The sequence below is a fragment of the Artibeus jamaicensis genome, unplaced genomic scaffold, assembly GCF_021234435.1.
Source record: "Artibeus jamaicensis isolate MK-2021 breed Jamaican fruit bat unplaced genomic scaffold, CSHL_Jam_final contig_65, whole genome shotgun sequence".
NCBI classification, from domain to species: Eukaryota; Metazoa; Chordata; class Mammalia; order Chiroptera; family Phyllostomidae; genus Artibeus; species Artibeus jamaicensis.
Genome location: NW_026521913.1, coordinates 1129419 through 1200560, shown reverse-complemented (window position 1 = coordinate 1200560; position 71142 = coordinate 1129419). Strand labels below are relative to the sequence as shown.

The following is a 71142-nucleotide window of genomic DNA, read 5'->3' as shown; positions in this document are numbered from 1 at the left end:
GGAGAATAAGATTTCCTTCTGATGGGAAGAGTGGTTCTAGAAGAGCTGTGGGAACATGCACATTGCTATGGCCATTTCGTTTTTAAAATATATTTTATTGATTATGCTATTACAATTGTCCCAATTTTCCCCCATTGCCCCCTCCACCTGGTACTCCCATTCTCTTCAGTAATCCCACCATTAGTTCATGTTCATGGGTCATATGTATAAGTTCTCTGGCTTCTCCATTTCCTATACTATTCTTAACATCCCTCTGTCTGTTTTGTACCTACCAATTTTTACTTAATCCCTACACCTTTTCCCCAGTTCTTCCCCTTCTCTCTTCCAGCTGATAACCCTCCAAATGTTCTCCATATTTATTATTCTGCTTCTGTTCTGCTTGTTAGCTTAGTTTGTTATTTGGAGTCAGTTATTGATAGTTGTGAATTTATTGCCATTTTAACATTCACTGATTTGATCTTTTTTCTAGTATAATTCCCTTTAGCATTTCATATAATATTTTTTTACATTCAGCTGTTGATAGTTGTGCATTTGTTGCCATTTTAATGTTCATAATTTTGATCTTCTTTTTATTACATAGTTCCCTTTAACATTTCATATAATGATGGCTTGGTAATGATGAACTCCTTTAGTTTTATTTTGTCTGGAAAGCACTTTATCTGCCCTTCCATTCTAAATGGTAGCTTTGCTGGGTAGAATAATGTAGGTTGTAGGTCCTTGCTTTTCATCCCTTTGAATATTTTTACCAGGTCCTTCTAGCCTGCAAAGTTTCTTTTGAGAAATCAGCTTACAGTCTTATGGGAACTCTGTTGTAGGTAACTCCCTGATTTTTTCTTGCTCCTTTTAAGATTCTTTATCTTTAAACTTTGGTATTTTAATTATGATGTGTCTTGGTAGGGTCTTCTTTGGGTCCAACTTGTTTGGGACTCTCTGTGCTTCCTGGACTTATATGTCTACTTTCTTCACCATAATAGGGAAATTTTCTTTCATTAGTTTTTCAAATAAGTTTTCAATTTCTTTCTCTTTCCCTTCAACTTCTGCTACCCCTAAGATTCAGATGTTGGTATGTTTGGAGATGTCCCAGAGGCTCCATATTCAATTCTTGGTTTTTTTTTTTTTATTCTTTTTTCTTCTTGCTGTTCTGATTGAATACTTTTTTCTTCCTTGTGTTCTAAATGGTTGATTTCATTCTTGGCTTCGTTCCCTCTATTGTTGGTTCTCTGTGGATTCTTCTTTATTTCACTTAATACAGCCTTCATTCCCGTCTGGGTCTTTTTTATGCTGTTGCACTACCCAATGAGTTCCTTGAGCATCCTGATAACCAGTGTTTTGAACTCTGCCTCTGATAGGTTACTTATCTCCATTTTGTTTAGTTCTTTTTCTGGAGATTTGTTCTATTCTTTCATTTGGGCCATATTTCTTTGTCTCCTCAGTTTAGCAGCCTCCCAGTGTTTGTTTCTGTGTATTAGGTAGAGCTGTTTTGACTCCCTGTCTTAGTAGTGTGACCTATTTAGAAAAGGCACTTGTAAACTGTGTGGGGTGGAGCCCTAGGTAATTGTTAGGGTGGGGCAACACATTTCACCACTTTGTGGCTCTGTATAGGGGAGGGTTCAGACAGGGCATAATGCTTCTGCCTGGTCTTTGGAAGTTTGCCCTAGGGGAAGCTGTCTCCTGGTCTCACCCTGTTACAGTAACTTCACTTTCTCCCTGTATGGCATATGTACCCTTCTAGCTATTGCCCTGGTGCTGAATCCCAGAAGGGGTAGGTCTGCCTAAGTCCTGAGACCTTTGTGGGCCCTTTAATAAGAGTCTCCTGAGAATCCTGCAGTTTCTTCCACCACCCCATCCCACACTCATTTTTATAGCTGGAGGTTATGAGGACTTAATCTTCCTGGTGTTGGAACCCTGGGCTTTATGATTTGGTCTGAGGCTGGGATTGCTTGCTCCCAAGGTATCCACCCTCCTGATTTTTATTCACCACATGTGAATGTGGGACTGCCCATTCCACTGCCTCTCCTTGCCTCTCCATGCCTCTTCATGTCTCAGCTCCTCCTACCTGTGTGGACGAAGGCAGCTTTTATAAATCCTTGGTTGTCAGATTTCCATACAGCTAAATTTTCTGATGAATCTGGGTGATATTATTTTGTAGTCTAGTTGTAATTTTTGCTGTAGTTGTGTGAAGATGCAAAGTGTGTTTATATATGCTTCCATCTTGATCCAAGTTCTCAAGGAAGACACTGTGGCCATTCTTAGAAAATAAAATCTTTCATGTAAGGCAGAAAGGGCTGGGATGAAGATGGATATGTGAAGTCATTGGAGATTAGGGGCTCAGGTATGTGCAACCTGAAGGAAGCCAGGGAACAAGCTCTGTGATTATCTGGGGAAGTGTCCCAGACAGAAGGTACAGCAAAGGCAAAGTCCAGGAAGTAGGGGTATATTTAACTTACTTGAAGAGCAGGAAGTCAAGCATAGCTTTATCAAAGTGAGAAGAGAAAGGGAGACAGTGTGGAGACAAGGTAAGAGATTGTAGGGAGCCTGTCACTAGGGCAGGATATTGTAAAGACTTCGGCTTTTCTTCCTAATGAATTGGGAAACCATTGAGAGTTTTGAGCAGAGGAGTAACATGATCTCACTTATGTTTTAATGAACTTGTTGAGGCTGCTGTGAGAATAAATTTAGAGATGAGAGGCATGGGTGGAAGTGGGGAGATCAATTAGGAGGTCATTGCAATAATAAAGGCAGGACACCATGAATGCTTGGGCCAGGGTGATAGTGCAAGAAAAGATGTGAAAAGGACCAGATGTTGGGTATGTTTTTAAAAACATGCTAATTGGGTTTGTTGATGAAGTGGATGTGGACAATGCATCCTTACTTATCTGGGACAGTTCCAGTTTACATAATGAATGACACGGTCACACTGTTTGTAAGAAAAAGAAGGAGTCAAGAATGGCTCCAAAGCCTTTGGCCTGAGCAACTAAATAGAAGAATCGCTGTGCCTGAGGAACTGGGTTGTGGTAGAAGTGGGATCAGGAGGTCTGGTTGGGATCTTTTCAAGTCACTTAAGAGATTTCCAAGTGCCTGGTGAGCACAAGGACAATTGTAGGAGGTGGGAGTTTGAGGACAGGGTATGAGGTAGAAATGGTAAGTGTAGTTGCTGCTGGACCACAGAAAGCATGAAGCCATGAAGCTGGAGGCAATCATTTCAGTGATGTATATTGATGTTACCACTGGGGACCAAAGAGGAATCAACATGAAGAACAAGAAGGAGCTGCCACAGAAAAGAAGGTTGGGGATGAGATGGGGGTTGGAGCCCTTTGAGAGGTGTTTTCTGTAACCACCAGAGTGTCTGTTCTTTACTTTGAATGAAAACCTTTCTTGTATATGTTTACTTCCTCATCTTAAACACAAAACAGTAAACCCCAACTGCTGTTAAAAGTCGCATAGTCATTATTGTAAATATTGCCCATGGTCATAACCTTTTGTAGGCATGGCTTGTCCTTGTGCCCTACAGTCCAGTCTGTTCTGCATCTTCAGTTTGCATTTTGAGTTTTTGGTCGCTTTCTTTCTTATTTTATTGCTGCCACTCCTCCTTTAATCCAGAGCATTCAGGCTACAGTTTTTTGCTAACAGGTTTATCAAGTACACTAGAACTATATGTGAAGTAAGGGACTGTCCTTTGACCATTAGTCACTACTTAGGCTGCTTAAAAGTCTTGTTGTTTCTTTTCTTCTTCACTTTCCTTGGATAATTGCTTACTGGAAAGGTAACTTCTGGATAAGAGGAGTGGAACTATAAAAATTATTTTGTTGCCAAATTAATCAGTCATTTAGTATTTACTATGTACACCCACCCCATGTGTCCCAAGCATTGTTTTATACCGAGTGGGGTCTACAGAGAGTGACTTATTAGTTCATTCATACAAGTATTAATTGTGGGCCTAGAGAAAAAAATCCCTGCCAGTTTTGAGTTTATTTTCTGGAGGCAGAAGGTAGAAAATAGAAAAGACAAATTAGTAAAATATGAGAATGTAGGTGGCACTGTGGGAAGTAAGGCTGTGGGAAATCATCAGACAGAGAAGGTGCAGGGAGAGGAAGCTGCAGTTTAAACAGGGTGATCCTGGGAAACCTCAATGAGAAGCTGAGGGGGAGTATCCACCACAAGCTTAGGATCCAGCAGCATCCAGGTCAGGTGATTATTGAGAATCCCAGCATACCCAGATATTCCTATCACACTAAGAATAACTCCCAAATCCCTTTCCGTGGCCTGCAGCACTGAGGGGCTCTGGCCCCTGGTTGCCTCCTGATTTCATCATTCACCTCTCAGATCCGGCCACCATGGATTCTGCTTTCCCCACACATCCCAAGCACATTTTTATTTCAGAGTCTGCATCGTAAACCCTGCCTCCCAGGGGTTACCTCTTGTGCCGAATCTGTGTTGGTCCTGTGACTCACTTTAACTGACAGAACGTCAGAACTGATGCTGGACCAACTCCAGGCATAAGCCTGGCAGCTTCTGCTTTTGAGTATGGGGAGTGCTGAGCTGCCATGTGAGAGGTCTGACTAGTCTTTTGGAAACCATGTGAGAGGCCACACAGATGGGTCACCTGGAGAAGAAAAGGTTCTGAGACTACATGGACATCCCAGAGAAGCCCAGCCTTCTCACCCTCCCTGCCAAGACACCAATGTGTCAGTGAGTCATCTGGACGTTCCAGCTTAGTAAAGCAGCAGTACCCTGCAGCCCCAGCAAAAATCTGTGAAGAGCAGAACCACCTAGATGAGCCCAGTCAGTACACAGAACTTGAGAGATAATAAAATGATTGTTGTTTTAATCACCTAGTTTGAAGTGTTTTGTTCTGCTGCAATCGGTAATTGGAATACTTTCCCTGACCACCCCAACTCAGATCATAGCCTCTGTCTCTATTTCCTTTCCTTTGTTTTTCTTCACAGCACTGAAACTTTCCTGACATTTAACATGCATTTGTTTATTGTCCATCTATCCCATTGGACAGTAATCTCCATGAAGGTGGAGAATTTTGTTTATTCTGCTCATTGCTTTATTCCTGGACCTCAGGACAGTGCCTGGGTCCTAACAGACACTCAATAAGTATTTGCTCAATGAATGAATATATAAGTATCCACTCTTCTAAGATCGAAATAGCCTTGCTATTAGAATGACCCTTTCCTTCTGAGGAAAAAGAAACATCTAATCCCCAGCTCTTAGGGACACTGTTAGGAACATCCTAAAACTGGCCATAGGCATCAACATCCACACATTTTTTTTTTCAACTCCTGCAACATGGAAAACTGATTGGAGAACTAACAGATAAACATTAAAAAATAACAGCAACTTTAAACAAATCCAATTCTGTGCTTGGAGAATTGCTTGTGTTCCCAAAGAGGGAACAAGAAGTAGCTGATGCAAAGCCAGCTAAAGGAAGGAGTGAAGAGCACCAAATACAGGGGAGGAGATGGGTGAAGGGAACTGACTCAGCTGCTCATGACTCCCAGGGCTTGTCCCACACTCCTGCTACCTAGTAATTTCTTAGAGAGATTTCTGGGCTCCAGGACCTGCTATCTATCTAAAGAGGTATATTTGTGTGGCTACCACCATGGTCCACACAATTGCTCTTTGGGTTCTCTCCTCTTCTATAGACTTCATGTTTTCTCAACCAGTTCCAAGCCCAGTGCACTGTTTTAGCTGATGTGTGTGTGTGTGTGTGGTGGGGGTGTTTCATGGGGGCAGCAGATGGCTGGGATGACAAATAGTAGGATGGTAAGGACAGCTGAGAAGTGCTTTTTTTCTGTGTTGGAACTGTTGGCTATGCACGTGCTCCAAAATAATTTAAAGCAGCAGCATGTACTAGGAAACAGCAGACAAGCTGGCTTCCATTTCTTTTTTTGCCGCTAAGCATCCTCATCCATACATCCAACCATCTCACCAACTGTCCCAGAAATAGACCCTGAGACAGTAGTTTATCACTGATATTGTCAAAGGAAAGTGAAACAGGGAAGAGAAGACAGCCAGTACAGGGTGTGTTGATGAGCAGGTTACCGCTGGGCCTAGTCAGCTGGGGAGCTCAGGGCAGCTGTATAGAACATGCCCCAGAGTTGTCCCACCCAAGGTGTAAGGAAGCTGGGCTATTCAGCCATCAACTCCTGTGTTTCCTTGGCCAACAGAATTAACTCCACGGAACTTTGGCCTGCCCTGTAGCCAGATAAAACCTTCAGGCAGTTCTCAGTTTTTTCTAAGAACCCATCTGTCTTAGTCAGCTTGGGCTGCTGTAACAAAGTACCATCGACTGGGTAGCTTATAACAGTTGAAATGTCTTTCTCACAGGCTTTGAGTCCAAGATCAGAGAGCCAGCATGGTTAGGTCCTAGCGAGGGCCCTCTTCTGGGGTGCCATTGACTCCTTGTTATGTCTTCACATGGTGAAAAGAGAGCAAGGTAGCTCCCTGGCTTCTTATAAGGACATTAACCTCCAACCTCATGACCTAATCAGCCCTAAAGACCCTATCTCCAAATACCATCACATTGGGATCAGGGCTTCAACCAATGAATTTTTGGGGACCCAAACTTCATTGAACCATCATCTGAGAGTACTGAGGGGCAATGGACAGGGCAAGACAGTGTTGCTATATGAACCAGCACAGCTTGTGTGTCTGCCATGAGTCAGGTCCTTTGCAGAGGAAATATGAAACTGGACCATGTTCACTGTCCAGTGGGACAGATGGATGTACAAGTAGATGTGAACACTAACCCAGAAGTTTATGTCAGATGCTGTGGGAGATAGATCACTACTGAAGAGACCAGGGAGCTTACAGAACAGGGAACATGAGCTGAGCCTAGAGAACCAGATACAAGATTTAGCATTTTAGAGCCAGATACATTAGCATTTTAGAGTCTTGCCCTGGTTGAGTGGTTCAGTTCATTAGACCTTTTTCCTGATATACCAAGGTTGTAGCTTCAATCCCCAGTCAGGATACATGCAAAAATCAACAAATTAATGCATAAATAAGTGAAACAACAAAATAATGGTCCTCTCTCTCTCTTCCTTCCTCTCTCTAAGATCAGTAAATTTAAAAAGAAATATATATATTTTAAAAAACAGTTCAGAATCTCTGCACTTATGTGGTAGCTGCCATCTGTGATGTGAGATAGCTAGAATTCCAAACTATGTTAATGATCTCCAGGCATTTGGAAGGAAAGCTACATGAGAAGGGGGCGAGGCCTCTCAGTCAACTCCAGGTGGCATGTGAAAATAATTCTCAGCACACATGATACAAAAACAGCCAGCAGGCCAGACTTGGTCCATGAACCATAGTTCCATGGTCTCTGCCTCAACTCTTGCCCCTGCTTTCTACTCTCCAAGCAAGACTCATCTTGAAATGGGATGAGATCACTTTATTCCACTGCTTACCCCATCTTTCCGCCTTCCTTAAAATAAATCCAATCTCCTTTCACAGCCTATTAAGTTTGGCATCACCTGACTCCCCGTCTGATCCTAGTCTGCAATTCCTTCCTTCTCCTCACTGCTTCCTGACCTACTCTGTCGTCTTACTGATGTCCCTCCTCTAGATTGTAAACTTTCTTCCTTCTAGGCTTTGAGAACACTTTTCCTGTAGCTTTTTACATTGGCCGGTTTTCATCTTTAAGGTTTCATTTTACATGTCACTCTTCGGAAGAATCCTCTCTGACCATTTGATCCAACATTGCAATCCCTTAGCTGGCTCTGTCATTCTGGTTCTTCATGATGCCTCTCAATCTGTAATTTTCCTACTACTTTTTCACCTGTTGATTGCCTTCCCTCCTCTAGATCATAAACTCCATGTCTGTCTAGATCCTCAGTGTCTTTCACAAGCTGGTACAAAATAGGCACTCAATTTGTGGGGTGAAGGGATTAATAACTTCTAACTCACCACCGTGGTGGGTTTTTTTTTTTTTTTTTTTTTTTTTTTACCACCCTGTCCATCTCTGCTGCTGCACAAGTCCCATTTTACAATTCTTGCTTCACTGTCTGGCTCTTCTAGTTCTGCATCTACTTTCAAATCACTCAGTTCATGGAACCCACAGACTCTTAACAAAGGGCTGCCCAGAACTAACCACAATGTCTCTGGTGGGCCAGTCAGAGCCCCAGCTCTTTTTCTATTGTTCTGGGCCAGGGCAGTTCCCCTGTGTTGTTTGTCTCCTCACTTATCTGTCTTGAAACTGTTCTGTGTGTCTTTTGTCTACTTCTTCCATTTGCTTTATTTTATTATTTTTAAGTATTTTTTATTGATTATGCTATTACAGTTTTCTCAATTTTCCTCCCTTTATCTCCGCCCTGCCCTGTCCCCACAACCCTCCAGCATTTCCCCAGCCCCTTAGTTCATGTCCGTGGGTTGTACATGTAAGTTCTTGGAGTCCTCTGTTTCCAATACCATTTTTTATTTCTCCCTGTCTATTTTATGCCTACTAATTATGCTTCTTCTTCCCTGTACCTTTTCTCCCTTATTCCTCCCTTCCCACTCCCCACTGAAATCCTTCTGTGTGATGTCCATTTCTCCGATTCTGACTCCTGTTCTAGTTTTTTGCTTAGTTTTTATGTTTGTTGTTTTTCTTTTCTTTTAGGTTCATTTGTTGATAGTTGTGAGTTTGTTATTATTTTATGTTCATATTTTTTATCTTCTTTTTCTTAGGTAAGTCCCCTCAACATTTCATATAATAATGGCTTGGTGATGATGAACTCCTTTAACTTGACCTTATCTGGGAAACACTTTATCTGCCCTTCCATTCTAAATGATAGCTTTGCTGGATAGAGTAACATTGGACATAAGTCCTTGCCTTTCATGACTTCACTACTTCTTTCCAGCCCCATCTTGCCTGCAAGGTTTCTTTTGAGAAATCATCTGATAGCCTTATGGGAACACCTTTGTAGATAACTGTCTCCTTTTCTCTCACTGCTTTTAAGATTATCTTCTTATCTTTAATTTTGGGTAGCTTAATGGTGATGTGCCTTGGTGTGTTCCTCTTTGGGTCCAATTTCTTTGGGACTCTCTAGGCTTCCTGGAATTCTATTTTCTTCACCAGATTGGGGAAATTTTCCTTCATTATTTGTTCAAATAAGTTTTCAATTTCTTGCTGTTGTTTTTTCTCCTTCTGGCAACCCTATAATTTGGATATCAGGATGTTTCAGGTTGTCCCAGAGGTTTGTAAGTCTTTTTTGAATTCTTGTTTCTTCATTGTGTTCCAGTTAGATGTTTATTTCTTCCTTTTGTTCCAAATCATTATTTTGAGTACTGATTTTCTTCCTGTCACTGTTGGTTCTTTGAATATTTTGCTTTATTTCATTTTGAATATCTTTCATTTCTTTTTTCATTTTTTGACCAAGCTCAATCAGATCTGTGAGCATTTTGATTACCAGGGCTTTAAATTCTCCAGGTAGTTTGGGTATCTCGTCATCACTTAGTTCTCTTTCTGAAGTTTTGCTCTGTTCTTTCACTTGGTCCAATTTTTTTTCTCTTGGAGCACCTAGAGAGTTGTAAGTGGGCGGGGCCTTAGGTATTCAACAGGGAGGGACAATCCTCTTTGCCCAGCTTTGGCAATGCCTGTGGGGGAGGGGCCAGAGAGGGAACAATGCAGCTAGCCTGCTTGTCTCTAGCTCACTTTCTACCGAACTCTCTTGTGTGAGACTGGGAGTTTCTCCCACCTCAGCAACCCCTGCCATAGTCCACACTCAGTTCTGAGTCTCAGTTTCACCTTCATCCAGCCCCACCCACCTAGTCCACCACATTGCCTTGGTTTTTCTGAGTCAGCCTGGCCTGTGCAGTCTTCCACCTTATGGTCTGGTTATTCTGGTTGATTTTTTATTTAAGTACTTGGTTGTCGGAGTTCTATGCAGTTTGATTTTCTGGTGCTTCTGGTTGTTTACTGATTTTATATTGGTTGTTATTCTCCTTTTGGTTGTGCAAGGAAGTGAAGGGTTTCTACTTACGCCTTCATCTTGGCTGGCACTCATTTGCTTTATTTTGAATTCAAGATGCTCCCAGTTGTCTCAATCTATGACCACCTGTGCTGTCTATCCTGTTCTGTAGCTATTACCCAAGTCTTGTTAAAAAAAAAAAACCCTCTCCTTATGTATAACTGCTGATTATGGTAATGGAAAAGGAAACATTGACAGGTAGGACAGTTTCTTTAACAAGCAGTATATATGTAGTGAATGCTTCACATTTGTCTAGTGCTATTGATGTATTCCGATGACTAGGGAGGTAATATACACACCTGAAATAATTAAGTGACAGAGGTACATTACAAACAAGAATCAACAAGATTTGGCTGAACAAAGAGATGAAAGGAATTATTTGAGGCAAAGCACAAACAAGAGTCTGGTGCTGTGGAACTACTGTGATCAGCCTGAATGGATGTTTCTAATTACAACTGAACTTTGCTTGTTGTTTAGACTCTTGTTTCCTTTTCTTAACTTTTAGTAGTCCACTAATTTAGTAATTGTACTTATTTAAAGACATGCTATATAACAGTTCAGCAATATTATTTTTTATACCTTTATTGTTCATGAAACATTTTTGTATATATCTTTTAAAATGTATCTGTGTCTTTGATGATTAATATCTAACATTTTCGTGTACCCTGAAATCTTTTTAGACTATGACTTTAGAAGTCTTTGCAGCAGACAGTCCAAGCCCATGATTTGGAAAGAAGTTAACTGAGATTCTGAGCTCAACCCTCTGTGGTGGTTTGAGGAAGCAGCCCTGATGCATACACTTGACCATCTCTCCACTAGTGAGTTAGGATTGCTCAAGAATAGCCTTCCCTGCTTGGATCCACAGTCTCCTGCCAGTTTGTAAACAGCTTTGCTCCTAATTTATCTCACTTCTCTTTTCTGAGCCAGTGACTCAGCTTCATTTAGTTGTAGGAAGCCTCACAGGGCCATGCAAACAGGTCTCCATGTCACCGTACTAGAAAAAGTGAGAAGAAAGTCATCAAGCTGCCTAAAAACGGGGAGAAGATAATAGAAACACTCTCATCCAGTTACTGTAATTCAAATCGGACCTGTGTTAAAAACTAAATTGCCCCAGTTCCTAGAGATACATGTATATCTACCCATATTTGGCTTTTACCCCATAACTGCAGTCTACTTTGCCCACCACTAGATGGCAATTGTGTTTTCTTTTTTAAAAAAAATTATTTATTTATTTATTTATTTATTTATTTATTTATTTATTTATTTATTTATTTATAAAGTGTAAGGGAGGGTGAGAAGCATCAATGGTCGAGAGAAACATTGATTAGTTGTCTCTCCAATGCCTCTACTTGGAGACCTGACCCACAATCTAGGCATGTGCCCTGACTGGGAATTAAACCAACAACCTTTTAGTTCTTAGGCCCGTGTTCAACCCACTGAGTGAGACACACTAGCCAGGGCCGGGGCAGCAATCCTATTTTCAAGCATATTTCATTTAAGCAATAATGCTGTTCAAACCAAAAAGTGAAAATGAATTGTTCTCACCCCATCATGGGGAAAAAAAAGTCTTCAAATTCTTGTGTTAATGAATTTGTGAGAAAGCAGAAATTTTCAGACATCATTGATCTGGGAGAGGAACTTGCAGTAATGTTAAGCTGTGCACATCCTGGGCCAACAAAGATGCATCCAAGTGTGTTCATTTGATGATGAAAATGGCTAACATTTATTTCATTTTCATGTTGTAGTAGGCACTATACCAAGTGCCTTCATCATTGAACTACTGTACCATAATAGTAGGTACTATTATTTCCCCTCAATTTACAAATAAGGAAATTAGGCACAGAAAGGTCAGGTAACTTGCCATAAGGTCACACAGCTAGTAAGTGGCAGAGCCACAATCCACATCCTGCTTCTACCTCATTGTACCTGCCTCCCAAGTGCCAGGAAACATGGAGACATGAGTGTGTTGTTCACTACAGCATTGTCTATATTTACAAAACATTGTCAGGAAGCTCATCAGCCTAATGGTGACACAACGGAGCATGAGGAAATATAGATCTGGAAGTGCTCACCCAAAGAGATCTCAAAAATAAGCGTTGGGACAAAGCAAGTAAAATCAAAGAAAACACAACTATATATTCATGGTATATTATTGGCATAGGTGGTGAAACTATAAAAGGATACATGGGAAAGATACCCCCCAAATTTATGATGGGATAAGGGAAACAAAGACAGGGACTTTTATCTATGATCTATTAAAAACTCTCCTTGTCCCCTACCCAGATCTTGATAAAAAATAAACCCTAACCCAGAAAATCATTTTATGACCGATTCACACATGCATTACTTAAACCTGAGAACTATTATTGTCACAGCAACATAAAAACCTTTTACTCAGTCAGGGACATCTCTCCAAAGCTCCCTTCTATGGTATAAATAACTTTAAAAGATTCATTGGTTCTGCTTCCAGCAACAGCACATCTCTTTGCTTCACCTGTAGGCCTCAGAGGCTGGAAGGAGAGTGAGTTCTGCCTTTTACTTAGTAATTGATTGTTTTAAGATGGTGTTTGTCTTAAGAGCAACAGCTCCAAACAACTGAAGTATTTATTTAAAAAATAAAATGTCCAACTATTTCCCTGTTTCACTTTGTATATGGGGGTGGGATGGGGAGTGGAGTTGGAGGGTAGGGTAGGTTACAATCAAATGTTTAATTGCTCAGGTGGAAAAATGCAGTGATTAAAACAAATTACCCCTCTCCAACTCCTTTGAAAGCTGGTAGGCAAATTGGTTACCTAGAAACACATTGATTTATGACTAAACCCTTTTCCTGTATTTACCACAATCAACAAATATGAAACCATAGCTCATATGTTCATGTTTTCCTAGAACTATAATGGGTTTATATAGAGAAGTTAATGTTCTCAGATTAGTAGGTGCTAATGGTCTGAGGCAAACAAGAGGCCAGGTCTGAGGGGAAATTTTTTTAAAATTTTTATTTCTTTTTAGGGAGAGAAAAGGAGGGAGAAAGAGGAGAGAAACATCTATCGGTTGCTTCTTATACATGTCCTGACCAGGGACGGAACCTGCAACCCAGGCATCTACCCTGACTGGAAATGAAACCGGTGACCTTTTGCTTTTCTGGATGATGCCCAACCAATTGAGCCACACAGGTCAGGGTGGAAAATTTTTCTTATTGAAAAACTGACTTTCAGTGCCAGCACAGAGTTTTGTCAGCTGCATTAAATGCATTAATGTGTAGAATTGCAGAAAGGAATGCAGTCAGTTTTGAATCTAGTAAATTGTCTCAAAGCATGACTATAAGGCTCTATTTTGGACTTCTGTGAAGGAGCCCCACAGAAAAGCAATTCATACTTCCTTTTAAAGATGTTTTAACTACCTCAATTGGAGAATCTCTCCTTATCACAAATCCTGTTCCTTTTTACAATTTCTTAGGGTAACACGTAGTGTCCAAAAATTAGTAACATGTATGTTAATTCTTAAAAAATTATGACTCTTTTAGAAATTCAGATTTGGCCTTCTCCTCTTATGCCTTAGTAAAAAGAACTTTTTAAAAAGCGATTATTTCCTTCTCAGGTGATTGAGATTTCATTAATCAGCAAGATCTGAAGATTATCAAAATTGTAATTAGAAATTGGGGTGCTCTTGTGTGGTTCGGGAAAACATATCCAGGGAGTACGGAAAATCCCTACCAGCTTCACTCTTCTACCAACCACATTGTCTTGGTCAGACTCTAATGGTCTTCATAGAACTCTTCACACCACAATTAGCTTGGGAGACTCTTGGTTTGAAGTGACAGGTCCAAGGTACATTTATGTTAACTGTATTAAAATGAGTCTTGTTGGGTCTGGTCTCCTAAATTCTAGGATAAGGCTTATTAGAGCAGTGTGGAAAAATCTGGTGGTACAATTCTAATTTTCTCACTTGATTTCTGACTTTGGAAATTACAGGTTACAGAAATATATGCTACTTTAAAAAATGCAGATATGTAGAGATGATAAAAGGTAACTCATAAGCCTCCTCTCTCTGGCCTGAAACTTATGTTCCTTGCCAGGAGACCCTGATTCAGGACATCTGCCTGCATTCATTTACCCAAAACACATACTAAAGCTACTGAGCCAGTGGCATAATTCCGAATTTAAAAACAAAGTCTAAATAATTTCCAGGTTTATGAAATTAATCTATAAACACAGAAATAAAAACAAAACAAAACCAAAAACCTAATTACTTTACTCACATCTTATATATTTTTAATTTTTTTACTTTTTAAAAATATATTTTATTGATTATGCCATTACAGTTGTCCTATTCCGCCCCTTCATTCCCCTCCACCCTGGACACCCCTCCCCCACCATCCTCCCCTTTTATGTCCATGTGTCACAAGTTCTTTAGATTCTATATTTCCCATACTATTCTTGTTCTGCTTCGTCTATTTTCTACCTACCGTCTATGCTTATTCTCTGTACCTTCTCCTCCCTTCTTCTCCTCCCACTCCCCTGTTGCTAACCCTCCATGAGATCTTCATTTCTATGGTTCACTCCTGATCTAGCTGTCCTCTTAGTTTGCTTTTGTTTTAGGTGTGGTTGTTAATAACTGTGAGTTTGCTGTCCTTTCACTGTTCCTATTTTTAATCTTCTTTTTCTTAGGTAAGTCCCTTTAACATTTCATATAATAAGGGCTTGATGATGATGAACTCCTTGAACTTGACCTTATCTGAAAAGCACTTTATCTACCCTTCCATTCTAAATGAAAGCTTTGCTGTATAAAGCAATCTTGGATATAGGTCTTTGGATTTCCTGACTTGGAATACTTCTATACAGCCCCTTCTTGCCTGTAAAATCTCTTTTGAGAAATCAACTGACAGTCTGATGGGAACTCCTTTGTAGGTGACTGTCCCCTTATCTCTTGCTGCTTCTAGGATTTTCTCCTTCATTTTAATCTTGGCTAATGTAATTATGATGTGCCTTGGTGTATTCCTTCTTGGGTCCAACTTCTTTGGGACTCTCTGAGCTTCCTGGATTTCCTGGAATTCTACTTCCTTTGCCAGATTGGGGAAGTTCTTTATTATTTGTTCAAATAATTTTTCCACTTGCTCTTCCTCTTCCCCTTCTGGTACCCCTATAATTCGGATGTTGGGATGTTTAAAGATGTCCTGGAGGTTCCTAAGCCTCTCCTCATTTTTAAAAATTGTTTCTTCATTTTCTGTTTGTTTTTTTCTTCCTTCTGGTTCACTCCCTTGATTTGAGTCCCAGTTTCCTTTCCATTATTGATTTCCTGTCCATTTCCCTTCATTTCATGTAGGTTAGCCTTTGTTCCTCTAATTTGTGACTAAAATCAACCTGTTCTGTGAGCATCCTGATCCCCATTGTTTTGAACTGTGCATCTGATAGGCTGGCTATCTCTTGGTCACTTAGAATTATTGGCTCTGGGGCTTTGAGCTGTTCTTGAGCCATCAAGTTTTGGTCTGTTCGCACCTGTTACATATGAGGGACAGAGCCTTAGGTGTTCACTAGGGTGGGGCGACCCAGTCACTGGGTTGTGATGCTGTATGTGGAGTCAGGGTCAGACAGGGGCAATGGCGTTTGTTCCTCTCTCTCTTGGATTTCAGTCCCCTCTGCTGTTTCCTGCAAGCAAACCTGGCCCCCCTGGTGCTGGCTTCCTGGTGCGTGGGCCTGTGCGTCTCCAACGAACTCTCTGTGAGCCTGGGAGCCTCACCCGGCACCTCAGCCCCGAAAGTCTTTCCAATTGGTGCTTTCAGGCTCTAATTCCCATCACTGGAGCTGTGTCTCACTGCTCGCTTCTTTGCTTGGTTTATCTGCACGTGAATGTGTGACCCCGGTCAGCCTTCTTCCTTGCACATTCACTGGATCCACCCATTGCCACCTCACACCTGGGATCTGCCAACCACTGCCTGTGCTCCTGGGTCAGTCCAGCCAATCTTTCCTGCCTGACCCCTCTCTGCCAGCCACTGGCTCCACCCCTCTTACCGGTCTGGCTGAATTGTTCATTGTTGTTGGACTTCTGTACAGTTCAATTTTCTGTGTTTTAGTTGCATTTTAGTTACTAAAACTTTGTCTTTAAATTTGGTTGTGTGAGGAGGCACAATGTTTCTACCTATGCCTCCATCTTGGCCAGAAGTCCCACATCTTATATTTTATTTCTTATAATTCATGGCTAATGAAAAAACTAAGCAACTGTATATAACACTGTATGATTTTAAGACAGCAACTTTAACTTAAATGTTAATCCATCTCACAAAATAGGGACCCTTCCCCCGGGTTATATAGTTGGGGTTTATTTAAGTTTCCCAAACCCAGTGACAACTAATAATTTTTATTACTTATCGAACACATAAAAATAGATTGCATTATTGATCCCCACAGCTGAAAAATTACACACATGATACATTTTCTCTATGGATAAGATTCATCCACTCAAACCAGAATATAACTATTAAAATTCCTACAATTACTTCAGGGATTATTTGGTGGTATGCCAATGATATAGTGAATGTGCTCCATCTTTCAGGACAGTGATATTTATTCGAGGCTAAGGAATCCCATATTTATTTTTCACAAATGTTAAATGGAAATTTTTTTCCCTAAAGAAATATATAGAGAACCTCAATATATAAAACAAGTTCTAGGAGACTGTGCTGGCAGTAGTAGCTGGCTGATGCTAGTTCTCCCTCCACACACGCCCTTGGGCTGCATGGCCCCTTCCCTCCTGGTGTACCCTGAGGAAATGGTTGGCACACTAAGCCTTACTGCCCCCCAATTTCAGTTCAAAGACTGGGAATCCTGCCCAGGACACAGCGAAGTCCACAGGGATCCATGAGCCATCAACACTGTGTAATTTTGCTAGCCCTTTTTAAAAGTAAATCATAGTCAGAGGTAGAAAGCTGGTCTTTTATGTGCTAAAGTCCAGTTCTTTATATCTAAACTTTCCTGGCTTCTCAGTGTTTTTGGTTGCCAGTAAATGTCAACAAATTATTATTTCTGCTTGTATTAATTCAGCTCTCGGATCCTCCATTTTAGGTCACAGTAAACAGCAATGTATTTTCCCAAAGTATGAGAAAGTGCTGCATGTCCCCAAACAGCATCCTGCCCCTAGTCTGGTTTCTGAATATTCTGGTTCTTTTCCTTCTTTGTATATTCTTCTAGTCGAAGAAGCCACTTCGTCCAGTACTGGGAACACAGCTCAGTGTCCATGAAATGTGGGTGGGCAGGGGATCCATCTTTGTAGGCCACCACAATTAAACCACACTGAACCTAGACAGAAACACAGTAAGACCAGAGTTCAGGTTAATCTCCTTCTTACTCCAGGGAAAACAAAACAATCTACAGCACAGGCACAAACACAAGGCCTGTGGGCTGAATCCCACCCTCCACCTTATTTTATCTGGCCCGGTACCTTGTTTCTACCTGGTGGCAACGCCAAGCTCTTGCTTCACTTTTAAGGAGTAGTTACATTTATACAGTCCCAAATTGCTTTTGGCCCTTTGAAGGCAACCATGAGGCTGATGTGGCCTCTGGTGAAATTGAGTTTGACACCACTGATCTACAGTAATATCTCCTAACTCAGTTTCTAAGATGGTACATGAAAGACTGCACCAGGATACATAAGAACACAAAGATGATGACAGATAAGACACTGAAGAAAGGGCTGTCATCGTTAAAGAACTATTAACAATGACAAAACACTCCCCAAAAGACAGGGGAGTGGGGAAAACGCTTTTTAAAGTAGTAGATAGGAACTTCCAGTTAAGATGGAAATGTGAGTACACATGGCTCACCTCCCTGTACACCCACATCAAAAATACAACTAAACTATAGAACTACTATCACTCAGAACCATTGGAAATCATGTTGAATGAAAGTCTGACAACTATGGAATTAAAGAAACCACATCCATCCAGACTGGTAGGAGGAGTAGAGACATAGAATAGGCTGGTCCCACATCCAAGTGTGGTGCATAAAAATTCGGAAGGGATATCTTGGGAGTGAAGAGTCCCAGCCTCACACCAGGAGCCAAAGCCAAGGGTTCCAATGGAAGGAAGATATGTCCCTGTAACTCCTGGCTGCAAAAACTCTCAGGGCTTGAGTCAGTGGATGAAACTGATGAAGTCCCAGGCAGTTCCTCTTAAAGAACCTACACAAAGACTTACTCAAACTCACTCCTTCTGTGCTCCAGCACCAGGGTAATCTTGAAAGGCATCAGTAGCATACAGGGAGGAAGTGACATGTCTGACATCAAGGTGAGAGCTGGGGACCAGCTTTCTCCCAGACAGAAAGGTAGGCAGAGGCCACTGTACCTCTTCTCCCCCAATAGTGCCACAGAACCAGCAGGCAGGTACCATTTATCTAAGACTCCAACAACCTGGCTAATACTGTTTGTCCCACCCTAGAGATCCCCAGGCTTCACCTGGCAACTTACCGACCCACCCACGCTATAACAATGGCTTTTCCATATGAATGGCTGGTCTTGGCTCCTGCTTCACAACTTCCTAAACCCTATCAAACAAAGCAAGAGCTGGCCAGAGTGAACCCCCAGCCCTGGGTTCACAGCTTGGGTTGGTTGGTAACATGCTAACATGCACTAGCAGCAGCCAGCCTAGGTTCACAGCTTGGCTCCACCTAGGAACCCCCAAGCCCAGCAGTAGCAGCCATGTGCAGATTGCTTTATAGCTCATGCAGCGTGGCTCCCAGCAAAACATAGGTGGGGACTGACCTTGGGCGTACCCACTGGCAAACCCCAGAGCCTGAACACCCAATGGACAGCTACAGACCACCATGGTGCTGTCCCAGCCCAGCTGATCCTCCATGGAGGGCAGAAATTGTGGTCAGTGGTCACAGGCAGTCCTTGCAGTTGACTGGCCTGGGTAAATCCATCCTGTTGACCTGCCAACAGCAATCAAGGTTCAACTACAAGAGGAGGGTGTACGCAACCCACACAAAGGGCTCACCTTGAATGCCCAGCTTGGATGACAGGAGAGGATGTGCCACTGAACTCCACAGGACACCTACTACATTAGGCCACACTACCAAAACATGGAGTCAAAGCAGTTCTACCTAATCTATAGGAACAAACACAGAGAGGCTGATAAAATGAGGAGACAAAGAAACATGGCCCAAATGAAAGTATAGAACAAAACTCTAGAAAATGAAACAAACAAAATGTAGATAAGCAAGCTATCAGATGCAGAGTTCAAAAAACTGATTATAAGGATGTTCAGGGAATGTAGTGATGACTTCTAAAGTGTAAAAAAGACCCAGTCAGAAAGATACACTAATTGAAACAAAGGAAAATGTACATGGAAACAGTGGAATGGAAGAAACTGAGAATAAAATCAATGATTTGGAGCATAAGGAAGCAAAACAACCAACCAGAACAAGAAAAAAGGATCCCCAAAATGAGGAGAGTATAAGCAGCCTGTGGAACAACTTCAAGCATTCCCACATTCACATCACTGGGGTGCCAGAGGAAAAGAGAAAGAAGAAGAAATTGGACATGCATTTAAAAAATAATAAAAGAGAAAAGAAAATTCCCCTAATTTGGTGAAGGAAATAGACATGCAAGTCTAGGAAGCACAGAGAGTCCCAAACAAGACTGATGCAAAGAGACCCGCTCCAAGACACATCATAATTAAAATGCCATTATTATGGCATAATTAAAATGCAAAGATAAAAGATAAAGAAAGAATGTTAAAAGTAGCAAGAGAAAAGCAGTTAGTTACCAACAGGGGACTTCCCATTAAACTGTTAGCTGACTTCTCAAAAGAAACTTTGCAGGCTAGGGGTGGAAAAAAATATTCAAAATCATGGAAAGCAGGGACCTACAGCCAAGATTGCTCTACCCAGCAAAGGTATAATTTAGAATCAAAGGGCAGATAAAGAGCTTCCTAGACAAGAAAGAAACTAAAGGAGTTAATCATCACCAAACCAGTATTACATGAAATGTTTAAGGGGACTTATTTGAAGAAAAAGAAGATACAAACTATGAACAACAAAATGGCAATGAATACATATCTATCGACAATTGAATTTATAAGACAAACTAAGCAAACTAGAAGAACAGAATCATGGATAAGGTGTTTTGATAGTTGTCAGATGGGAATGGGGTGTGGGGGAATAGGTAAAGAGGTGAGGTGATTGAGAAGTATAAATAGGTAGTTACAGAATAGCCATGGGGATATAAAATACAGTATAGGAAATGGAGTAGGCAAAGAACTTACATGCATAACCCATGGACGTGAACAGTGATGTGGGGACTGCCTGAGGGAGTGGAGGGTGCTGGATGGAAGGGGCAAAAGAGGAAAACGCAGGACAACTATAATAGCATAATAAATAAAACATTTTTAAAAAGTGATAGCAAGGAACAGAGTAAGTAGTGGGATACAAATAGAATAAGGACCACAAGGAGTTAAGTAGCTATAAACAGGTGTCAGGCAAAGCTTTAAGGAGAACCTCAGTGTTCTTACCTGAAAGCTATAGTTGGCATCATGGTTTATGGCACCTACATATGCCACAAGCTGCAGCGGGTTGTCAAATGTATTTCGGATAAAAGGTTTTGGTTTCTCCGATGTCTTCCAATCAATCACACACAGCTTGCCTCTAAAGAGAAACCAAAGGGAAGTCTTTGTAGGTAATAGTTCAAACTAAAAAATTAGGTCAACCTTCTTACACAGTTTACTACTTGTTACCAGTGACTGTTGCTTCTATTCTACACTTGCCAAAAAGGCAGATCCTCTGAGCTTTACCTCTTAGAAATAGAAAGGTTTGATGTTCTCTTTCCTTTGAGTCCTTTATTCAGTTAGTATATGAGCCTGTCAGGGTTTTGATGCACGTTTCCTAAATTGCTCCAATGAGACCTACAGGTACAGGCCCATGTGGGAGTGCTGGGAAACAATTTGTCCACAGTTTATACACTCTATTGAAATTCAAGTTTACATACTCTATTGAAATCCCTTGGAACCTCCAAGGCCTTCTTTCCTTTAACACAGGGGAATTGAAACTGCACCTATTATTATTTCGGTTGATTCTGCCTCAAATGCTTATCAGAATAAACCACAACAGAGCAGTAGCAACGTCCTCATTGTAAAAGACTAAACATAATGGTCCCTCAGAAATTCTACTGCTCATAAACCAAGTCTGGTGTTCAAATCCATCAACGCTTTCTTCTTCTTCTTTCTTTTTCCTTCTTTCTTCTTCTTCCATCTTCTTCTTCCACTCCCTCCCTGCTCCTCTTTCTTCCCCTCCTCCTCCTCCTTCAAGTCAAACAACTACTGTATTCCTCCCCAACCCCCGTATTCTGGTGGGATTTCATACTTGCCACCTGCAGTTAAAAGCTTCATAGGGTGGGTGAGTAAAATGATAACTGGCAACTCCCAAAGGGCTCTATCTGTTCAACCTGTCTTTCATGACTTCAATTTCAAAATCAGCACTTTAGAGGGAGATTTTATACAAAATGTGTATGTTACCTACCTGTTACCATAGCTCTAGAGTTACAACTTATACAAGGTACTTATAAAACCAGTCTAGAGTAGCACTGTCTAAAATAACAAAATGTGAGCTATATGTTACTCTAAATTTTGTAGCCATGTCAAAAAAAGACAAAGATAGGTGAAATGCCCATATTTTTTTACTCCAACATATTAACAAACATCATTTCAACATAATATAAAAAGTTATTGTATTCCCAACTTCTGGCCAAGACGGAGGCATAGGTGGAAACACTGTACCTCCTCGCACAACCAAAATTAAGGACAACAAAGATTTAGAAACAAAAACACAACCAGAACAGACAGAAAACTGAACTGTATGGAAGTCTGACAACGATTTAACCAGTCCAGTAAGAAGGGCAGAGTTGGTGGCTGGTGCAGAGGGATTGCGGCAGGAAAAGGCAGTGGCAGCCAGATGGCGGGAGTGCAGGCAGTGCGAGGCTGACTGAGGTTACACATTCGTGTGCAGATAAACTAGGCAAAAATGGGCAGCAAGACAGATCGTGCAACCCAGGGCTCCAGTGACAGGAAAATAAAGCGTAAAAGCACCGTCTGAAAAGGTGCTGGGTTGTGGGAAGTTGCAGAGGGGATTGAAATTGGAGAGAGAGCAGAAAGAAAGGGGCATGCTAGAGGAAATCACATATTAGTGTTTCTCTGCCTTTCTCCCTTCCCTTCTGTCTAAAAATAAATAATTAAAATATTTTTAAAAAGCTTATCATGATTGGTGAATTTTTGTATAGCCATTTTAACATTGAAGATGAAAGAAAATAAGCAAACATTTTTGCCGTATCATGCTTTATTTCAAGGAAGGTAAAAATGCAACTGAAATGCAAAAAATGATGTGTGCAGTGTATGGAGAAGGTGCTGTGACTGATGGAATGTGTCAAAAGCAGTTTGCAAAGCTTTGTGTTGGAGATTTCTCACTAGACAATGCTCCACAGTCAGGAAGACCAGTTGAAGTTGATAGTGATTAAATCAAAACATTGAGAACAATCAACATTAACCCATGGGAGAGAGATGACATATTCAAAATATCCAAATCAATAAAATTATTAGTAAAAATTAAAAAATGTCTTTTACCTGCCTTTTGACCCAGCAATTCCACTGGTAGGATTATATCCTAAGAATCCTAAAACATCAATATCAAAGAACCTATGCACCACAATGTTCATAGCAGCACAATTTACAATAGCCAAGAGTTGGAAGCAACCTAGGTGCCCACCAGTAAATGAATGGATCCAAAAATTGTGGTACATATACACAATGGAATTCTATGCTGCAGAGAGAAAGAAGGAGCTACTACCTTTTGCAACAACATGGATGGAACTGGAAAGCATTATGCTGAGTGAAATAGGCCAGGTGCTAAAAGACAAATACCATATGATCTCACCTTTAACAGGAAGCTAAACAACAAAACAAACAAGCAAGCAGAAAAAAAACAAAGACACTGAAATAGAGAACAAGGGGACAGTGACCAGAGGGGAGAAGGAAGGGACGTTAAGGGGAAAAATGGGGAGGGATCTGGAGGAACAAATAGGAAGGACACAGGGATGAGAACTAAGGGGGGTGGAAATGGGAGGGAGGTGGGGAGCACAGGGTGGGGGGCCGGCTGGGATGGGAAAAATAGACAAAAAACTGTACTTGAAAAATAACTAAATAAAATTAATTTTAAAAAAAAGTACTAAAAGTAAACATGTTACTCTTCATCTAAGAATGAAGAATTATGTATTATATACAATCTATACATAATAATAGTATTGTGTGTATATGATTATGTATTTGTATATATGCACATAGGTAAAGTTTTCTAAAAAAGAAACAGGAAGCATAATTGGTAACCAAAGAATGGTTACTTATGGGATTGATAGAAAATAATAAATATACAAGTATGAGAATGATGTGGAAATGATAAGGAAGTAAGTCCTTCCTGATAATAACCTTTTGCATGGTTTTGATTTTTAGAAAGTTGTCAATGTTTAACATACAAATTAAACAAATAATAAATGGAGGCAAGAAAAAAAAAAGTCTTTTATTTTACAAAAAACAAAACAAAAACCCATACAAACTTTTAAAAATAATATGGTACTGGCCTAAGGATAGACATACAGACAAACAGAATAGAGAACCCCAAAATAAACCCTCAACTATATGGTCATGTGATTTTTGAAAAGGGTGCCAAATCCATTCAACGACAGTCTTTTCAACAAATGGTGTTGGGAAAACTGGATATTTACATGCAAAGAATGACGTTGACCTCCTACCTAACATCATAAGCAGAAATGAACTTAAAATGGTTCCATAACCTAAATATAAGACTTAAACCATAGGACCAAGGTTTAATGACATTGGATTTGGCAATGATTTATTAGATAAGACACCAAAGGCACAGGCAACAAAAGAATAGACACATTGGATTACAGAAAAATTTAAAACATCTGTGTATCAATCCACAGAATGGGAGAAGATAATTCAAATCATATTCTGATAAAGATTAATATCCAAAATACATAGAGAACTCCTAAACCTCAACAACAAAAAATACCAATGAAGTTTAAAAATAGGCAAATAACTCAAACGGACATTTCTCTAAAGAAACAAATGGCCAATCAGCATATAGAATGATGCCCAACATCACTAATCTTTAGGGAAATGCAAATCAAATCACAGTAAGATACCACCTCACACTCATTAGGCTAGCCAGTATCAAAAAATCAGAAATAACAAATGTCAGAGACAATGTGGAAAAATGGGAACTTCTGTGCACTGTTGGGACTATAATATGGCATAACCCCTATAGGACACAGTATGGTGGTTTCCCAAAAAATTAAATAGAATTACTGTATGATACAGCAATTCCACTTTGGGCATAGCTCCAAAAAAATTAAAACCACAGTCCTTTTTTAAAAAAGATTTTACTTATTTATTTTTAGAGAGCAGAAAGGAGGGAGAAAGAGAGGTAGAGAAACATCAATGTATGGCCCCCACCAGGGACCCAGACCACAACCCAGGCATGTATCCTGATTGGGAATCGAACCAGCAACACTTTGGTTCACAGACCAGCACTCAATCCACTGAGCCATACCTGCCAGGGCTAAAAGCATAGTCTTGAAGAGATATTTGTGCACCCATGTTCATAAAAGCATTATTTACAATATCCAAAACCTGAAAGCAAACCAACTGTTCAATGACAGATGAATAGATAACTAAAATGTTGTATATTAACCAGCCTGAAAAAGAAATTTTGATATGCTACAACACAGATGAACCTTGAGGACATTATGCTGAATGAAATAAGCCAGTGAGAAAAAGAAAATTACTATGTTATTCCACATATATGACAGAAAGTAGAATGGTGGTTGATAGTGGCAGGAAGTAGGGAGGAATGGGGAGGCTACTATTTAATGGGCATAGAATTTCAGTTTTAACAGATGAGAGTGTACTACTGGAGATATATGGTGGTGATGATTGCACACCATAAATGTACTTAATACCAGTGACCTATACACTTAAAAATAAGTGGTAAACTTTATGTGTGTTTTACCACATTTCTTCTAAAGAAAGGGGGAGGAGGAGGGAGAGAGGGAGAGATAACGGAAGAAAGAGGAAGGGGGGCAGAGGAAGGGAATGGGCGGGGTGGGGGAGACAGCGAGAGAGTGAGAGAGCGAGAGCGAGAGATTGTTTACTTTCTTATATGCACCCTGAATGGGAATCAAATTAGCAACCTGGGTACCTGCCCTGACCAGGAATGGAACCCGCAACCTTTCAGTCTATAGGACAACCCTCCAACCAACTGAGCCACACCAGCCAGAGCAAAAAGACATAAAAAGAGGAGGGGAGGGACCTTTTTTTTTTTAATTCTTCAATTACAGGTGATAAACCTTAGTTTAGAAAATGTTCAACATTCGGACTTCTGGCCAAGATGGAGGCATCGGTGGAAACACTGTACCTCTTCCCACAAGCAAATTTAAGGACAACAAAGATTTAGAAACAAAAACACAACCAAACAAACAGAAAACTGAACTGTACCAAAGTCTGACAACAATGAACCATTCATCCAGACCAGTAAGAGGGGTGGAGTTGGGGGCCGGCAGAGAGGGGTTGCAGCAGAAAAAGAGAGGGGTTGCAGCAGAAAAAAGCGATGGCTGCTGGACCGTCCCAGGTGCGCAGGCAGCGGCTGGCAGATCCCAGGTGTGAGGTGGCAATGGGGAGACCCAGTGAGGGAGCAAGGTGGCTGGCTGACTGTGGTCACACAATCACACGCAGATCAACCAGGTAGAAAAATGGTCAGGGAGACAGACCACACAACCCAGGGCCCCAGCGATGGGAATTAAAGCCTAAAAGCACCAATCAGAAAAACTTTCGGGGGTTGAGGAGCCAGGAGAGGCTCTCAGCCTCACAGGAGAGTTTGTTGGAGAGACTCACAGGGTCCTAAAACTTAGGCAAGTCCACCCACCCGGGAACCAACACCAGAAGGGCCCAATTTGCTTGTGGGAAGCGGCAGAGGGGACTGAAATCTGAGAGAGAGCAGAACAAATGCCACTGTTCCCTCTGACCTTGCCCCCACATACAGTGTCACAGCCCAGCTACTGGGTTGTCCCGCCCTGGTGAACACCCAAGGCTCCGCCCCTCCTACATAACAGGCGCAAACAGAACAAAACTTTATGGCTCAAAGAGAACAGCTCCAAGGCCTCAGAGACAATACTTCTAAGTGACCAAGAGATAGCCAACCTATCAGATGCACAGTTCAAAACAGTGGTGATCAGGATGCTCACAGAACTGGTTGATTTTGGTTGCAAATTAGATGAGAAAATAAAGGCTACACTAAGTGAAATGAAGCAAAATGCACAAGGAACCAATAGTGATGGAAAGAAAACTGACTCAAATCAATGGAGTGGACCAGAAGGAAGAAAGAAACAACCAAACAGAAAAGAATGAAGAAACAAGAATTCAAAAAAATGAGGAGAGGCTTAGGAAGCTCCAGGACAACTTTAAACATCCCAACATCTGAATTATAGGGGTACAAGAAGGGGAAGAGGAACAGCCACAAGTAGAAGACTTATTTGAACAAATAATAAAGGAGAACTTCCACAATCTGGTGAAGGAAATAGAATTCCAGTCAGTCCAGGAAGCTCAGAGAGTCCCAAAGAAGTTGGACCCAAGAAGGAACACACCAAGGCACATCATCATTACATTAGCCAAGATTAAATGAAGGAGACAATCCTAGAAGCAGCAAGAGATACGGGGACAGTCACCTACAAAGGAGTTCCCATCAGACTGTCAGCAGATTTCTCAAAAGAGATCTCACAGGCAAGAAGAGGCTGGAAAGAGGTATTCCAAGTCATGAAAGGCAAGGACCTACATCCAAGATTGCTCTACCCAGCAAAGCTTTCATTTAGAATGGAAGGGCAGATAAAGTGCTTCTCAGATAAGGTCAAATTCAAGGAGTTCATCATCACCAAGCCCTTATTATATGAAATGTTAAAGGGACTTACCTAAGAAAAAGAAGATAAAAAAGATGAACTGTGAAAGGACAGCAAACTCACAGTTATTAAGAACCACACCTAAAACAAAAGCAAGCTAAGAGGACAGCTAGATCAGGAGCAGAACCATAGAAATGGAGATCACATGGAGGGTTAGCAACAGAGGAATGGGAGGAGAAGCAGGGAGAAGGTACAGAGAATAAGTAGCATAGACAGTGGGGAGAAAATAGATAGGGGGGAGGGCAAGAATAGTGTGGGAAATGTAGGAGCTAAAGAACTTATGATACATGGACATGAACTAAGGTGAGGGAATGTAGAGGGGAAGAGGTGTGCAGGGTAGAGGGGAATAAAGGGGGGAAGTGGGACAACTGTAATGGCATAATCAATAAAATATATTAAAAGTGTTCAACATTCATATTTGCAGTGCTGATGCTCTTCATGTCAAGAGGAAAAAACAAATAGCAATACTTTGGACATAGTTTGTAATCCCTACAAAAAGCATCTGGTGTCAGAAATTTCTTGTAGATGCTGGATGGAATTGATTGTATGGCTACACTGGTTAATCCAAAGGGCAGCCAAAAATAGCCTATTAAATGTCTAGGCACACAAGACTCCTCTCAGGTGTGAAACAGCTAGGGCACAAAACTATGGTGGTGGAAACATAGTTTCCAGAGTAATAAATATTGTAACTTTTAAAATTAAAATTTAACTGGAATTTCAAAGGTTACACTCACAGATTCTTTTCCCTCCCATCCTGTTGTATTGCTCACATATTTTTTTTTGGAATGGGTATGCACAGATTATATCTACCCTTGAAATCTGAAGTGGGAAAAACAGTAAGAGGAACGACATAAAAACCACAGGAAGCTATAGTAAGATGAATCCCTATCTATGTCAAAAACTATTTGTAAGCCATGAAGAGAGTTGATAGGGCTCAAAATGCCATTTTTAGAGGAATAGGAAAGAAAATGCAGAAATCAAATTGGATCTTACGGCAGGTACGTGGCTTGGGGGCAAGGGAGGATGAACATTGTAGAAAACATGCCACCCTAGGGATACTGAAAAGTAATACCTTTTCTCCACCAAACACTTTGATTTTAGAACACAGATTTACAAGGACTATGTGACTCTTCCCCTTGTATCCATCCTAACCCAATTCTTTTACCTGTCACGCAGGTGTTGACTTTCGAGGCTGCCCCTTGAAGCAAGAGTTAAGAGGAAAAAGTTGTGCTTGTCAGGCACCATCTGTCCCACCTTGCATTAATTTGCCTTTACGCTTTGCTAAAAACAATCTAATACTTACTGATACTCAGCCACGCAGTCCAGCAGACCTACATACTTTAAGGTCTCATGTTGAACAGCACTTTCAAGAGCTCGAACTCCACTGACATCTTTCAGAATATGCTGGACGCTTTCAATGTAGCCAGATTCAAGATTTTCATCTCTCTCTAAGTTCCCCTGGGGTGAAAGTATGCTTTCCAAGGCTTCATGGAACCGTTTCCCTTGTAAAAATATGTCTGAAGAGAAAATCAGGGGAAAAGAAATAACAAAACAGAACAAAAAAGACCAAACTAGTACTAAAAAACACTGTGAAAAACTCTTAAATAGAATTAAAAATCACACAAGATTTACCTTTAAGTGACAACCCCGGGACACATTTCAGCCCCTGTGAAACCTAGGGATGCACTTCAAAAATGAAAGGGAATGGAATAGTTTAGCCAGTAAAATGGATTAAAATAAAATATTTCTAATTGAATTAGGCCAAAACTAGAATTAAAGATCTAATAGATGCAGGAGCACACCTAATTTATGGTACTGTGAATTTTTGTTTTTTATGTCCTTGGATAGAGGATGAATCAAATACTAAATTGGTAAGACCAAATACATTTGATCTTAGCCAAAAGGCCGAGAAGCAATGGTACTGTGAATTTAAGTATCCATTTTAGTAAGTTAACTGGCTTGGTAAATACTGGGTTGGCCAAAAAGTCTGTAAGCTTTTTTCCATAAAATAAGACACATTTTTCATTTTCACCAATAACTACTGATTTGGATATTTTGAGTATATCGGGTAGGTATGTACCATGTGGTATAATATTGATTATTCTCAATGTCTTGATTTGATCACTATCAACTTCAACTGGTCTACCCAACTGTAGAGCACTGTCCAGCAAGAAATCTCCAGCACAAAACTTTAAAGCACTTTTGACATGATCTCTCAGTCACAGGACCTTCTCCAACACACTGCAAATCTTTGTTTTGCATTTCAGTTGAGTTTTTACCTTTCTTGGAATAGTAAAACATACTATGCCAAAAGTGCTTATTTTCTTTCATCTTCAATATTAAAATGGCTACGCAAAAATTCACCAATTGTGATGAGCTTTGTTTAAATGCACACTAATGACAGCTGTCAAAATACAATCTAACAAAACTGGTTTGAATGAAGTTAAAAATAACTAAGTGCTACTAACTCCATCTTATGGGAAAAAAAAAAACAACTAAATGAACTTTCTGGCCAACCCAATAATTACTAGAAATTTAGGGAACTGCATTTTGTTTACACTTTTTACAACCATAAATCAATTATGGGCATAAAAATGGTGGGAAAGACTTTCATTAGCAGGCTTAGTGACTGGCAAGAAATGAAAAATCAAGGCTCGTACAAATTAAAAATAAGGAGTTGTTGTGGGGATTTTGTGAGACCTGGAGGAAGGGGAAGAAAATATGTGACATTCTTTTCCTGCATTTTTTTTTTTTTTTTTTAGGGTTAGAACAGTCTAGTACAGTTGCTCTGTCCTGAATTTTTTTATCCTCATATACTTTTAAGAGACTGTACACATATCCAACAAATGAAAAATGGTAGATATTCACTTGATTCTTAGTGAGGGAAAGAAAGGGCGCTGTTGTACTAAGCAGTGGCCTTGATGCTTTCAAAATACAGTATTTATTCTTTTTTTTTTAAACAGGGAAAAGCATGAATGCAGTACCCCATTACCACAAATCATGCAGTTGAATGATTTCTAACATTTGGGGAAATCACAGGGGTCAGTACATCCATAGTACAATGGATAAGCCTCAACCTGGGAAAAACACATTTGTGATCATAGTATCTCCCCGGCCAGGTAAGTATCAAAACAGCGAATTAACCTTTCAAATACAACGACCAGCAAGATAAGGATAATTACTCCCATTTTAATGAATGAGACTTAACAGAGCCACTAATTTGCCCCAAAGCAAAAAGCTAGACCCAGCAACCTGATATCAGTCTATATTCTTTCCAGGTCATCACCATACAGCAAAGCAAGGAAAGTAAATTCAGGGATCATCATTTAGATACACACAGAAAGAGTTGACAATATATGAGGGGGGACCCCAAAACACCCTGGAATTTATTTATAAAATAAATATATATATAAAATTGGAATATATAAAATTATTTATTCTTATGTTTATACGTTAGTCACCTATGCACTATTTGATGCAATACACCTATCACAATGTTTTTTCCACTGCTCAAAATAGTCTGAACTCACTGATTTTTGATGCCTGATAGTGCTCTTACCATTTTTTCCCCACCTCTTCCACATCTGTGAAACATTTCCTTTTGAGGACTTTTTTTTTATCCGGGCAAACAAGAAAGTTGCTCTGGGTGAGATGGGGTGAACAGGGAGGGTGGGGCATGGGTGTCAAGATGTTTTTGGTCAAAAACTGCTGAACACTCAGGGTAGTAGTGCAGGTAGGTGTGCTCATAAATCACCCATTATGAAATGGGCAAATGTGTTGAAAGTCTTCAAAAAAAGTTCACTGAAGCCTAACAGCATCTCTTACAAAGCCAGGTGGTACACTGATACAAATGTATTCCTAGAATCTAGTGGGGGAAGCCTGTACGACAAGGGACCCACCCTCCAGAAGATAATTCAGGGTTTTTTGGGGGTCCCCTTCCCTTGTATATGCTTGGAGACAGATCCATAGAAAATGAGGGTAACAATCTCACTTAATAAGGTAACATCAAAACATATTAGTTTGTCAGGTATGTTTTTACAAAGATTTTGAAAGGTCAGTTCTACCACTTGCAAAAAAGGGAATTATTTCTGGGAAATAACTTGGAGAGGTTAAATGGAATTCAATTGAGCACATCAGTTAATTCTACTCCAATTTTACTTAGCTCAACTGGACTTAATGTCAGTGCATGAAAGGCCTACAAGAAAATTAAGACTAATGAAATTAAAACCTAGATAAAAGAAGCATAGTATTCATCTATAGACTAGCTTAATGAAGCAGACAGAACATAAACATGTTAAAAACAGGAAAAAAAAAGTTGCTTCATCATCAACTGCCAAGCAAACAGACAACTCATTCCCCAGTTGAGTTGCAGACAACCAGTGCAGACAACCTCTGACTAGGTTCTTAACATATAAAAGGCAAACATGGGAAGCTAGATTACAGGGTCCCTTAGCTTGTAAGGCTCAGAAGAGGAAAGAGAGAGAAGCATCAATTTTTATTGTCCCATTTACTTATGCACTCACTGCTTGCTTCTTATATTTACCCTGATGGGATTGAAAGCACAACCTTGGCATATTAGACAATGTTCCAACCAACTGAATTATCTGACCGAGGAAAAAGAAATTTTAAAAGTTTCAAGATTTACTGCAGATAGTATTAAGTCAGAGTATGCACTCAATAAGTTAAAGGAATTAAAGTGAAATGTGTTCAAGTCCTAGTATATAGAGGGCATTAAAAAAATTCATGAGTCTCCAATATTCAGATTAATAGAACTGACAAGATGGATATTTTAGGATTTAAAAAAAATCAGTAGCAAAACCCTGAAAAACAAACAAACAAAAAACCCTTACCTATTTTCACTATGATCAACACATAAAAATCAAAGTCAGACTTTCAATCTTCAATAGGTAAACTGATACTTGGGAAACTCACAAAAACTCAAGATGCCATTAAAAGATGTTTTTATGTTGCTTGTTTAGAAAGCTAAGAATACAAGCACACCTGGGAGATACTTTGGGTTTAGTATCACACCACCGTAATAAAGCAAGTATCTAAGTAAAGTGAGTTGTCATTTCCCCCCTTCAATTTGTAAAAAAAAAACCATTTAAACAACACCTGTGAAGCACAATAAAGTAAATCACAATATGCCCTGGCTGGTCCCTGCAGGCCAGTTCCCAGCAGGGGACGCACTAGAGGCAACCATACATTGATGTTTCTCTCCCCCTCTCCTTCCCCTCTAAAGATAAATAAATAAATATTATAAAGTAAATCACAATAAAAGAAGGTGCCTGTAGCTTGGTGGTTGTTACTAATTAACTTTCTTCAGAAGGCAGTCAGCCCTTATATGGATACCTTGTTCCAAACAGCTGAGGAATGTTATAAGGTGCTACGACTTTGACCATTTTTGCTTTAACCAGGTGACACCTATATACTGAATAATTTTTTTTTAAAACACACGGCCACTTGTTTAACATGCATGCACAGACTTTTTTTCTAAGATACCTCAAAATAAGTGCATTACTCTAAAAAATTAAAAGTGTTGCCCTGGCTGGTGTGGCTCAGTAGATTGAGCACAGGCCTGCAAACCAAAGGGTTGCCAGTTCAATTCCCAGTCAGGGCACATGCATGGGTTGCAGGCCAGGTCCCCAGTAGAGTGTGTGCAAGAGGTAACCACGCACACTGATATTTCTCTCCCTCTCTCCCTTCCTTCCCCTTTGTCTTAAAATAAATAAATAAATTATTCAAACAAACAAACAGTGAGCTTGTATACCACTAGGGGTACACATACTGCTTTCTGGAAAGCACAAAAGACAGTCCTATGAGGATCAGTTACAAGGATTCTCTTGACCTGTCTAATAAGTTAGTAGGTTAGGAGTTAAAGGCTAAAATTTATTCTCAGTTCCTAATCAACAGTAGCTGATTATCTCAACTTGCCAAGATGTAAATATAGATAATCTGTTCTGGTTAACTGTTTTAATTCCATTAGTCTGGCTTGTTAGTCTATGTTGACAAACAGAACAAAGGGGTATTTCCTAGATTCTGAACAAAATGCCTACAAACAACTAGAATTCCATTATCTGATGATCGACTCTTTTCCATAATCGAACAAACAGGCAATTCTAATACTTAAGTTTGTAGCTTATAAAATAACTTGATACATCATTTAGTCAAAATACTTAATCTCTGTGCTTGAGTTTCATTTGTGAAATTGAGGCAGGAGACAGCACAGGAAAAATTCTAAGTCAGTGCTGCTGTTACTGGCCAGTGGCTAGCATCCTGGTTGCCAGGAAATGCCTATTAGCATTTAGGTAGAATTAATAGCCAAGGCAGTGAGGATGAGGAAGGCATGTCTCACCCACTAACTCAGCAGTTCTAAGCCTGGTCTGAAAATATTTCCAGGTGTTCCAACATCACAAGGAACAGTATGTCAGCACAGGAGGAGGGAAGTCCTTGAAATTCTATGTAGCGTTTCTACTATTTGGGAAAAAAAGCCTTGAAACTGTGCTTTCATCCCGAGGCCTGAAAGGCTTGAGGGTCCACAATACCCCAAAGAAGCCCATGAAACAACTTCAGTTAACTGCCTACTTCTAGACTATGTTTTACGAGGGAGTCCCTAATACTTAAAGAGCCCATAAATAACCGGGTAACTATCCCAACATTAATTAACTGCCTCCTGGCATGTATCTGCTGTACAATAAAATGAACAAGTGGAGTTTGGAGCAAGATAAGGATTTGGGCTAACAGACCCCCCACACATACCTAAGTTTGGGTAGTCATACCCCCCCAAGAAAGCTGGCACCACATTTACCCACAAATCAATATGTAAGTTTTTTTATTCCCATCCTGCCAACTATGTAAGTCCTTAGACCAAAGGACCTGGGGACTGGCCACCCTTTACTTTTGCTGCTCTGCTTTGACCTGAACCTATGCCTTTCACCCTCCTCCGTCCACCACCGCCCCCCGCCCTGCATTAGGCCCATTTCCTTCCACAGAAATGGAACGCTAATAAACCCTGATTACATATTAATAGATTTGCTGATCTGTAATTCTTTACATGCATCGGCAAGAAGAACCAGATCTCTCATGTCAACAAAATGAGGATAATAGTATCTATGCTTTATAAGGCTGTCATGAGGATTGAGTTAATATAAAAAGTGCTATTTAAAGCTAATTATTATCATTTGAAAGTAATTCCTCACTAGTTAAGAAAAACCTTTAAAGAATGACACCAGTGTCCTATACTCTAGATAGTAACATACTACACTTGTTACTATACTTCTTGTACTTAAGCAAGGATTAAGAAAATTACTTGAAGTATATTCTGCAAAGCCATTCTCTCCCAGTTCCAGAATCATCCGCTGTTTCCACCTTTCCAAATAGAAAATCTGTTCTGATGTCATGGTCTGCTGAAGGACTCGGGTCACACTTGGCATCTTACTCCTTTGCAAAGGGATTTTCAAAGGAACTGTGGCATCGCTTGTTGCATTTGGTTTTAAGCTTCTTTCTGGACTGAAGAGAGGAAACCAGTTTCCAGGAACTCTTGCTTCCTCCTCTTGCTTTGGAGGTTTACACTTACTCACAGGTCCATAGAGTAAAGTATCTTCCTCAAACAATGATTCTGGAGTCTGAGCATGGCCTCTGAATGACAAGACAGACTGTACTAAATCAGAGTACTTTTCTTGGTTTACCTGTTCATAAGGGTTCTCTTTTTTCTTACGGCCACATGAATATGAGGAAGTGGAGAAAGCCACACATGGGGATGGTTCTATGGAAAACCCCTTTGAACTTCTAAACTGCCTGCACATGGTTTGAAATGCCTTCATTTTTAGACTTCTCACTTCCCTTTAGTCTCCTTGCAATGCGGAAAGCCTTTTTAGTTTTTGCATTCCTGTTAAAGAGAAAAGTGGTATTAGGTAGCAAATGTTAAGTATTTTAACTATCAATGTGAAATCTATATTAGTATGATATTGTACACTAAAAGCTTATTGAATAAGCTTTTAAGACATGCTTGGACAAAGTTATTTTCCAAGAAATCCTCTCATCAATACCAGAAGGCCCAGCAATTATTAAATGAGAAATAGCAGACAGCTTAGGGCAAGACGTCCCCGATATTCCATCTGAAGAATGTGTCACCTGGAAAGGGAATCGTGACACACACACAAAAAAACATCTGTAACGGGGGCCCCAACCGTCGGGCTTAGGACCAGTACGAGCCCGTTGCCTGTTAGGAACAGGGCCGCACAACAGGAGGTGAGCGGCAGAGGAGCAAAGTTTGGACCGCGTTACCGCCTGAGCTCTGCCTCCTGCCCCTCCCCACGCGGAAAAATGATCTCCCACGAAACCGATCGCTAGTGCCAAAAAGGTTGGGGACCACTGCTCTAGAGCCCACCCTATAAAGGCCAGGGGTCACAGCTAGCAATTAACCACGGACCCCTATATTCAGGTTCTTTGCTAGGTAGTCTGTAGGATTTTCTCATTTAACTCTCATCCTCTAAAGTGGGTACTATTGCGACCCGTTTTACAGACATTGAAATCGAGCTTTTGAAGGTCCACTGCTGTCCGAGCAGAAAGCAGCGGTGAACAGGGTGCATCATCGTAATTTCCAGAGGGCAGATTCCTGCTCGAAACTGTGGGTGTCGAACCATGGCGGCGCGAGAAAAGGCCGTGGCCTTTACGGGATCAGGATTAGGAAAACCACGGCTTAAACCGAAGCGCAGCCCAGCCCAGGGCAGGGCTAGGTACCTCGGAGGTCACCACCCTTCGATGAACTCCCAGGGAGCTAACAGCTTCTCCACACGCGTACTTTCCTCGGTCCCTCGGTCCCGCGCTTGGGTCTCAAATTAGGCCTCGCCCAAGGCACGGCTGTCCCAGCAAGCAAAGCGGCGCTCACGCCCCTCCCCTACTTCCAGGTTCACGTCGGTAGACGCCTGTACGAACGTCAGCGTCAGCGCGTCCCTCCTTTTGGGCAGAAGCGCGGGCAACTCCTATCGCGCCCTTTTGCTCTCACGAGATCTTGTTTACGTCACAGCCTGCCGCCATCTTGGGCTCGGGCTGAATAATAAAGTTCCACTCAGGGGGTACTCTCTTTCTTCAGAAGATCCTGGTAGGGAGTGTTTCAGCTTCTGCGTTCCTGTCACGGACTTGTGGTCAGCGGTTTACGCGTGACCCGGAGCGAGGGTAGGACCCGTATAGCTTCTTTGCTCGGCTCCAAGATGGACGGCAGCGGGAACGGGGGAGGCAGCTCTGGGGGAGCACGTGGCGCACCACTAGCCTTTCTTGGGGCTTCTGGGATGGTGGCGGAGTCCCGAGGCCTCCTGCCGCCGTCTGGCTGGGAAGCTAGTTGGAGGCGGGGCTGCGGCCGCCCCTCAAGGCGCCCCGGCGGGGCGGCGGCCCAGCTTTTTCTTTCCTCGCACAGCCAGGCAGTCCGCTCTCGAGGCCCGCGTCGCCATGGCCGCGGTTCCCGAGTTGCTGCAGCAGCAGCAGCAGCAGCAAGAGGAGGACCGCAGCAAGGTGAGGCTTTATGCTCTTACAGGCTTTAGGACGGGAGGCCCCACCGACCTTCCGGAGCCTCTCATTCCTTCATTCGTCCCAAGGGGGTTTTGGGGCTGCTCGTGCAACCGTGTCTCGAAGCGAGGGCCTCTGCCACGCGGGAAACACCTGCGGGATCCCAGGCGTCCTTTGTTCTCCCTGAGGGCTCCCTGCGGACCTCGGGGGGTGGGAAACAGAGACGCGGGACCGGTCCTGGTGGTATGTGGCCGGGTGTCCACTACCGAACGGGCGCTTGGTGAGTTTTTGGAGACCCGAGAATGTGCTCTTAAGTAAAAAGTTTCTAAAGCTTACGTTGGTTTCGTGAAGACTGGACGGGAAACTTGAAATCCACTTAACCTGCGACAAATGACAGTTTGGTTTTGTTGCCTCCAAACGATCTCCCCACCCTTTTAGGAAACTTTTTGGGCCAACTAGGGAAATTTCATCAAGTCAGATACCCTGACGCATGTTTTGTTACAACTTCATAAAAGCTTAATGCATAGTCACTGGGAGTTCTGTGTTACTTAGTGGGTGCTCAAGTACTTGTTGAACTCAGCTTTTACTTTTAAAATTTGAGTGTTTATGTAAATTATTTTTATGCTGTTTAAATCTTTAGGTCTAAAAGATAACTATTGGGTTGGCCAAAAAATCTGTTTTTTCTGTAACATGAAAGACACATTTTTTCATTCTCACCAATACCTTTATTGATTTGGATGTTTTGGCTCTGTCAGCTATCTCCTGGTATTGGCTTCTAGTGGTAGAGACCAGGAATGCTGCTAAACGTGTTCCAACGTGTAAGACAGCCCCACAGCCAAGAATTATTTGGCCGAAATGTCCATAGTACCAAGAAACTTTACAAACCACATTTCATCACAGCATGGTCTCCATACACTACACAAATCTTTTTTGCATTTGTTGCATTTTTATTTTTCTTGAACTAATTAAAGCATAGTATGTTGAAAATGTTGTATACCCTTCATCTTTAATATTAAAATGGCTGCACAAAAATTCACTAATTTTGGTGAGTTCTTTTTATGCATGCTAATATGACAGGTGTCACAGTGCAATCTAACAAAATTGTTTAATGAAGGTAAAAACAACTAAGCGCTACTAGGGCCATCTTGGGGGAGGGCATGACATAGTGAACCTTTTGGCCAACCCAATAATTTAGTAAGAGCAGATTACTGTGGCCAATTAATTAGAGACAAGCCTCCACTTGTTTATTGCCTTTATGTTTGAGTTAGTGTCACAATTAATGGAAGTTGATGTGAACCACAAAAGTTGTGGGCAGAATGGTCAACAAAAGTTTTTCTGACAGAAAGTGGGGGGGTGTCTAGAATACTCAGATTGAACCTGGAAGACATCTTACAATTTTACATCTGTTTTACAACTCTTACTTGGAGAGACTTGTTTTTCACCTAGTAAGAAGGAAGTTGTTCCCAACAAGGTATCATTGCTGTTAGTTATTGAAGTGCTGCTTTGTGATGAGGATAGTAGGGTCTTGGTTGAGCATTGTTATTTTTTGAATGTTGAAGTAACTTGCACTTTTTACTAAAACCAAAAGTGGGAACCTTGAGACTATGACTGTTTCTAGAACATTCTGAAGGTAGTTTTGAATTTAGAAATTTAGGTGGCGAATAGGAATTGTGATGGCATTTTGATTCACACACACACTTTTTCTTGACCCAAAATGTTTTAGCTGTTGAAAAGGACTTGACTGCTTCAACAGGCCTTCCTATATGATAGCTGGTATTTGAAATAACTTGCCCATCATTCTAATCTAGCAAAATGGGAGGATTATGAAGAATATTTCCTGTGTCCTGGTTTTTAGTGGCTACGGGAAAAGTATTATTTTCCTTTAGTGTTTTAAATTAAGGGATAAGGAGATAATAAAACTTTACCCTACTAAAACACTAAAATTTTACCCTAACTCATGGCTTTATTTTGCTTCCAGATCTAGTTCTAGTCCTTTGTTGTGGACCGTCTAGATGGTTTTTACTGTTAACCTGAAGGAAGTTTGGGACAAGTGTGAATTAACAAGAGGCAAAAATCTTAGGCAAAGCTGTGTTACCTAAAACAGCTTTGTTTTAGGTTACAAATGTTTTTGTAGAAAGAAGGTTACACTTTTCTACTGTTGGCTTTGGAATTTCCATGAGAATAGAGGTTTGTGGGGTTTAGACCCACTAGTAAAGAAGGGAACATAATTGACTGGAGGATTTTGAATGCTTGTAAAGTCCTTTTTTTTTTTTTTTTTTGCGCTAGTTCAGCAAAAATTGAAAGGAGTATAGGTCTATATCTGGTAGCCTGACACTTTTCATTTAGCTGAAGGTGCTGGGATTTGTCTCTTATCTCAAAAAGCAGTTTAAGGGAAAAGTGCATGGTTTTTAACTTATTGTCCAGTGAAGAAACCAATTATATTTTAATCTTTAAATTTAGAAAAGTAAGGCTTACCAAGTGTAGCATCTGAAAAAGTTAACTAAAGCATTAATACCATTGGGCTCCATCTTCATAATCTAGTATTTGTGCAACCTTCTGCTGGTCCATGGATGTTCTCAGGTGTCTGAAGTTTTTGGTGGGTAGGGGGAAAATAATTGCAAGTTACCTTTTTATCTTGAGTCATTTTCCTCCTCCTGGGTTCTCTGGGCCTTCTATTTACCAAAAAGGCAGCTAAGTAGTTAGGTATCATGTTTAGGTTCCCCCTCAGATGGTGATGAGTCTCCTCAGTAGTTCAGCAAATCTGTGACAAATTGAGTGTGGTTCCTGATTGCCTCCCACGACTATTTTTGTTTTTTAATTCTTAAATTGGTAATAGACCAAAGTAAGTTGAGCACATAGGAAAGAAAAGCTTCGCAAGGAGTAGGTGGTAGCCCTTCCCAGCCTAGTGCTAATAGCACTAGGTTGGTTCAGTAGTTAATTACATGGACTTTGGGTGGATGGTGTCTCTTCAGAGCCAGGCATTAATGTTCATGCTGCTGTTCTGGTTCGCAGTTTTTTGTTAACTGATGTGGAAGTTGTTCTACGGACACTTTACCAGATTGAGTGGAAGAATATCCTAAAACTTGTTTTACTGTAGGAACAGTCCAGTATTTGACCAATAAATACAGCAGCAATTCCAAGTTGATTAATTTTTGTGGATTGACGTTTTTACATTTAATGGCTTGACATCATTTTTCTTTTCTAAATTCTGGAAGTAGGACTTAATCAAAGCTGCCCAAGCCTCAGTTCTAGATCAGTATCTTGTACAGAGTGTTTTAAGATCCCTGTGATGTGTGTGTGTGTGTGTGTTTTCTGTAGGAAGAAATGGCCAGGGGAGGCTATTAGGGATTTTTCTAGATCCTGAGATCTAAATTCTCATTGGTGTTAAGACCTGGTAACTGACTAAAATCGAATGTAGAGCTTTAGTTTAAACCAGGGTTTTTTCAGCCTTAGCATTGTTGACATTTTGGGCTTGCTGATTTTTTGTTGTGAGGAATTGTCCTGTGCATTAGGAGTATACCTGTCCTGTACTGAGTGACAGGTATAGCTCCCTTCCCTTCAGTAGTGACAGTCAAAAAATATATGCAGACATTGTTAAATGTTCCTTGGTTGGGGATCACTGGTTTAAACTTCCTTTTCTAAAATGGTGTGATACGAGGGAGCCCAGGTTGTGTTACAGAGGATATTCAGATCTATAATTGATAAATTCTAAAAAAAATAATAATAATAACATGCTGTAGGAAACAAGTATTGTTGACTATCTTTAGGGGAATTAGATCCTCCTCCCCCAATATTATCAAAAGGTTGTAAGAGGTGGTTTTCTTCATTGCTTCTGGGCAATTTCTTGTTGCAAAGAGGCCACTGTGCATTTACTGTGTTGGAATTTAGTGCCCACTTTGGATTGTGGAAACCTGAGGCTCTGGTGCTACAGCACTGAGTACACTGTGGGCTAGAATTGAAGCTCACTGACAGATGTGCTGTGGGGTAGAACTTAAAGTTCTGCTTTTTAAAACATTTTCCTTTGTTTAATATCAGGGCCTGGTTTGCTTGCGGAAATTAGGCAAGAATAGTCTGTAGGTTAATACCCTTCCAATAGCCATGCAGTGCATGAAGGTGCATGCAGTGAAAGTAGGTTGTATTTAGGGAAACAGCCTTTTAAGGAACCCAATTATTTTCAGGAAAGTTTCAGAGAATTGTAATTCTGCTTTTTCTTTTTGAAGCGATGAAGGAAGATGGCTACAGGCAGACATCTTGTCTCATGGGAGTGTGGTAAACTTGTTTTTACAAGTATAAATTTAAAGGTCCTCTGCTGATCTGGCTTTCCAGAAAACTTCATCTCCAACACATTTGTTTTCTGATTGGCCATTGAGTTACTCTTAAGAGATAGCCCTTCTAAAAGAGGGACATGACATTTATCAGCTGTTTTCATACCCCAAAGGCAAACCATAAATACCAAGGGAGGAGTGTGCAAAGTTGCAGTTAGAGGCTCAGAGGAGGAACTGAACTTCTTCCGTTTAGATATTCTGTCCTTGGCTAGATTCCCTTCTTCCTTCCCTTTTACAAGTTTGGTGTAACTTTCAGATACTGCGATGTGGTCTGGAGAGAAAAGTGTAATTTTCTCAGAATAGCTGCTTATATTAAGCTGTGGCATGTGTTTTCTGCTTGAAGAATTCATACAAGTTAACTTGTATGAGTTAACAAGTTAACTGCTCCTCAAACAAGTTAACTTGTTTTTGAGGAGCAGGCTCCTAACCTTCATTGTAGTCAATGTTAATGGTGAGTACAAATGCAGAATCTTAACTTCTCAGGCCTTCATTTTGCCTTTCTTGAAGAGTAGTATAAAGCTGGTGGTGAATGATGAAATGAGGTACTGGAATAGGTACAGCTAAATGATTTGGGAAATGTATAGTATCTCCTACTCAAAGTGGAAGAAATGTCACCAGGAAGAGGCAGCCTTCTCCCTATGCTGCCATTTGTGTCACAACTGTTTATGATACAAGCTTAAGCTCAGATAGCTCTCCATGTAGCTGAATAATCTTTGTCGGTGGTGGAGGTAATTTTTTTTATTAAACCTATTTCTGTTCATCATGGTTGGATCCCAAAGGTCAGGTAGCGAATGCTCTTAAATACCCTCATCAGCAAGTAAAGTGTAACATGTCAGGTTTGTATTATAGTAGAGGTCACTGGACTTGATATACCAAGCAACTTTGGGGAGAAAGGCTTAATAGGATTAAGTAGTGGGTTGAAGGGCTTTCACTTCAAATGGAGGAATTAGTGTTCATTTTTCATTTTTTTCAGCTGCTTCCTCTGTGTTCAGCTGTTTTCATTCTCAGTGTTCATTTCTGTGCTAGGAGATCCTTAGAAATCACATAGTTCAGCTTTTTTCATTTTGTGAACTCATTTGAAAATAATCCATGTATCTAGTAATTAGGTGGATTTCTTGAAATGAATGTTCTTTAAGCCAGTAATTCAACTTAATCTTTCTGATTCCTTGTTGGAATTTGACTAGCTCATGGGCTTTGCAGCCTCGTGAAATGATGATTGAGTTTATCCATTCGCTGAGTATGCTGCACTGACCTTCTTCCAAGCCTCAGTTCCTGTTCTAGGAACTGGGTGCTAAGTAGCCTCCAAATGCCCTGCAGTCTGTGGTGTTCTACTATGGACAGCTTGTGTGTTGGTGGACTACGGGTGAGAATGATTGGTGTCAGCAGGGATGGGTCCCTCTGGGTCCCCATCCCACCAAGATGAGTGGTGGAAATCTGATCACTTGCTGTGGCCCTTTATCTATTTTTTTAAAATATTTTATTTATTTACCTTTAGAGGGGAAGGAAAGGAGAGAGGGAGAGAAACATCAATGTATGGTTGCCTTTTGTGCGTCCCCTGCTGGGAACTGGCCTGCAGGGAACTGGTCTGCAACCCAGGCATGTGCCCTGACTGGGAATCGAACCGCGATTGTCTGGTTCGCAGGCTCGTGCTCAATCCACTGAGCTACACACCAGCCAGGTATCTATTTTTTTAAAAATTTTATGACTAACTTCTGTAACTTTGTAGACTGAGATCTTCTAGAAGACTTTGGTTCTGTTTCCTTGGAGACTATTATGATATTGGCAGACTTGAATTACACGGAAGGGAGAACCAATTATGGGTGAAGGGGGAGGAGGGAGATGAGAAACAAATAGTGGTAGAAGCAGAGCTCATTGCTTACAGTCAATTCAATTATTTTCATGCACCACTCCATAAGGAAAAGCTGGGATAGAATAGATAAACAGATTTTGGTTACCTTCAGGGTGGAAGAAACAGTAACAAATAATTTGAGTACTAGTACTTGAATCATACTTTAGGGAAGGATATGGTATTTAAATTTTTTAAAAGAATTTCTCATAGAGTACTTCCTTGTGAGTTAAAACAGTGACAAAGTAATATATTGTTTCATAAGTATGTATCATGTGACTCGTGTGTCTGCAAGCAGAATATTTTTGTATTTTATTTCCTCACTAACGAATATTGGACTAGGCAAGGCATACATACCTTTCTAGATGAAATATGGTGTTTTCTGCTCCTTTGATTAGAGTGAAAATGTGATCCAGGAGTCAGACTTCTTGCCTCTGTTTTGGCTTCATGTTGCCGACAGACCATTCATGGGTGACTGTCCCTGGTAGGGGTCTTCATTTCTTATGCAGTGAGATGAAGGACAACAAAGCAAAATCCTTAGGAGAAACAGTTTGAAGGGAAGACAGTGTTGTAACATGTGCTGGCTATTAAGTGCATTGCTTCTGCTTTGGAAATGGAAACCAGAAAAACACTTAAATACCTACATATATTGGGTTGACCAAAAAGTTTGTTACTTTTTTTCCATACAATGGCTCTAGTAGTGCTTTGTCTTTAACCTCATTTGAAACAATTTTGTTAGATTGTATTGTGACAGTTGTCATATTAGGGTGCATTTTTAAAAAACCTACCAAATTGGTGAATTTTTGTGCAGCCATTTTAATATTGAAGATGGAAGGTAATATGCAACACTTTGACATTCTGTGCTTTATGTACAGCGTGTCAAAAAGTACAAATAAAACCGAATCGCCAAAAAAAAAAAGGTGGTACAGTGTATGGAGACCATGCTGTGACTGAGTGAACGTGTCAAAAGTGGTTTGCGAAGTTTCTTGGTACTATTTACATTTTGGGCAAATAATTCTTTGCTGTGGGACTGTCTTATGCATTGGAAGATGGTTGGTTAGCAGCACCCCTGGTTTGTAGCCACTAGAAGCCAATAGTGGGAAATAGCTGACATATTTAGAATATCCAAATCAATAAAGTTTTTGATGAAAATGAAAAATGTGTCTTGTGTTATGAAAAAAACTAATCTGACTTTTTTGGTCAACCCAATACAAGTAGTTTTAACTATCTGTGTAGTTCTCCTGTAACAATCAAATTAAGATGGAGATATATAGGGGCAGGCATATTCCGTTTGTTACATTGTGTGCATAACTGGATAAATTTTAAATGGCAGCCCTGGTGGGTGTGGCTTGGTTGGAGCATTATCCTATAACCAAAAGGCTAGGGGTTCGATTTCCTGGTCCAGGCACGTGCAAGAGACAGCTAATCTCTTTCACATCAGTGTTTCTCTTTTTTTTAATTAAAATTTTATTTATTTATCTTTAGAAGGGAAGGGAAGGAGAGAAGGAGAGAAATATCAATGTATGGTTGCTTCTGGTGCATCCCCTGCTGGGAACTGGCCCCTGCTGGGAACTGGCCCCTGCTGGAAACTGGCCTGCAACCCAGGCATGTGCCCTGATGGGGAGTTTAACTGCAATCTTTTGGTTCACAGGCCCGTGCTCAATCCACTGAGCTACACCAGCCAGGGCTTGTTTCTCTTTTTCTTACTGTCAATAAAGGCAATGAAAATGTTCTCAGGTGAGGATAAAAAAAAATTTTTAAAGGCTGTTCACCTACCTCACATTCTAGCACATCAGAGTTACTGTGGCAGTGGTTTCTTTTCCATCGTGTCTTGCTATTTTGGCTGTACTGCACTACTGTAAACTGGAGTCTGTAGTTACCATAACAACACTTACCATATCTTCTGCATCTACCTTCTCTGTTCTTGTGGGTTCTGAATTTCAGAATTTAGCCTTCCATGTTGTCTATAGTCACATAGGTGCTCTTTGTCATCTGTGGGCCATTAAACCTTTTTGGAAGAGGGAGCTTTGCAGATAGTGTTAAGTCTTATACCAAAGTGAGTCATAAGTGGGATTTGGACCAAAAGTGGTCCTTAGCTCAGAGCTCTATAGAATTGTCCTTCAGCCAGTGTCGTGTACCCCAGCTTGCAGGCTGGTGAATGAGTGGGTGGAGAAATGCACAGGAATTTTTTTTATGCTTGCCAGACATTTAGGATTCTTAAAACAGTTAAAACTTGCTTTCTAAATGAAGCAGTACTTATTTATCTTTTTCTCCCCCCTTGTCACAAGATTATTATAATCCTTACTGTAAGGATTAATCTGGTAGGGGGAAGTACATTGGGGGCTGAAACTCCATCTAAAACTTTGGGTATGTAATACAATGGTTTCTGTAGAAATCTACAAAATAAAATTTGTTTTAAAATTATATTCCATTGAGAATATATGTTTTGAGTTTGATTCTCACAAGTGACCTAACGGAATTGGGAGGTTGAAAAATTAACCTAACTTGGTTCTGTAGCCTGTCTTTCACTACTGATTTAAATAGCCATTCTTGGCATTTTGATATGTAGCCCAAGTCAGAGATTTGGTGTTGGCCTGCAGTACTCAGCAGTAGTACTCCAGTTGCTGTTTAGGGTAGGGGATAGAAGTAGGTGAATGGGGGAAAGTATATGGAGGTATACAACCCAGTCTTTATACCCTACATTCTGGTGATTTATTTAGCAAGTAGTGTGGCACGGGTGTTGGTTTTGTTGATGAAGCTGAAGAAGAAATGCTGAGCATCACACGATGCTTCCAGAATAAGAATGCTGTGCTGACTTAGAAGTTTTAATTCAACAACTTTTTACTTTGTGGTGATTTATCTGCTTTATTTTCTGGAGGGTTATGTGTTCCACTATTGGGTAATGTACCCTCTATTGCACTCATACCAAAAACCATATTTCTGATGACAAGAAAGGGAGATAGTAATATAGTAAATAGTCTGGGCTATTACCTCCATATGGTTAGGAGTCTGGGAAAAGAGGTGAAATCAGAAGATAATTGTTCAGTGGGACAAAAAAGAGCTGGTAAAGTTTATTGTAGCTCTGACTGTGGTGGTTATAAATAAACCTCATTTACTAGATTACATTCCCCTTAGGTCCTTCAATCCCTAGTTCCAAACCTAGTTCGTCTGGAGCTCACAGGCCCATTAAGATTGTTTGGCTCATAGTGAGCTAAATGGGATTGTCAGCATATTCAGTGAGAGATGACTAGAAACTGGGATTTGTGACTTCTTTAAGAAATGAATTCTCAGGAAACATTTCAGTTGTTGCTGAGCTCAGGGAAATTCATCTAAACCAGCCCCATCTTTCTAACCGAGTTTGTTGCTCCCTTTACACCTGCCCCGACTCTGTTCCTGGTTTGACTTTGACAGATACAAACATAAAGTGGGATGTTCAGTAGACTCTGCAGTCAAATTTTAGCATCATTTTGAGACCTTTTTGAACTTTGTATTTGCCCAGTAGTAAGTTACTGGAAGGAAGGAAGCAAGCTTTTATCAGAAATACATCAGAGCTAGAGTCACAGTTATGACAAAATGAAGTATTGCTGACCTTGAGGCTTATCTTTGTTTGTAGAGAGTTCATAAATGGACATAGGGATATTAAGCCAAATAAGCAAATATTTCATAGGAGTCATTAAGAACTTATTTTGGAGAAGTATTTAGGTTGAGATGTCAGGAACTTAAGTATATTGTGATTTTACTAATATTACCTGACGTTAAAATCAAAGTCTGGTAACATAACCTGATGCTTGTTTCTTAGAGGAAAGCCATTGTTACAGGACTGACTTTGGTTCTTGCTGTTTAAATCTTTTCCTGGTGTTAGGGGGGAAAGGGAGGTACTGACAGTTTCTAAGATACAGAGAGAGGATGCATTTTTAGTGGGTATATTTAATCTTTTTGTACTTGATTGAAACAGTTTTTTCTAAATTCAGAAGTTAAGTTTATTAGTCCTTGGTCTTGAATTTTTTATTTTGAAGAAAAGAATCCAAACTGAAATTTAGGGGGAAACACCACAGTATTCCCTGTTCTCATCCTCTTGACTCCAGTCTTTACTTGGCATTCTCCCTGCAATAATCTAAAGTGTTAGGACAACTCTAACATTAGCTTACAGTTGGGTTGAGGGGATGAGATGCTTATTTCATGCAGTTTCATGCCTCATTGGAGTCAGGCCTCAATATTGACCAACAGCTTGTCTGCTTTAAGAATTAGAGAATTTATCATACTTGAAATTTGGTATGAAAACCATTTTAACCATTTTTTCCTAACAGCCCAATTCTTACAAAAATTCTTTTTAAACTGGCAAACGTGAAGTTGGATGTTATTTTCCTCTAAATTTCTAACTTAAAAAATCTCTTGCTTTTGCTTCCAGCGCAGTGCTCACACTTGTCCCTTATATGTAACCACAGTTGGATTCTTCTAATTACGGCCTTTGTTAGGTTTTTTTACAGTTTATTTTTTCTGTCTAGATTTCTATTCTCAGACAGTCCCAGCATATAAATGGGTCCAGTCTTGAGCCGGAATTTTATCTTTTGACCTAGGATCCCATACCACATGAACTTTCTCTGTTTTCCTAGTCTCTTCTTTCAGATATATGTAGGGTCTGGTTAATGCCTCTTGAATGTTCTTTGTAGTTTGGGCATTTATGTAAGAAATTAAAGACTTCATTCTATCTAGGCAAGCCTTCTTAGTAACAGTTCTTCCAAGTATTTAGTTTAATGTACTAAGGCACATACTAGTAGAATCATAGTTGCTTTCTTGAGATTATAGGAGTACCTTGGGCCCAGCCATGCATTTAAGAGCAGATTTTCCTACTTTTTTTTTTTTTTTAAAGATTTTATTTATTTATTTTAGAGGGGAAGGGAAGGAAAGAGGGAGAGAAACATCAATGTATGGTTGCCTTTCATGCGTCCCCTGCTGGGAACTGGCCTCCAGGGAACCAGCCTGCAACCCAGGCATATGCCCTGACTGGGAATCGAACCGCGATTGTCTGGTTCGCAGGCCCGTGCTCAATCCACTGAGCTACACCAGCCAGGGCAGATTTCCCTACTTTTTAAAATTAACTTTGATTTAGCTCAGCTGACTTTGTTCAAAATGATCTTGTATAGACTGTTTTTTAGCTCCCATTTTTGGAAGGATCTTTTTTAGGACTAAAATGAATTTTAGATTAATAACCAAAAAATTGTATTTCAGCTGAGATCTGTGTCTGTGGACCTGAATGTTGATCCCTCACTTCAGATTGACATACCTGATGCACTCAGTGAGAGAGATAAGGTCAAGTTTACAGTACACACCAAGGTGAGTGTGACAGATTGACTTCCACAATAAAAACAATGCTGGATTGCACTCTTATTATTACAGGAACAGTGAGAAGAGACTTCTGAACTGAATGGGTTGCCATTTGTTCATAGTGTAGCACTACTGCTAAGTGTGTACCTCCCTTATCTTGTAGTGAGCCTCTAAATAAGTGCTCTTGCCTGCGGCATTTGCCACTATGTTAGAACCCTAAGGCATTACCAATGTTAAATGTGGCTTGTACTCTGTTCTATGAGGGAGCAAATCAGGTGAAGTGATGGAGGCAGAGGCATCTACCTACAAGCCTGAAATCTTCCACCTTTGTTTTTAATTTGCATGTGTGGGAAGTGCTTGCTTTTCCCACATTTACTAAGTTCTTGGCCTTTACCTAGCTTATGTCTTGTGATTCAGAAGACTGTCTCTACATTTTTAATTTGACAGAAGCAATGTGCCATTCTGGAAAATGTAGAAAACGTTTGATTTCTCAGATTCAGTCCTTTTAGAAACACATTTAGTCTCCTCCCTCTTTTAAATTAGTTAAAATGTATTGAATGCTTGTCTTATCCCAGGCAAAGTCTTAAGGGGTTTACATGGATTTAATTGTCTTTTTATTACAACCATATGTTTTTATTATTATCATCCCACTTTACAGGTGAAGAAACAGGCACTGATTTAAATAAAGCAAATATCAATAGGTTCTCTCCCAGTGATTTTTTTTCCTCTTAATACCTTAGTGGATTGATTTGCATACATCAGTTACTGAAAAATGCATTGTGAAGATAATTATGTCTACCTTAGTTTGCCTGAAAGTGGAATTTTTGATTATTTTTAGAGAAGGGAAAGGAAGGAGAAAGAGGGAGAGAAACTTCAATGTGTGGGTGCCTCTTGAGCACCCTCTGCTGGGGCCCTGGCCTGCAACCCAGGCACGTGCCCTGACTGGGGATCAAACCATCGACCCTTTGATTCTCTGGCCGGCTGTCAGTCTACTGAACCACACCAGCCAGGGCAGAAAGTGGAATTTTATGGAAAGAATTCCTTAAAGAACGTGTTGAATTTTGGCTATGATTTTTTTATAGCGGTGGGAAATGTTGTGTTGTGTTGCCGCTTTTTGTTCTTTACTAGATCTCATTGTAAAGTTTTATTATGAATTGTCCCATAGTGCAGCCCAGGAAACTCACACCACTTTATCTAAAAGTGGTAGTTACCAGTGAATTTCTCCTTTACAGACCACACTGCCTACATTTCAGAGCCCAGCATTTTCTGTTATAAGACAACATGAAGACTTTGTATGGCTACATGACACTCTTTCTGAAACTGCAGACTATGCTGGGCTTATTGTAAGTATATTTGGGAAATGAAGTAATTATTGATGCCAGTTTCTTCATTGTTGTTCATTTGTAAAAAGAGACTTTTATTTTTCATAATGGATTTTGAAAAGTGATTTCATCTGTCAGCTGCAGTATGTCACTGTTAAAATGAAAAATATATGAGGATAGTGTTATAGCTATAAATGAATCAAAACATAGTCTTACATTTTCAAGTGTTGTAGTCTGCTCAGGGAGTAAAGGAGGCCATTGTCTTTGTGTTCAGCTCTTGAGAGTTAATGCATAGCTGAAAGAAGAGACTTACTGATTTTAAAGGAGAATTAAGTGTGGTTTTTCTTGTGAGGCAAGACAAACCTGGCCAAATAATTAAACAAAATTAGTACTGAAGCTTATGTTTAGGAATATTCTCTTCATTAAGTAATAGAATTTTTTGATTGTCCTTTGGAGTTAAGAAGTCCTTTTGAAGTCTAGAGACTATAATATTGATGATTCTTCATCAGCTTTATTTTAGTACTGATCGTAATAAATAAGTTTTAAACTGACACTGATGCAAGATAAACACTATTGTACCCTACCAATTGTCCAAAATAGATAAACTGAACAAGTGAGTGCCAAACTATCGGGAGAACAGTTTTAAATGGCCAAAAGGAATAAGGTTAAAAGAAACACAGAGGTGACCCACAGGGCTGGCTGCCTCCTGTGTGTAGGCCCCGACTAAGAATATCACTACTGGGACAAATTAGCTCCTGAGTTAGTTACCTGCTTCCGCTGCAGATTCCGCCTGCTCCTACAAAGCCTGACTTTGATGGCCCTCGGGAGAAGATGCAGAAACTGGGGGAGGGTGAAGGGTCTATGACCAAAGAAGAATTTGCCAAGATGAAGCAAGAGCTGGAAGCGTAAGTAGATCATTATTTTTTTAAGTGTAACAGTTGCTAGTTCTGTCTTAAACCACATTTCGTAGAGTGTGGGGAATAGTCTTGAATTTTTAACCTTGACTTCCTGGGGGCCACTAACAGTAATAGACAAGTAGTTTCCTCTATATGTACCATAGTTGTTAATGGAATCCTGGTCTGGCATAATGAAGTAAACTTTTGCATCTATATATAAATAATTCTTCAAGCTGCTGGTAGTATACAATGCTTTCTTTCCTGAAGTCTGATTACTGGAAACATAGTTGAAGTAGGTTACAGTGAGTGCTGTATAATAACCATATTGAGGGTTTAGAAGAAGTCCAGGTCTGCAGGAAAGTTTATTTTACTTTGGCTGTCATTTAATTCACATAAATACGGGTTTTTATTCTGTATTATGATTGGAGGTTGCATTAAAGTTTCTTTTGAAATCATTCTTGAACTTTATCTTGGCTTCCTCCCCTCTTCTACAATCAGTATATTAGAATTCAGGTTCTCATTTCAGCAGTTGTCTGTAATGCTCTGCCCCAAGCCCATATTATTATCTAGGGCCAGTGCTTATACAACTCCATGTCCTGAATTAGTCACTTGAGTGACTGTTACGATCATTGCCGAGGATAAAAGCTCTGAACACAAGACTCAAGTTTCTATCAGGAAGTTTAGGGTGATCTGTAATGCGTAGATCGAGATAAATCCACTTTATAATTTTTTTGTTTGTGTGTGTGTGTGTGTGTGTGTGTGAGTACATTTATTGAAATAAGGAGGGTCTTAGGAGAAGCTAGAGAGAGTCTAGGTGGGGCTTTCTAAAGAGCTTTGGCTCTTTAGAAATGTTTTTGGAAAGAAATGAGCCAAGACTGGCTGCTGTTGGCTCATTGAAAAGTCAGAGAAAAGGAGGCCTTAGAGACAGACAGTTCAGGGAGTTAGCCTGGGATGAGCTGCTGCTGGTTGCAAGTCTTGTGGGGACCCTTAGAATTTAGAAGATAGACTCTTGGGAAGGGAGAGTGGTGGGTCCTTGGTCTTGAGGGCTTTTAAAGGCTGTGAGTTTAGGGGAGTTCTTTGGGTTGGTTGTCAATAGAACATTCATCAGCTTTATGCTGACGTGCCAAAATGAAATTTATTCTCTTTATCTGTTCTTGAGTATGTTACAATTTTGGTAATTCTAGGCTTTATTAGACTTAGTGCTAAGTGTATATAGCTGCAGAATTAAAGAGTTTTCATTGTTTTAAAGAAACCATTGTTCTGTTAGCTACTAAATACCAGCGGTATTTGCATGTAAGTTTCAGGATTTGCAGACTCGATTCATCAACCCCAGTTATAATACCACTTTTCCTCTTTGTTTGCTCATTCCACAGACTCCACAATGACAACTACCTTATTACTTAAATGGTTATAAATACCAAAATGTTTAGGTCATATTTAGGTATTTTGCTTAGTGGCATGAGTGGAACCATGATAACTTGGTGCAGTAGTGGTTGCTAGTTGAGTGGTGCCAACTAAATGCTTCTCTTTTAGTGAATATCTCGCTGTCTTTAAGAAGACTGTATCCTCCCATGAAGTCTTTCTTCAACGGCTCTCTTCTCATCCTGTTCTCAGAAAAGATCGCAACTTTCATGTATTCCTGGAATATGATCAGGATGTAAGGCATTTTTTAATCCATTTTCATGATCTAGTAAAATATATAAGATTTTACTTTAAAAATATACTGGATGCAGTTTCTGCAAAATTAACTTTTAAAGTTCTGAATTGCTTTCCAACTCAGTGGAAACTTTCTGTAGATGCTGTTTCTTCTCTCCAGTAGATAAGTATGTAAGACATTTTTTTTAAGGCTCCTTAAAAAGATTTTGACCTTTTTTCCCCTTCTGAAGACTAGTTTTCTCTCTGTTATGTTTAGGATTGTTAGAAGAAACTTAAATTGATCCACATTTTTCTTCTTGGCCACTGTTTTTTTTTTTTTAAGATTTTATTTACTTATTTTGGGAAGGGAGAAGTGGGGGGAGGGTGGGAGAAACTTTGGTCATTTGCCTCTCTCAAGCCCATAGCTGGGGACCTGATCATGTGTCCCACCTGGGAAGAGAACCAGTGACTTTTCAGTCCATAGGACAACCCCCAGCCCACTGAGCCACACTGTCGGGGCTTGGCTACCATTTTATTGACAAAAGACTTGTGTGCTTTATATCTATATATATATAAAATGTTTATGTTAATATGTATGAGACAAGCCCTAGTTTAGAAATTTTCTCTTTTCTAACCAGTGAAGTTTGATAAAGAACATAGAACAAAACAATAATTTTATGAGGATTAAAAAGCCATCAAGACTTGGTTTCATTTTCAAAATATCTACTAAGTCACACTTTGAGAATTCTGACCTGTACTTAGATTCATTTGTTATTTTAGGTCTGGCGGTTAAGATGGAATTTGTCTTAAATCTTTGTTTGTGTGTCTGTACTAGTAAACAGTGTTACTTGGAATGTATTCAGGACTTTAAAAGAATCTAGAAAAATATATGTACCATAAACTATTCTTTTGGGATTATCTTCTTTCAGCTGAGTGTTAGGCGGAAAAATACCAAAGAGATGTTTGGTGGTTTTTTCAAAAATGTGGTGAAAAGTGCTGATGAAGTCCTTTTTTCTGGAGTTAAGGTAAGTGGTTTTAGCTGTTGAAGAAAATTCTTGACTTCGTGTGGATAAGTGACCTTTTATTTCTTTAGAAAAGATTTGTGAAACAAATTAACTTCTCAGAAATGTAATTGTTTTCAGATTTTGGTTGTTTTCATCTACTTGTTGAATAATCACTTTTCTTCCCAAAATACCCTTTTTTCCCTGGAGAGGGAATAAGAACCTTTCTACACTTAAGTCTTGTTTATCTTCTTTTCTGTAGAGAAATTATTATTCTTTTTAAATTAGCTACAAGGATACAATTTCATTCCATTTTCCAGAATTGTACTGTCCATTTTGGTAGCACCAGACATATGACAGTTGGCATGTAATTATCTGGTGCAATTAAGGCACCAAATTTTTATTTGCATGTTGGACTTCAAGAATCTCACCAATACTTTTGTTTTAGATACATTGATTTATTTCTTCATTCCTCAGTCCCCTCACCTCCTTTTTAACTGTGTTACCATAATAGCTATATTTTCTGTCTAACTTTGTTACTTGGGATTTGAGTATAAGGATCCCAGAATATAGGTGCTAACTACAGGGGGCATTGTCAGAAATTCAGGAGCTCTTTGATGATCTCATTGGCACAGTTTAAGGCGTGTGGTACTGTCCTGTACCCACACATTGCAGGGTGTTTAGTGTTTCCGGCTGGTGTCCACCGGATTCCAGTATTGCCTCTCAGTCTGAAAGCGACCAAATTTATTCCTTTTCTACATACACACAAACTCAGTGGATTAGGTAGTACTGTTGCCCTTGCAGAATCGCTAGATACTAGGATACTGGAGTATTTATTACAGGACATTGCTAAATGGCTCTTCGGAATGGTTCTCTGTTGACATTTCCTGCCAACACTGGATTTTTGCTAGTCTTGGGTATGAATGAAATGGTATCTTGTCAATTTGTATTTGTCTGGTCTATAGAGATTAAGCTTACACATGAACTCTTTTTTTAATGTTTCTTCTAATATAGAATATACATTCATATTTTTCTTTAAGTTTTGCCTCTTAAGTTTTATTTTTCCTCTTTTAGGAGGTAGATGACTTCTTTGAGCAAGAGAAGAATTTCCTCATTAACTATTATAATAGGATCAAGGATTCATGTGCAAAAGCTGACAAAATGACCAGATCTCATAAAAGTAAATACCATTCACCTACTAGCCACATAGCTTTGCTAATAGTGCCAACCCTGTTTATATAAAAAGAGCTGCCCTTGTTTCTGCAGATGTTGCAGACGACTATATCCAAACTGCAGCCTGCCTGCATAGCCTGGCTTTAGAAGAGCCCACAGTCATCAAAAAGTAAGTTTCTGTTGGAAAAGCTTTTCCCGTAATTCTGTAATTGAAAATGACTTGGTTGTATAATTAAAAGTGTAATGAATAATGACTGTATAGTTTCAGTTCTGTTCTTGAGCACGAGCTTATCGAGGGTAGATAGTCTCTAGCAACTCAAATCTCCCTTTCTGAACACAGACTCTTTGTAGAGGACTCAGGGCAAACATGTGGCTGTTTGTTAAAGCCTTTATTTCTGTCAAGGATTTATTAGATGTCTCCATTTCTTTTTGATTATTTTAATCTTGGAGTTGTCTTTTAAATTTGCCTGTGTGGTCTCTGGCATCATGGTGCTTGCCACTTTACCTGACAATAGTGTGGACTGACTTGAAGAAATTTGATTAAAGTGGTCATAAGGATAGTGTAATGACCCCAATCTGATCTTGAGCAGCTTTTTAATTTGAATTTTTTAGTTTTTCTGTCCTGGCTATTTTTGGTGTGAGGCAGTATCCTATGTAACACCTAGGCTTGTTACAACAGAAGGTATTATTTCTGATTTGAAGATGCAAGTCAGCTGATGGCAGAACCATGGTGAAATAGTACATATTTGTGGCTCTGGGATACACACGGTAGTGGTTCATTAGAGCCTGACCCTGGTTAACACAACTTTGGCATTGGGTAAGAACTAAGGACACGAGTTCTGCATGGAAAAATGGCTGAAGGGGCACCAGGAAAGGTTGATACCCTAAAGTGACTGTGGCACTTTAAATGTGCTCCATTTTATGATCATCTTATCTACTAGATTGGGTAAACTATGATAAAAGCAGTATTCTGATAAATTAATTCTGAAGCACCAATTGCTAGGACTCCTGATATGTCATACATGATTCAAGACCTTGAACTAAAATCATGTATATATTTCAGGTACCTATTGAAGGTTGCTGAGCTATTTGAAAAGCTTAGGGTAAGAATTTTTATGTTAGTCTTCATTATATATTTTATAACCTGTGGGTTTCTGCTTAGATGATGGTGACCTTTATTTTATTTTAATAGAAAATAGAGAGTCGAGTCTCCTCAGATGAAGATTTAAAGGTGACAGAGCTCCTTCGATATTACATGCTCAACATTGAGGCTGCTAAAGTAAGTTCTTTCAGTCTGCCTTGCCATGATCCCATAGGAGATCTGATGTTAGAGATGTATTCTTTTTGTTACAAATAAAGGAAGATAGGAATTTATCAGGGTTGTTTGTGTAAGTGATGTGGACCTAAATAGGAATGTAAACTGAGCAAGCTTGAGTTACTAGAAATTCAGTTTATTGAGGAATAGCAAAGGAATTGCAGTTTGGAAAACACACACTGTAGCAAACACTACATTTGTGTCTGGTGAGGGTTTGGGGCCAGTTGTATTTATGGGCAAGGAGGGTGCAAAGAGTGGGAAGTCCAGCCGGAGTTAAGTAGTGAGTTCATTGTTTGAGGGTGCTTGTATCAAGCAGTAAGTTCATGGGTGGCTTGTTCATTGGTCAGGAAATTTTTCTGGGTCTTCTGTAAATCCAGCATTTACAGGAAATTAGCCTCTTAGTTCTTAAGTTCTGTTCTTCTGCAGGCACATGCATGTGATTCTTCATATCATGTCTTTCAGTTCCATTTTAGATTGAAACCTTTTCACATTTATATGCCTTTTTGTGGCATTGTATCCTTAGTTTTATTGCTTGGAAGCAGTAGGGGGTGGTACTGAGTAGACAGTTAATGGTTTTGTTGATTATGAGGTAATGGGATGTGGGACATAAGTGAAGACTTACCAACAGGGCTATTTCTGAGACAAGTTTTTGGGACTTGTGAGTTTTTATTGAATTGCAGTTGTCACTGTGGCCTTTGAGTCATAAAGCATTACTTATCAAAAGCAAGACTAAGTGGCTAGTAGGACAGCCTTTTGGAATGAAACATGCATTATTCACTGTCTACACAGTCCTGAACAAACGTGTTTGAATTACGTATTACAAAAAACATGCTGAATCAGGCAGCATAAAATTAGGGAAAATATATAACAGGAAGGTAGAAATTCATTATTTTCTCCATATTTTGGTTTTACTTTTGTCTTTTGGCATGTTTCCTTTGTCTTTGGATTTTTTAAACACACTTGCTGAGTGTATCTTTACGATGGATTTAAGTGCAGATGATAAACAAGTTTTTATCATGTACACAAAAGTGGACGTAATTGAACTTCATGTATTTGTCATACATGCACTCTAACTTTCCATTTTAGGTAGTAAGGTAACATCTGCTTTGCTGTAAGATCCTCAGGGTAGACCCTGCCACTTAAAGGCAGGATTTTCTGAATAGGGTTATAGGGATATTCTTACTACGTCATTGCCTACTTGCATTTTGTTTCCATCATTTGACTCACCCTGCAGTAACTGCACATTTTCTATGTAATACACAGTGGTTAATTTTCTGAAATTACTTTCTAGAAAAAGAAATGTTCCTGTTTTCACTGTTGTTTTTCTTTTTTTTTCCATATGAAAAAAGTACTCGGTAGTGCTGTGAGAGTTGTTCCCAGTCTAATGTTGAGATTTAAAAACTCAAGTAACTAGTAATGTAGAGGGGGTTGTAGAAGTAGATTACATTCTTGCTAACATTTCAGTTAGTGCATTGGCACCATTGTATTTGGGATATTTTAACTACCAAGTCATATCTGTTATTTTTCTTCTCAGGATCTCTTATACAGACGTACCAAAGCCCTCATTGACTATGAGAACTCAAACAAAACGTTGGATAAGGCCCGGTTAAAAAGCAAAGATGTCAAGTTGGCCGAAGCACACCAGCAGGAATGTTGCCAGAAATTTGAACAGCTTTCTGAATCTGCAAAAGAAGGTCAAGCAGGGCCACTATTTACTTTTTATTTGTAAATGACTTTAACCTTACAGAGTAAAGTTGCACAAATAGTGCAAAGAATATCATACTTACATTCTTTACTTGGGGTCTATATCCACAGTTTGTTTTTATTTTATTATTATTATTTTTGCTTTGTCACTTGAAAAATGTGCTCCATTGTGTGTTTTTATAAATGCGTTGGGGTTTTTTTTAATAACTATTTAAGATAAAGTTTTATATATTATGGCTTGTCACACCCCCCCCCCCCCCGTATTTTATATACGGGGCATTTTTATACTCTTAAATACAGTATTTAAGAGTATACTGTATTACTCTTAAACTTCGATACAGTATAACAAAACTTACATTCTTACTTTGTCTTAGTAATGTCCTCCAGTCTAGGATTGCATTTAATTTCCTTTAATTTGAAAGGAACCCTTCTCAACCTTTTCTTTTTTTAATAATGTTTTTGCCCTCTTGAGGACTAATCTCTTTGTACAAGTAGATTCGTTGCTCATTTTTGGTTGGTCTGTTTCCTCATGACTAGATTCCACTGATGCATTTCCAACAGAATTCTATATAAATAAAATGTCCTTCTAAGGATGTGGTACCTGAGGGCATGTTTTGTCCATCTTCCTGTAAGCAATTTCATAGTTTTGTAGTAGTAATTTTGACTATCTAGTCAAGTAATTTTGGATTTCTCCACTGTGTAGTTTTTTTTTTTCCCCCATACCACTAGTTAGCACTTTATGGGGAGACTGTTTAAGACCGTGCATCTCAAACTTTTCCCCAAAATGTAGCCTATTTGATGGTTCTTGCCTGAGCCAACCTTGACTCTGGTGATTGCAGGAAGGCAGCTTTCCCCTTCCCCCAGTTCTGGCATTCCCTTCCCAGATTAGCACTTAACATCCTTTAAGCACAAGCCTCCCCTTTTTCTCTTATTTTTTTCTTACCTTTATTAGAATCATGGGTTCCCATTTTTTAAAATAGTTTTAACATTTATTATTATACTAACATATTTTGGGGCTCAAATTATTCAGACCTAGCCAGCGAGGGTTGCCTTTAGGCTGATATGTTCTTGTGACATACCCTCCATTCTTTTGAGCAGTTTTGTGGTCTATGCTAGTTTTACACCTTTTTTATTCCAGTCCTAGAAACTGTGATTTCTTGAAGGAGCCCAGGTTCTTTTTACTTAAGGAATAGTAACAAGATGGGGTGCTATAAATATGCTCATTGCTCCTGGGGAATTCCTGCATTTAAGCCTTCTGCTGACAGCAAGGAAATATAGGGGTGTGCGCACATGAACTTTGCTTCTCTCTACTCCCTCAGGAATCATGAGTCGGTGATGATGACTGAATTCCAGTACATATCCACAGAGTTTTTTCTTGCCTTCTCCCATTCCTTTTTAACATAGCTTAGTTTTAGGAGGCAGTGGTGCACCATTTTCATTGAATAAGAGTATAATATGTAGTCATTTCCTTAAGGGGTCTCACTGCCCTGTAGTTAGAGGCTGTGGACCATGCCAGAACAATGAGTAAAGAATGTGTCTTTTAGAACAAATATAGTGAGCCTGTATTTAATTCACTCTCAGAACAATCCCCTACTCCCTCAAAGCTGAGGTGTTCCCATGAGGAATCCCAGTCTCATATTAAGACTTTTTCCAAAACGTTTTTCCCCTGTAGTTTCAAAATCTAGGCATATTTGGAAATGTCCTGATAATGGCTGTGAACAGTGGAATTTTATTCTTTTGTCTTAACTCTTTTTAGGATTGTAATATCTTAATGGTAAGGGCCAGAGCTCTCTGTGTAAAAGCTTTGTAGATGGCATGGAGGCATGCTGACATGGCTGTTTTCTGGATTTTTTCAAAGGAACCTCTGCCTGCTGCCCTGTTCTTAAATTCTTGCCTGCCCCCCTTTAAGCAGCTAATTTAAATTTATAAGGAAAAGAACACACTTCAAAACCACTGAGTTGAGCCCTGTCTGGGTAGATCAGTTGGTTAGAGTATCATCTCAATAATACCCCAAGGTTGTGGGTTCAGTCGTTGGTCAGGGGCACATACAGGAATCAACCAATGAATGCATAAACACCCAGAACAACAAATTGGTGATTCTTTCTCTCTCCCCCTCCCTTCTTCCCTTTCTCTAAAATCAATAAGTAAAAATTTTTTAAAAGCTATGCTGAAACCATGCATTATTATATAAGCCAGAGTGTAGTGACTTTGGGAGTTTTAGAGAATATTAAGGAAAAATGAATGTTTTGAAATAGTGCCACTTTACGCCTGTTCTTATTGCCTGAGGTTAGTTCCTGTGTTGTTATTTTTATTCTCTTTATTCAAATGGTAAGCCTGGTTGTATGATATTTCAAAGTACATACAGTATTCTAGACAATTCAAAGAATAATGAGTCTCAACCTGTTTGTCTTGTTTTTGGTCCCAGTTCTTTGTAAGATTTGTGGCTGAATTAATAAGAATCAGTTGAAGGAGCACAGTAAAACAATGGTGTGGGGAGATAGATGGGTTAGTTTAGAGTCCTGGTCCTGTGTGCAGGCCTTAGAGGAAGGAAGAGAGCTTATCTTGACATCTGGGGAGACCCATTCAGCCTAGCATATTCAAGGTATGGCCATTAACACATCACTAATTTTTACTTTTTAATGTGGCTGTTTGCGTTATATTTCTGTTGGACAGTGTTGTATAGGCAGGAGGATAACTTTTCTCCGAAGTGCCTAGAGTGCCAGCTTGAGCTAGGGAGGGCTTTCAAAGTTTTTTTAAAAGCCTTGGAAAATCTGTTGGTCATTGTATGTGTGGCTTACCACCTTCCCAACCCGTTATCTATTATCAGGTTGGCCAAAAAGTCTGTTACATTTTTTTTCTGTAATATAAAAGACATTTTTCATTTTCACCAATGCCTTTATTGATTTGGATATTTTGAGTATGTCGGCTACCTCCCACTATTGGCTTCTTCTAGTGGTAGGGGCCACGGGTGCTGCTAAACATCTTCCAATGCGTAAGACAGCTCCACAGCAAAGAATTACTTGGCCAAAAGGTCAGTAGTACCAAGAAACTTCACAGACCACTTTTGTTTGACATGTTTGCTCAGTCACAGCACCTTTTCTACACTGCACAAGTCTTTTTCTTTCTTTCTTTTTACTTTTATAGTTCTTAAAATAATAAAGCATAATACATGGGAAATGTTGGACATAAAATCTGAGAAAATATGGTGGTGCTTCAAAGCTTGGGAAATATATTTATAAGAATGATATTTGGAAGTTAAAGATGAAAATTGTTCAACTTTTTTTTTGTAAACTTTCTCTTTTGTAGAACTAAACAATTTCAAACGAAAGAGAGTGGCAGCATTTAGAAAGAATCTAATTGAAATGTCTGAACTGGAAATAAAGCATGCTAGGGTAAGTATTCAAGTTAAGCCAACAACTATTTTAGCTTTTTAAAAAGTTTCTTCCCTAAATAAAATGTTTTTTAAAAACTCTGGCTGGTGTGGCTCAGTGGGTTGAGTGCCGGCTTGTGAATCAAAGGGTCGCTGGTTTGGTTCCCAGTCAGGGCCCATGCCTGGGTTGTGGGCCAGGCCCCCCCAAGTTGGGGGCATGCAAGAAGCAACCACACATTGATGTTGCTCTCCCTGTCTTCCTCCCTCCCTTCCTCTTGCTTTAGAAATAAAGAAATAAAAGATTTTAAAAAGTTTTTTTCCTCGATTCATTATCCCAGTGTCCATTAGGCAGGTTAGAGTTGCTGTGTGGTTTTAATCCCTTGAGGTATAAATGGGAGCCGCTTGTTAAACTGTTCTGCAGAACAAAATTTATAATGTCTTGGTGAAATACTGCTTTTGGGAAGGCATTCTTGATGGCGGCTACCCTACCTTCTCAAAAGTCGTGTAGAGCACACTTTGAAAAACCTGTTCTAATTTAACACATCTATCATATCATTATAGCTCTTAATTATCTCGAGTTTTCATAGAAAACATTTTAAAGTAAATTGTCTTCTAGTTTTGCTAAATGTTCTCTGATACTCTTTTTGGTTTAGAAAGGAAGAAAACTTCCTTGTATATATTTGATGCCTAACTTAATTTTACCCAGAAAGTTGGAGAACATGGGTTCTCAGTGCTGGGTGCGCATTAGAATCTACTAGGGAGTTTTGAAGACTTCTTGATGACCAGACTAATTCACTCAGAACTTGTTGGGATGGCTTTTTGGGTGGCTCCTGGGTACAGCTGAGATTGGTTCCCCCTGAGAGTGCTGTCTGGTACAGGGCAAGTGGGTCAGCTCCTGGAGGAGGGAACTGTTAACTGGCTATCAGCATGGGTTCAAGCAAGAAGAATTAGAACATTTGTGTGGATGTGTTTATCACTTGTCTCCTAAGTCCAAGTTCTTTTAAGTTGGAGTTTTGAAGTATATATAATTTTCTTCATGTTCTGAGTTTTCTGAATTCTTCTAAAGTGAGGACTTTGTAAGGCAGTTTGTGCAAAGGTCCTACATAAATACTTAGTATTTATTTCATCTAAAATCTCACCCAGAACTGATTTTTAGTAACTTTTTATCCAGTCTTCCCAAGGCCTTCATCTTCAAAAAACTTTTTTATGTAGTGGTTAGGTTAATTCACAGTAAGCAGGGTTGACATGACTACACTGGGGACAAGCCTGGGGCTGGGGAGGATGGAGGTGCTGGAGAAGCAACCACTAGCTCTTGAGGTGTGAGTGGCCCCAGACCCTGTGAGGCAGAGGAACTTGCCAACATGAAATTGGGGTGAGGAGGAGTGTAGGTTGTGATTCAGCTGTGATTTAATGAAGAAAAGCACTGACCCAGTTTGGCTGCCTTCATGTCTCTTGTGAAAAGCCAGGTTGGTGGGTTTGTGTTTAGTTTTTACAGATCTGTAGGAAGTCTTGGACTCTTAGAGTGATTCATTGGTCTCCTTTGACTTGTTTTCTTCCAGAACAATGTCACCCTCTTGCAGAGCTGCATTGACTTGTTCAAGAACAACTGATCTGCCTTTTCTCTGGATGAAGAGATGTGAATGTGAAAGCCAGCATCACTTGCACTTAAATCATCACCACAGAAGATTTATTACCTTTGACTTTAGTTTAAAATTATGTTAATAAATATTTTGATTTCTAAAAATCTTAACACTTAACCATGTTGGTTTAAAAATATTTCTATTACATGCTACTTGGACATAACTAATCTTTTCCTTACACATTTAATAGCTCAGAGTGGGCAGAATCTAAAACTGGGTTCTCCTGTAATTTGTTTTTAATTATTAAGAAAGGGTGCAGGAAATATGTGCCTTCTGCAAAAAAGTATAAGGAATTGCCTGGCACATGTAGTCTCACAGTTTCATGTGCCTGTGTCCCTACAAACCAGTTTTAGAGTAGGTGTCAATTACAGCAAATAACTACTTGTTACAGGTAACAAGACATTCCATTCCTTAATTAACTTCCCTGCCTTATTATTCTCATAGTTCTTTAGTCATCATAAGTGTCTGTATTAAAACAAGAGCAAGAACATATCATTTATCTTTCTGTATCCTTTGCTGCACCATTTTTGAAGTTGGGATATAAATATTTGAGGAGTGAAGTATCTTAAAGATATAAAACCCAATTAGGCTTACTCTAGAAAATGGCCAGATCTGTCTTAAAGATATGGGCACCTTTATTGGTGGGTTGGGGGAGATGTTTGTGTTTGGATTTTTTATAACATATATAATAAAATAATAAAACTGATATCATATGGAGTGTTTTTGTGTAAGATAAGCCCAAGACTAGCAGTTCGGCTTTGGCCATGGTGAGGGGGTTCAGTGTCTGCCCAGTGCTCCTGGCCTCTTACGATGTTAAGGTTTTTAAAGATTTACAGGCCAGTTTTTTTAGAGGTCCACAGATTTGGGTTTTTCTGTCTTCGATTTGATTCAGGTTTGCGTTTTTGATAGGCTTTAATACATGATCCTGTGTCCTTAGAAAGACTGTATGTTTCATGGGTGATTGAGCACTTACAGTGGTACCTTCAGGTTTTCTCCTATGAAGTTTTAGCTCTTTTGCAGTTAATTATTGGAAAGATAATTTAAAACACTAGAAAATGTTTACTCCCCAATTTTAGTCTCTTTAAAATGTTTTAAATTTTCTTAATTATGCTGTTACAGTTGTCCTGACTTTTCCCCTTTCCCCCACTCAGGCAATCCCTGCACCATTGTTCATATCCATGGGGCATGCAGATACTTTCTTTGGCTACTCCATTTCTTTACTGTATTTTACATCCCTGTGACTATTCTGTAACTACCTATTTGTCCTTCTTAATCCCCTCGTTTCTTCACCCATTTACCACTTCCCCCACCCCAGTCTGGCAACCAACTGGTAACTTAACTAACAAGAGTTAAGTTAAACCTTGGCGTTTTAATAATGAGTCTCAGAATGGCCTCTTTGCATCCATCATAATTGGGACTGTGCTTCCTGGACTTGTATGTCTATTTCCCTCACCAACTTTGGGAAGTTTTCACTTTTTTCAGCTAGATTTCTAATTTGCTCTCCTGGCACCCCGTGAGGTGAATGTTGGGCCTCTTTAGGTTGTCCCAGAGGCTCTGTACTGTCATTTTGTAGGGGGTTCTTTTATTCAGTGTGGTAGCTTTTTGCTTATGTACTAAATCAATTTGATTCCCCTGTACATTGTTCATTATTTCAATTAGTATATCCTTTGTATCTGACTGAATATTTATGGTGTTGAGATCCTCACAAAGTAGCATCTTTTATAAACTGTTTTGAGCTCTGCATCTGAAGATTGCTTATCTCCATTTAGCTTTTTCTGGAGTTTTGATGTGTTTTCATTTGGGCCGTTTTTCTTTATTTCATTTCTGCAAGCCTCCCTGTATTTGTTTCAATGTATTAGGTAGAGGTGCTTTTGACTCTGTCTTGGTAGTGTGGCCTAATGTAGTGGGTGTCCTGTAGGGTCCTGTGGCACAGCCTCCCCTATCACCCAAGCTGGGTACTTGAGGTACACCCTTCTTGTGGGCTGAGTACACTCTGTTGTTGATCCTGGGTTTCTGTTGGTAGGTCAGTGGGAGGGATTTACTCAGGGCAGTGAGCTGCAAGGGTTAGCTGTGATCACTGACCACCAAACTCTATCCTTCATGGAGGATCTACTGTGCAGGGGCAGGGTGGTGGTGCTCTAGTGTGGTCAGTAGCTGTGCACTGGGTGCTTTGGCCCTGGGGTTTCCAGGTAGTGCGGGCCAAGATCAGCCCCCACCTGTATTTTGCTTGGGGCACCTGCTGCTTCTGCTGGGGTTGGAGAGACCAAGGTGAAGCCAAGCTGTGACTGGCTGCCACTAGGGCTCGCTGAAGCCAGCTGTTGGCTTGTATGATAGGATTTAGGAGACAAGACCAGGATTTAGGAGACAAGACCAGCCATTCATATGGAAAAAGCAGCTTTGGTGGGCCCATAAATTGGGTGGGTAGAGCCTCTGGATTTCCAAGGTGGGTCACAAAGTGTTGGCCTGGTAGATGGAGTCTCAGATATGGCACTAGCCTACTTGGCTGTGTGGGGTGGGGCCTCAGCAAAGGGACAGTGGCCTGTGCTCGCCCTGATGCCGGACACCAATCTCCCTGTATATCACTAGTGTCTTTCAAGTTGTCACCCTGGTGCTGGAGCCAGAGGGAGCGAGTCTGATTAGGCAAGAATGTGTGAGTTCCCTAGGAGGAACTGCTTAGGGCTCCAGCACCCTTTACCAACTCAATCCCACTGGTTTTTGCAGCCAGAAGTTAGGGGGGCTTTCCTTCCTGGCACTGGAATCCTGTGCTGGGGTCCTTGTGTGGGTCTGGGACTCCTTGCTCCCAAGACACCCCTCCCATATTTTTATTCATCTGGGTATGGGACCAGCCCTTTCCACATCTGCTCCCCTCCTACCAGTCTGGATGGATGTGATTATTTCAATTCCATAGTTGTCAGACTTCCTTCAACTTGCTTTGAGTTACGGTGGTTCTACATTTTAGTCGAAAATTTGATGTGGTTGTGTGATGAGGTGAGCCTTGTCTTCCTATGTTGCCATCTTGACTGGAATCCCAGCCTGTGTTCTTGATTTTAATCAGTTGTAAGTAGCTGTGGGATTGCAAAACATTGATATTTGAATACCATACGGAGCATTTTTTTTCTTATATTAAATGGGTGTTGAAGTTTTACCTCTCTAGCCATGCAGGTAGCTGAAATGTACTGAATGGGCTGGAGATAGTAGCTTTTGTTTCTTGTACATAATTGGAAAGTGAGGTGCTGGAAATGAGTGGATTAAAACTGGTCTGGGTTCCTAACATACTGTCTGGCTTACCTGTCATCCCCATCCTATCTACAGTAGGACAAGTGGTATGTCTGGTTAGGGTGGGTAACACTGCCTGGGTTGCAGCTGGTCCAGGGAGCCTGACTACTGGACCACCCTGTCCCAAGGCCTTATTGGGGCCTTGCTGCATTTTGTTCCAGATGTGTTGCTGGGTATCAAATAGGGATGCTCTGCCCAAGTCCCATGTCTTGGCTGGTGGTCTAAACAGGCGTCTCCTCTTAAGTCAGACCTATCTTATGTAAGCTGCAGTAGTACTTCAGATGTCCCTCAATTTTATACCAGTGATCTCATACAGATTTAATCTTTGGTGTGATTGTAGATATGTTTACCTCTACTATTTTTTGGCCTTGGGTAATTTTTTTAAAGTAAGTAGGTCTGCAGGTCATTCATGACACTTCATGTGCTTCTGAGTGGATGAGGGATGTCTCTAGCCCTTTTCCTCTCCATCTGTAACGGCAGTCCATAGCCCTGTACTAAGTGTCCTTGAGGAACCAGGGGTAGCTAACATCCCGAAACATGAAGGCAAGGCAGTGTGGACTAGAAGCTGAGCTGTCCATGCCACAGCACCTATGGGGATGGCTAATCAAAGGGAAGGCATCTATCTTCCCTGTGGACTTCAGGAGGAAAGCCAAGCTGCTGAAGAACTTTCCAAGAGTTCAGGTGGACTTAGAACATTTTGCAATGCTTTTCTTAAAGCCAGTAGATGAATACGAGCCACTTCAGAACTATAATGTTGGGAGGCTTTAGTCAGGTTGTCTTTGTTTTTAAGTTTGAGAGGGTGTTATTTGTGAGACCTGATGGCTAGTGATCTTAGGAAAGTTGTGTTGTTAGCACACTACAGCTCTTAAGTAATGCATTGTACCTAAAGGGAGACAAGGGGATGCATATCAGCAAGGGAAGACCACCCCAGGTCTCTAAAGCTTTGGTAGGAAATAAAGAGTAGTGCCGGCCCAAGCAGTGGGCCAGCAACCTTCCTATATGTTCACTTGTTCCACCCCCGGGGTTTGTTTTTTGTTTGTTTTTTTTTTGTTTTTTTTGGCAAATTCAGCATTTGCCTTGCCTGCCTTTTCAGGTTGTGGGGTCCATCTGAGGTAATACCTAGACCCAGGTCTGATTTGTGATTTCCCTTTGGGAGCTGTTTTGAACAGAGAAGTGCCTTGCACTGCACCGTCAGCCTTCCTCCTGAAGGCGGCAGAAACACCCAGGGCAGCCACATGCCCTCAGCTGTGGGGCCTCTTCAGGGGAGACTGAGAGGGTAAACCTGGCATTCCTACAGAGCTGATCAAATGATCATCTTGTAATGGAGAGAAATGTCGTGAAATGGAAGATTTCAAGTTACTCTTCCCATACCCGTCCAGGATTCATGTGGGCCTCAGAGGCCTGGTAATCTGAGATAACCTGTATCGCTGAGGCTACTCCTTTTCTGAGAACTTAACCTGGGACTAATGTTAAACAGCTGCAAGGTAATAGGGGCTCAGCTTTGGTCCATGTGATACGCCTAAAAGGAAGGTCAGGAGGACCTTCCCCTTGCCTGGGTGGGCAGAACACAGATTCCATAGTTGGGGTTTGGTAAACTCCTGTTTTACCAGATTCCATAAAAATCAGTTATTAAGGTTTTTTTTTTCTTATCTACATATGTAGTGTATTTTATAGAAAAGGATTCTGGATGCCAGAGGTTCCTAGCTTTGGAGTATCTATGCCTTTGGAATGGTGTCCATGTTCCAGAGGCCTGAACACCTTTTCTTCACTGGGACGAAGGCAGGAGAAGAGTGGACAAGGCCTGAGGATATCTTGGCCTTCCAGCCTCAGCCTTCCTGTCAGCAAACCTTTCTTCCTGCAAAGGCTTCATTGGTAGACTGAATGACTCATATAGCCATTTTAGGAGAGTTTTAAGTGGATTTTATTTTCATCTCACATGTTTTACAAAACTCCTTTAAAGCTCATTAAACTATAGGGCCACTCAGGAAAAGGAGACCGGGTAATCCCTGCCCACTGCCATTTTTATATTTGGTGGTTGCCTTCTCGTTCTTGACCACAAGCACAAATTCATCTGGTACACCCTTTGGCTAACAGAGTTTGGGGTAAGTTGTAGGATTTCTGCTGAAACTTGCTGCAAAGTTTACGTAGGAGAAGTTACATAGCCAGCTGCTTATGTTTTAGGGACTGTTTATAACTGGCCTTATTTCATTGCCACATAGATCCTTTCCTGTCCTTTCGGTGCAGTTTGGAGATGCAATGGAGATTATGTATCTGTTTTTGGCCATGTTGCCTCCACCCTGTAACACAAGAGGGGACTATTTATGCCCCAAAGATCAACCTAAGATGAGGCAAGTTATGGGAACAGCAAATAACAGTTCTGCTGTGATGTTAGGCTAGTACTAATTACTCTTTTTCTTCTTTTTTTAAATATAATTTATTGATTATGCTATTACAGTTGTCCCATTTCCCTCCCTTCATTCCCCTCCACCCTGCACACCCTCTTCCACCCTTTTAGTTCATGTCCATGTGTCTTAAGTTCTTTAGCTTCTACATTTTCCATACTATTCTTGCCCCCCCCATCTATTTTCTACCTACCGTCTATGCTACTTATTCTCTGTACCTTTTCCCTCTCTCTCCTCCCACTCCCCTGTTGCTAACCCTCCATGTGATCTCCATTTCTGTGGTTCTGTTCCTGTTCTAGTTGTTTCCTTAGTTTTTGTTTTAGGTGTGGTTGTTAATAATTGTGAGTTTGCTGTCATTTTACTATACATGTTTTTTATCTTCTCTTTCTTAGGTAAGTTCCTTTAACATTTCATAAAATAAGGGCTTGGTGATGATGAACTCCTTGAACTTGACCTTATCTGAGAAGCGCTTTATCTGCCCTTCCATTCTAAGTGAAAGTTTTGCTGGATAGATCAATCTTGGATGTAGGTCTTTGGATTTCATGACTTGGAATACTTCTGTCCAGCCCCATCTTGCCGGTAAGGTCTCTTTTGAGAAATCAGCTGACAGTCTGATGGGAACTCCTTTGTAGGTGACTGTCCCCTTATGTCTTGCTGCTTCTAGGATTCTCTCCTTCATTTTAATCTTGGCTAATGTAATTATGATGTGCCTGGGTGTGTTCCTCCATGGGTTCACCTTCTTTGGGACTCTCTGAGCTTCCTGGACTTTCTGGAAGACTATTTCTTTTGCCAGATTGGAGAAGTTCTCCTTTATTATATGTTCAAATAAGTTTTCCAATTGTTGCTTTTTTTCTTCCCCTTCTGGTACCGCTATAATTCAGATGTTGGGATGTTTAAAGATGTCCTAGAGGTTCCTAAGCCTCTCCTCAGTTTTTTGAATTCTTGTTTCTTCATTCTTTTCTGTTTGGTTGTTTCTTTCTTCCTTCTGGTCCACTCCATTGATTTGAGTTCCAGTTTTCTTTCTATCACTATTGGTTCCTTGAGCATTTTGCTTCATTTCACTTAGTGTAGCCTTCATTTGTTCATCTAATTTGCAACCAAAATCAACCAGTTCTGTGAGCATCCTGATCACCACTGTTTTGAACTGTGCATCTGATAGGTTAGCTATCTCGTGCTAGCTTAATTGTATTATTTCTGGAGCTTTGATCTGTTCTTCCTTTTTGGCCATTTTTTTTGTCTTGATGTGCGTGTTATGTAGGGAGGGGCGAAGCCTTAGATGTTCACCAGGGCGAGGCAACCCAGTGGCTGGGCTGTGATGCTGTATGTGGGGGTGTGGTCTGAGGGAACAATGGCGCTTGCTCCCCTCTCTGTCAGACCTCAGTCCCTTCTGCCGCTTCCCCCAAGCAAACTGGGCCTTTCTGGTGCTGATTCCCATGTGGGTGGGCTTGTGAGTGTTTTAGGACCCAGTGGGTCTCTCCAGCGAAGTCTCCTGTGAGGCTGGGAGTCTTCCTGTGCCTAAAACCCCACAGGTATTTTCAATCAGTATTTTGAGGCTTTATTTCCTGGTGCTAGGACCCTGGGTTATGCTATCTGTCTCGCTCCCCAGTTACCTGTGAGTGAATGTGGGACCCCTGCCAGATCAGCCAGCCACCTTGCACATGGTGCCCCGCTTCTCAATTGCCGCCTTGCTGAGTCTGCCAATTGCCGCCCATGCCCGGGGTCTGCCAGCCGCCGCCTGGGCGCCCAGGGTCTGCCCACTGCCGTCTTGTGCACCTGGGGTGCCTTGCACACCTGGTGTCACGCTTCCTGACTCCACCCCGCCTACTGGTCTGGCTGAATGTGTCCATTTCAGCTCCTTGGCTGACCGAAACAGTTCAGTTTTCTTCCAGTTCTGGTTGTTATTTTGTATCTATATTTTTGTTGTTCTTATTTTGGTTGTGTGAGGAGGCACAGTGTGTCTATCCGTGCCTTCATCTTGGCCGGAAGCACACTGCACTCTAATTACTCTTGAATTAGGCCTGATAACTCATGGTGATTTTTTGCATAGTTGATGGAAGTCCCAACTCCATGTTGTCTTCTACTGCCAGGGTGAAAGGTTTCTGTAGAGCAGATGAGTAATTGAAACTTCAAGCTATCATCAATCAGCCTTTGAGACTCCAGTTGGCTTCAACTGTGGCTCCTGGGGCCTGTGCTCCTTGGAGATAGTGATTGTATCTTGAGCCCACAGTTGTGTTGAGAGGCTGGCATCCCAACCAGCATGTATTTGGGGGCAGAAAACGTGGGAAGAGGAGAGTACAGGAAAAGGATCCTCAGGGGATGAGAGAAGGAGCCAGTTAGCAAACAGGTGATGCATGAAGCCTCACTACCTTCTGTGAAGCTGACCTGGGCCTGCGCAGCAAACACCCTGCTCCAGAAGAAATCCCAACTGGGCAAGAGGGAAACATTGGAAACGTCTGCTGCAAGTTCTACAGGACTTGCAGGAAGGGTTTTTCCCAAAGTCTACAGTGCTTTTAACCCTTGATGCACTGTCTGTTAAAGCACTTGTCACAGTATGGAGGGGTAGGGGATGTGAAACTGACTGGATGTGGTGACTTATTTAGAGAGGACAGCCTATTGGCAGGGTTCTGGTTGGGCAAGCCAAGAAGGGATGTGGCAGGAGGCTGGCAGTGTCATGGCACTCCGGTATCACCAGTTTTGGCAGGATCTGATTTCAGCCTTGCTGCATGTAGATAAGCACCCACTCCCTACATTATCCCCTTATGTTTCATTTTAAAAACCTAAATTTGATCATGATCCTTCTTGCAAAAGAACCATGACTCCCATTTGATTCAACATAAAAGCCCAAGTCCTTCTAACTACTACAAGACTGTCTGAATTGGTACCCTACTCTGAGATTACAGTTTCCCAAAGTGTCCACGATAGGGTTTCTAATCTCGTGCATTCTGTTCCCTTCCTCTTGAATCTGGGCTGATTTTAGTGACACATTTGTAACCCATAGGGTAGAACAGAAGTGACACTGGTGGCTTAACTCCCAGGATGGACCACAGAAAGCATCACTCTTGGTGCTCCTTGCTCCCTCTGTTCTCCCTTTCCCTTCCCTCTTCTTTCTTGCTGTTGCTGGGAAAAGAGAAGCCAGGCCTCACTCAGGAGAGGCCACTTGTCCTAGCTAACCTTCAAGTCATCCCAGCCCAAGAACCAGACAGGTGACTAAAAAGGTCTCTAGGTCAGTGATGTTCAGTAGGATCGTGTGATGGAAATATTCTCTGTCTGTGCTGCCCAATACAGTGGTTACTAGCCACTTGTTAGCTAGGGTTCAGATAGAACACAGACACCCTGTTAAATTTACATTTCTGATATATATTAGTGTATGTCCTATGCAGTATTTGGGATACACTAAAACAATTTCTAAAATCCAAATTTACTGGTCATTCTGCATTTTTATTTGCTAAGT

The 71142-nt window shown here is 40.4% G+C and overlaps 2 protein-coding genes, 2 non-coding genes and 1 pseudogene across 6 annotated transcripts; 2 read left to right on the top strand and 3 right to left on the bottom strand.

The window, feature by feature from the left end:
* Window positions 1-16294: 16294 nt before the first annotated feature.
* MGME1 (mitochondrial genome maintenance exonuclease 1) lies at window positions 16295-35871 on the bottom strand. 3 transcript variants are annotated; one of them, XM_037131040.2, is made up of 5 exons: window positions 35700-35871; window positions 34267-34845; window positions 28261-28474; window positions 20458-20590; window positions 16295-17248 (listed from the first exon to the last, which is right to left on the bottom strand). In XM_037131040.2, the coding sequence occupies exons 2-5, from the start codon at window positions 34778-34780 to the stop codon at window positions 17087-17089; spliced, it is 1023 nt and encodes a 340-aa protein (XP_036986935.1). In that variant the 5' UTR covers window positions 34781-34845; window positions 35700-35871; the 3' UTR covers window positions 16295-17086. The 3 variants fall into 3 exon arrangements, with proteins under 3 accessions (XP_036986935.1, XP_036986936.1, XP_053526907.1); XM_037131041.2 differs by having other exon boundaries at window positions 35761-35866; XM_053670932.1 differs by lacking the exon at window positions 35700-35871 and adding an exon at window positions 35484-35683.
* Window positions 28765-28874, bottom strand: LOC119038535 (uncharacterized; annotated as a pseudogene).
* LOC119038532 (U1 spliceosomal RNA) lies at window positions 29918-30084 on the bottom strand. The gene has a single exon (XR_005080436.2). It is a non-coding gene; the product is annotated as a U1 spliceosomal RNA (small nuclear RNA).
* A 112-nt stretch (window positions 35872-35983) lies between the features above and the next one.
* On the top strand, window positions 35984-62719 carry SNX5 (sorting nexin 5). Its single transcript, XM_037131038.2, has 14 exons — window positions 35984-36134; window positions 36373-36467; window positions 47862-47966; window positions 49190-49300; window positions 50063-50184; window positions 51709-51832; window positions 52740-52835; window positions 53886-53991; window positions 54078-54153; window positions 55048-55087; window positions 55177-55263; window positions 56834-56993; window positions 60310-60395; window positions 61933-62719. The coding sequence occupies exons 2-14, from the start codon at window positions 36405-36407 to the stop codon at window positions 61981-61983; spliced, it is 1227 nt and encodes a 408-aa protein (XP_036986933.2). The 5' UTR covers window positions 35984-36134; window positions 36373-36404; the 3' UTR covers window positions 61984-62719.
* LOC119038531 (small nucleolar RNA SNORD17) lies at window positions 41991-42228 on the top strand. The gene has a single exon (XR_005080435.1). It is a non-coding gene; the product is annotated as a small nucleolar RNA SNORD17 (small nucleolar RNA).
* Window positions 62720-71142: the final 8423 nt, after the last annotated feature.

Coding starts and splice junctions, on each gene's coding strand:
- MGME1 (XM_037131040.2), bottom strand. CDS start 34,780: ATGAAGGCATTTCAAACCATGTGCAGGCAGTTTAGAAGTTCAAAGGGG. Junction 28,475..34,266: donor CTTTGCAGAATATACTTCAA/GTAATTTTCTTA, acceptor TTTTCTCTTCAG/ACATATTTTTACAAGGGAAA. Junction 20,591..28,260: donor GACTGCGTGGCTGAGTATCA/GTAAGTATTAGA, acceptor GTTTCTCTTTAG/AGGCAAGCTGTGTGTGATTG.
- SNX5 (XM_037131038.2), top strand. CDS start 36,405: ATGGCCGCGGTTCCCGAGTTGCTGCAGCAGCAGCAGCAGCAGCAAGAG. Junction 36,468..47,861: donor AAGAGGAGGACCGCAGCAAG/GTGAGGCTTTAT, acceptor ATTGTATTTCAG/CTGAGATCTGTGTCTGTGGA. Junction 53,992..54,077: donor AATGACCAGATCTCATAAAA/GTAAATACCATT, acceptor TTGTTTCTGCAG/ATGTTGCAGACGACTATATC.